Genomic DNA, 69,932 nt, shown 5'->3' with positions numbered 1-69,932 from the left:
TTCTGGTGGGGAAGCTATGAATCAGCCCATAGCATATGTGCTAGTAGCATGTTGATGAAGCTTCAAGTTAAGAAGGCTATGGTCTCAAGGCATAGGTGATCATCATTGGCTCTCATCTTCCAAGCTTGGCCACATACTCTCATTCTCAGGTCAAGCTTGAGGAGGGGTGTTAATATGAAAAGCCAATGTCCATCTTCTTATGCAAGGGAAGTACCTAAAATTATACTTATTCTTGTTTGAATAGGTTTGCCCCTTGAGAATTGATGCATGTGTGTGTGCATTGTTTGAATAAGGTACTTGGAGCTCATGATAAGAGTCTGGTCGTGGATCAAACCTTTTGATGATGGCAGGATGTCAGAAGAAAGGGGGAGATAAAGAACCAGCCACATGGAGACTTCCAAGCAGTTTTGAGTGTGAAGCAAGGAAGGCAATGGTGCCTGCTTGCCATTGAAGTAAGGCTATGATCCAGGGTTTATGAGTCCCTAAACTTGATCATAAGACTCATAAACCCACTGGCCAATCCCTAGGCTGAGGGTGGTTGCACTCTTTTTCCCTAAGTGATGGTTTTATCCCATGAGGTTTTCCACACTTAGGTTTTTAATGAGGCAAGTACTCTCAGTTCCCAGCTTGCCCAAGGATCTCCTATGGTCAAGCTTGAGGGAGAGTGTTGACATGAAGCAATAAAAAGCAAGAGTAAAGACATGAAGAACCTGATTGATCATGGACAGGAGATCATGGATAGAAAATCATGGACAGGAGATAATGGACAGGAAATCATGGACATGAAATCATGGACAGGAAATCATGGACAGGAAAACTGAGGCAAGGAATGGGTTGTGGAGACTAATATGGACGTTGAGAACCTCTAAGAAGTCAAGGTAACCAATTTGAATTCAAAAGAAAGGATATGGTTTGAATTAGACAAGAAGAAGTCACATGTGTTGCTTTGGAGAAGCAGCTGGACTTGTCACTTTCACTCAAGCAGGCTGTGCCAACCTCTCTCATGTCCCTTTTTCCTCATCTGGTCCTGCCTTTCCTTGTCTATATTCTCCTTTGGCCTCATCTCATTCCCTACATAATTATTTGTTTATGTTTACCTTGCTTAGTAATTGCTTAATCATGTGTATTGCCTATTTAAAGGCTTCTCCATCACTTGTAACATATTATCAAGAATCAATATACAAGTTTCTCTCAGTCTAAATTTGTGGCTTTCTCTCTCTATCTTGTGTCTAAACAATATTCACAATGTAGAGAGTTAAGCATTATGGTTTAGAGACTGCCTTAACTCTTTCTCTCTTAAGGCAGCCTAATACTTGTAAAACTCACTCTAAACTCTTCTCTTTCTCTTCTTAAACTCTAGTTTACTGATTCTAAATCTCATTCATCTTAAGTGCACAAACTCCAAAGTGTTGTATTACTTCTCAAGGATTAGATTCAAACTAGAGATTCTCTGTCTTATATAATCAGTTTACTGTCTAGGATTCTTGGTTATATTTATGATTTGTGTGAGGATTCAATCACAAGTTGGTTATCTCTGATCTTGAATGGTGAGTTCCTGTTGTGTGGTTGAAGGAGATTCAGTTACAAGTTAACTGAATACTCTCTTGACATGAGACAAACACTCATGAATTTCAACATTGGAAGCTCCTCAGCCATCATGAAAAAAAAATGCCAAGTACCTTCCAGTGAATTTTTATTTATTTAATCATTTGTTGAATCCTCTTGTGTTTTAGACTAGTTTACTGTACATCAATTGTCATATTTAACTGAAACACTATGAAAATATTTTAAACTTGCTTTGTTTCTCTCTTGGAGCTTAAACTTCTTCTTTTTTTATTATGTTCTTGAACCATCTTTTTGTTAAACTTCTTGCAGAGAGGCTTGAGGAGTTAGCGTCTACATTTCTTACTTTACTAGTGTCTACTTCTCTGAACCAGGATGCTCAGCTTGAGAACTACTTCACAAAATACGTGTTCAACAACTTGGACGTTCACCAAATCAACCGGCCAATCAAACCATTGAGACTTTTAGTATCACTTGGATACTTGGATTGGATTGCTGTACACAACAGATTAACAACGGGTGATCGTATGCTGCGTTGGAATAATCAGGCAAACTCAATCTGTCTTCTCTGCAACTCCCATACGGAGACGAGAGACCACTTGTTTTAGCTGCACTTACTCGACGAGTAGATGGCAAGAAAATTTAAATTGCTTAACTGATTCTTCCCATGGAAGCACTACTCTGTTTCTGCTGCGTTCAGTGTTCCAAGCAGCTGTACACTCACTGTGGCGCGAAAGGAATGGCAGACGTCACGGGGAAGCATCACATGGTCCGACCCTGCTGGTATCTCTCGTTGATAAGCACATCAGAAATCGAATTGACTCGTCCAGAGGGAAACTTCATGGACATTATTCTGAGGCCATGCAGCTCTGGTTTGCCACTAGATGATTTTGTCACTGGGCAAATGTTCTGCAATATTTTCTTTTGCTTAAATGGTTTGGTGCTCAAAAAAAAAGATTTGATGAAATTTAATTCATTCCATGAAAAATGTACAATTGTGAATATTTAAACACAAAGTGAGTTTAACATCACCTATACATAAGTACGGAGACCAGCGAGAACAAAGTGAATGAAAAAAGTGAGGCATTCAAACTGATTAACTGAATCAAACCAATATAAGCCAAACCAGAACAAATTTTTTTTTTTTATTTGGTTGTACTATTCAGTATAAACTGTATATGTATATATATCATTTTTTAAAACCTCATGAAATTAATTTGGTCCGGTTATATATATATATACATATATATATATATATATATCAATCAAACAAAAATGATTAATTAAAACATAGTAAGATATAAACTATTTTACTGATGTAGTTTTCACATTTAAAGATTTTTTTTATTTCTTAATCTATTGTGGTCTTTTCCTATTTTAGACAAAGGATTTTTGATAACTTGAGAAATTGTCCCCTAGTACATTGTGATATCAAGAGTTAGCTATTTTTGTGTCCATCACATTATAAATACTCAATTCTAATAAATCATACTCTTTCCGTTCGGATTGATAAAGAATGTCACTTAGACACGTTTCACACAAATTAAGAAAACACTTAGACACCTTTCACACAAATTAAGAAAATCATAAAATTTACTAATGTATCCTCATTTGTTATACAATTACTTAAATGAAAAAGATTTAACTAAATATCTATTGGTTATTTTAAAAATGTAAAAATATTGAATAAGAAATTTTGCATTGAAAATGTAGAATGACACTTTTGAAACAAAAAAAAAAACACTACAAGAAAACACATGCTTAACGAGGAAATTTAACGAGGAAAAACAATCCTCGTAAATTTACGTCGATTTTACGAGGAACTTACGTGGAAAACTAAAGTCATCGTTATTTCCTCGTAACGTAACGACAAAAGTGTTTCGTCGTAAAGTAGATGTAATTTGACGAGTATTTTACGAGGAAAAACTATTTCCTCGTAAATACGACGTAAACTTTGCGTGTTATTTACGAGGAAATAGTTTACGTGTATTTAGCGAGGAAATTTTGAATCCACCAACTTTGTAGGTGTTACACGTTTTTTTTTTGCCACCTAATTAATTTTTGTCGTAAATTCATAGGAAAATTACAACTACCGGATTCGAAATTTCCTATAAATATGGATGTTTGAGCATCATTTTAAACACACCAACAACAAAAAACGTGAAAGAAAGAAAAATGGCTGGCTCCGGGACTATTTACGAGATGCGGAAGTGGATGTATATGCATAGAGATGCTAACGGGAGAGTGACGAAAGAATACCTTGCGGGTCTGGAGACATTTATGCATCAAGCAGATTCAACACCGCTCGCCCAAGAAAGTGGTAAGATGTTCTGTCCTTGTCGGAAATGCAACAATTTGAAACTGGCAAACCGTGAAAATGTTTGGAAGCATTTAATAAATAGAGGTTTAACGCCAAATTACTATATCTGGTTTCAACATGGAGAAGGTTTTAATTATGACCAGAATGAAGCTAGTAGTAGTAATAGCAATTTTCAGGAAAAAGAACCGGTTGATCATCATTTGCATAATGAACATAGTTACCATCAGGAGGAGATGGTAGATTATGATAGGGTTCATGATATGGTAGCTGATGCATTCGTAGCTCATGATGAAGATGAAGAACCTAATATAGATGCAAAAAAGTTTTACGAAATGTTAAACGTGGCGAATCAACCACTTTACAGTGGTTGTAGAGAAGGTCTCTCTAAATTGTCGTTAGCTGCTAGAATGATGAATATTAAAACTGATCACAATCTACCTGAAAGTTGCATGAACGAATGGGCGGACTTGTTTAAAGAGTATTTGCCGGAAGACAATGTGTCTGCTGATTCTTATTATGAGATTTAGAAACTGGTTTATAGTCTTGGGTTGCCTTCGGAGATGATAGATGTTTGCATCGACAACTGCATGATCTATTGGGGAGATGATGAGAAGCTAGAAGAATGTCGATTCTGCAAGAAGCCACGATTCAAGCTGCAAGGACGGGGACGTAATAGGGTACCGTACCAAAGGATGTGGTACCTACCAATTACAGACAGATTGAAAAGATTGTATCAATCAGAGCAGACTGCTGGAAAGATGAGATGGCATGCCGAGCATACTCAGACGGATGGTGAGATGACTCATCCATCAGATGCAAGAGCCTGGAAACATTTCAACAAAGTACATCCGGATTTCGCTAGCAATATCCGGAATGTGTATCTCGGACTATGCACAGATGGATTTAGTCCGTTCGGAATGTCAGGGAGACAATATTCATTGTGGCCAGTCTTTCTTACACCATACAACCTGCCACCAGAGATGTGCATGCAACGGGAGTTGCTATTCTTGACCATATTAATACCTGGTCCGAACCATCCAAAAAGGTCCTTGGATGTTTTCCTACAACCACTGATAAAAGAGTTGAAGGATTTGTGGTCAACAGGGGTGAGGACGTATGACTGTTCAACGAAGACGAATTTTACGATGCGAGCGATGCTTTTGTGGACCATAAGTGATTTTTCTGCCTATGGGATGTTGTCTGGATGGACTACACATGGGAGATTAGCTTGTCCATATTGTAATGGAACGACAGATGCGTTTCAACTGAAGAATGGTAGGAAGACAAGTTGGTTTGATTGTCACCGTCGATTTCTTCCCATTGGCCATCCTTACCGAAGAATCAAGAATTTGTTTAGGCACAAAAGGGTTGTGAGAGACACTCCTCCTCCATATCTAACTGGAGAACAAATTGAAGCGCAAATCGACTACTACGGAGCTAACGAAATAGTTCGTTGGGGGTGGTAATTGGCATGTCCCTCGTAATATGGCTGATTCTTACGGTGTTCATCACAACTGGTACAAGAAGAGTATATTTTGGGAGTTGCCATATTGGAAGGATCTTCTTCTGCACCACAACCTCGATGTGATGCATATAGAGAAGAATTTCTTTGAGAACATCATGAATACAATATTGAATGTCCCAGGGAAGACAAAAGACAACATAAAATCGAGGTTGGACTTGCCGGATATTTGCTCAAGAAGCGAGTTACATATTAAAAGCAATGGACAAGTTCCCGTTCCGATATTCAGATTATCTTCAGAAAAAAAGTCGGTGTTGTTCAACTGGGTGGCATCAGAAGTGAAGTTCCCTGATGGGTATGTTTCGAATCTCTCTAGATGTGTTGAAAAAGGTCAAAAGTTCTCCGGGATGAAGAGTCATGAATGTCATGTCTTTATGCAATGACTACTGCCCTTTGCATTTGCGGAGCTACTTCCAACAAACGTACATGAAGCACTTGCAGGTACGTAGTGTATTATATCACAATAATTTACAAAATAATATATGACTAACAATGTGTTTAATTTTTTTTGGACTATAAAAGGCATTGGAGCATTTTTCAGGGATCTGAGCACACGCACTCTTAAAGAAGAAGTTGTGGAACAGCTTCAGGAGAACATTCTCATCTTATTGTACAACTTGAAGAAGATATTTCCTCCCGGATTTTTGGACGTCATGGAGCATCTAGCTGTCCACCTCCCATATGAGGCATTGCTTCGTGGACCTGTACATTACGGATGAATGTATCAGTATGAGCGAGCCATGAAATATTTGAAGGGAAAAGAAAAGAACCTCGCCAAAGTTGAAGGTTCTATAATTGCTGGAAGTTTGACGGAAGAAGTTTCTCACTTCACGTCGTACTACTTTGCGTCAAAAGTACGTACCCGGAGAAGAGCTCCAAGAAGATATGATGATGGTGGTGTTGCGCCAACATATGCAGTTGCTGGTGTTCCAGACATCTTTAGCCAGATTGGACGACTCGGTGGGAAGTCTAAAGAGGTTTGGTGGTCGAGTGAACAAGACGCTCATAGTGCACACACCTATATTCTACTCAATTACGAAGATCCATTGATGCGTTATTTTGAAAGGTAACATATATTGAAATTCCTAAACACATATAAGTATAATTAATTGTATAATTGCGAGAGATTCATTCCTATAAAATGTGATTTTACAGCCTATTTGTTTCTCAAGTCGAAGAAACATTTCCTGGTATATCCACGAGTGACGTAGACAAAAAGAAAGATCAACACTTCATTAAGTGGTTGCGGAATCAGGTATTAACTCAAACTCTTTTTCATACATGATATGTATTTCATTAACATTCTCTTTATTTTTACAGGTTGATTATGACGACGACGATGCAGATTATCCTAAGTGGTTACACGAAGTAATTCAATCTCCACTTGTAAAGGTCACCACATCACAGATGTATTTCACACGAGGCTATACTTTTCATACCTATGAGTATGGTAGACAGCGGGCGACCAGTAACTATGGAATATGTGTGAAAGGGGAAACAGATTTCTACGGGATCTTGACGGAGATTATTGAAGTCGAATTTCCAAGGATACTGAAGCTGAAATGCGTCCTCTTCAAATGTTAATGGTTCGACCCCGTCGTCAACAGAGGTGTTCGGTCTAACAAATTCGGTGTAGTTGATGTCAACGGTGGACGAAGGTACAACAAATTCGAGCCTTTCATCTTAGCTTCACAAGCAGACCAAGTTAGCTTCCTTTCATACCCTCGGATGAGAGATTCAGGTATAAATTGGTTAGCAGTGATCAAAGTTACACCTCGAGGACGAATCATCAGTGGAGAAGAACCACCATTGCAAGAAGAACAGATAAATGAAGTCGAGGAACCTGAACAAGAAATTGATGACATCCTTCTCATTGATCCGCATAATCACGAGTACGAAGATCTTACCGATGATGCCACAGACGAAGCTGTTGAAGACGAGTTTAATGAAAATGATGATGTTTCTAGTGATGACGAGAATGTCGATGTATCCGATTGATGTATTTGTTTTATGAATAAGATGAGGGAGTTTGTTTTATGAATAAGATAATGTGGGGTTTGTTTTATGAATAAGGTAATGTGGGAGTTTGTTTTATGAATAAGCAAATGTGGGAATTGTGGTTTGGAATGGAAATAAAGATGGGGTTTGGAATATATGAAGTATATAATAAGGAATATGGGGTTTGGGGTTTCGGATTCTAGGGATTTAAACATAACACTCGTGAATTTCACGTAAGCACAAATCGTCGTTAAGGACTCGTAAGCCAACGAGGACATAACGATGAAATATTAAAATAAAGAACGCGGGGCTCGTTAATTCCACGTAAGCACAAATCATCGTAATGACCACGTATAAAAAATCGTCGTAAATTCCACGTAAGCAGAAATCGTCGTAAATACCTCGTAAGCCAACGAGGAAATAACGACGAAATTTAAAAATAAAGATGGAGTTTGGAATATATGAAAATAAGGAATATGGAGTTTGGGGTTTGGGGTTTGGGGTTTCAGGTTTGGGGTTTGGAATATGGGGTTTGGGGTTTGGGGTTTAGGGTTTGGGGTTTGGGGTTTGGGGTTTGGGGTTTGGGGTTTGGGGTTTGGGGTTTAGAGGTTTCGGGGTTTGAGGTTTGGGGTTTGGGGTTTGGGGTTTGGGGTTTGGGGTTTGGGGTTTGGGGTTTGGGGTTTCAGATTTTAGGGATTTAAACATAATACTCGTTAATTCCACGTAAGCATAAATTGTCGTAAACACCACGTAAAAAGATTTAAACAAAACACTCGTTAATTCCACGTAAACCCAAATCGTCGTAAAGACCACGTATAAGAAATCGTCGTATATTCCACGTAAGTAGAAATCGTCGTAAATACCTCGTAAGCCAACGAGGAAATAACGACGAAATTTAAAAATAAAGATGGAGTTTGGAATATATGAAAATAAGGAATATGGAGTTTGGGGTTTGGGGTTTCAGGTTTGGGGTTTGGGGTTTGGAATATAGGGTTTGAGGTTTGGGGTTTGGGGTTTGGGGTTTGGGGTTTGGGGTTTGGGGTTTGGGGTTTGGGGTTTAGAGGTTTCGGATTTTAGGGATTTAAACATAATACTCGTTAATTCCACGTAAGCAGAAATCGTCGTAAACACCACGTAAAAAGATTTAAACAAAACACTCGTTAATTCCACGTAAGCCCAAATCGTCGTAAAGACCACGTATAAGAAATCGTCGTAAATTCCACGTAAGTAGAAATCGTCGTAAATACCTCGTAAGCCAACGAGGAAATAACCACGAAATTTAAAAAAATGACGGAGTTTGGAATATATGAAAATAAGGAATATGGAGTTTGGGGTTTGGGGTTTCAGGTTTGGGGTTTGGGGTTTGGAATATGGGGTTTGGGGTTTGGGGTTTGGGGTTTGGGGTTTGGAGGTTTCGGATTTTAGGGATTTAAACATAATACTTGTTAATTCCGCGTAAGCAGAAATCGTCGTAAACACCACGTAAAAAGATTTAAACAAAACACTCGTTAATTCCACAAAAGCCCAAATCGTCGTAAAGACCACGTAAGCAGAAATCGTCGTAAATACCTCGTAGTGTAAAAACTAGAAAAAAAAGGAAAAGGGGAAAAATACCAGATTAACATGTGGCAAGACTTCCAGCAATTATAATACGTAAGTCTCGCCCACATGAATTCTAATATCTTCTCTTTTTCCTATTTTTTTCAAATATTTATAATTTGATTAGGATTTTGCTGAGGAATGTAATTTGAGATATGGTGTGATTTGGGAGTTTGTGTGTGGTTTGAGAATGAGAGTTGTGGGTATATTTATAGGAAAGCAAGGCTCGTTAATTCCACGTAAGCAAAATCGTCGTTAATACCTCGTATATAAAAACACGGGCCTTTGTGATTCCTCGCAATTTCCTCGTATTGAAAAACACGGGCCTTTGTAACTGCTCGCTATTTCGTCGTAACCTTACGACGAATTTGCGATGATATGTAATCTTATATATACCCCCGAGCGCTCACTCTTTCTTTCCTCTCTACTTCCTCTCCACTTCCTCTCCATTTCGTAGCAATGGTAAGCCTCTCTAATTTGGTTAATTTAGGATATATTAGGTGGTTAGTATAGGGAATTTAGATAGGTTTACGGATTTTATGTTATTTAGTGTTCATTAGGTGGATAATGTTGGGAAATATACTGTTGATGTTAATTTTAAAAATTTAATTTTTTTTCTCAGGTTCGAAAAGGAAGCCTTACTGCCCATTACAGAGAGATCTTCGGTGAGCCGGGTAGTCGTTTAGACCCGGCCTCTTCTTCAGCCCCCGGTTCTTCGGGTCAGGAGACTGTCCCCGAGACTCAGTACACTCAGAGAGTCTCTGGGTCTACTTCTTCAAGTGCACCATCGGTTCCTCATGTGCCTTCCCCAATGGCTCATCCCACGATGCCTCCTCCTGTGCCTCCACCGATGGCACCTCCGATGGCCGCCGATATTCATCCCGATTTGATGGTGCCTCCGAGTGCTCCTTACTCGCAGTACACTGTAGAGGACATTCTCCGTCTGCCACGCAGAGAAGCTTTACCAGTCATCGACCCAGACCGACCGGACGGAACTTTGTGGTATGTTGCATTAATTATTTTTTTAATTCGTTTAAAATTCTTTTATAACATTAAAAAATAATTTATATTTTAAATTTGTATTTTTCAGGTGGGGGGTTGACGGATGTCTTGCATCGGACGTAACCGACACGATTAAAGGTTACTTCTCCATGGCACATCCGAACTGGAGTAAGACGCCTTACTACGTCAGAAAGACGTGGTTCAAAATTTACGCTGTAAGTTTCGTTTAATTAATTATATATACTTTAATTTTTTCATAATTTATATATATACTTTCTAAAAAACTAATTGTTAATTTATTTTTTCCAAGAGAAAAAATATAATTGGGCCTTGGGGATCACTGAGAGGGTGAGGAAGAAGTTTAACGCGAAGGCGAAAGTTTGCTTGTTGGATACGGTCTCCAACTGGAAGGGTGACTGGATCGTGAAGGGGTATGAGCGTGGCAAACCCGCTGAGCTCACCACGGATGTGTGGGATGACCTCATCCGTTATTGGCACCTTCCTGATTCCATTAGAATCGCTCAGGCTTGCTCTAACTCACGTAACACGGTCGATGAGCACGGAAACGGGCCGATGCTTCACACTACGGGCCAAAAACCCCACGTCGGTGTCCGTTTGGAAATGGTAATTAAATATTTTATTAAATAATTTTTTTAATATATATATTTTATTCTAACTTTCTTAAATGTTTTTTAGGCCAAAGAGACGGGACATCTTTCGTCTCTTATGGAACTTTACGAGAGGACCCACAAGAACAAGGCGGGCATATTTGTAGATGGCAAGTCCGAGCAAATCTACAACGACGTGGTTGCTCGGGTTGAAGACAGCCAAACTCAGCTAACCCAGCAGTCTACCGACGGATTACCCGTCACCTTATCCACACTTGAAGTTGATAAGATTTACGAGGAGGTAAATTTTCAAAAATTTTAATTTTTTATTATTCATTTAATATAACTTTAAATTTTTACTAACAATATTTATTTTTTGTTTTTAAGGTTGTCCCTAAAAAAAATGGACGGACGTTGGGGATTGGTTCCGTCAACGATGTTCCGAGAGCGACATCGTCTTATGGTCAGCGACGGGATGATGAAGTCACTGAGCTGCGTAGAGAGTCCGCTCAGCTGCGTAACGAGTTGGCCGCGACAAAATCTCGTATGGGTGGAGTCGAGGGCTTCTTGGACGTTATAGCGGCCACAAATCCGGAATGGGAGTCCATGTTGAGGAACATGCGACAACAACATCCCATTCAAGGCGAGTCATCCGACGTACATAACGAGGCGGATGTTACGAGGAGGAGTGATGAATTCTATCAGGCGATGAACGACCCTTAGTTTTTTTTTTCCGGTTGTTGTATTATAAATTCAAAACTTATTTATATATACAATATTTTCATATTGATTTATTTTTATTTTAAATTTTAATTTTATTAATAAATTAAATAATTTTAATTATTTTTTAATTATATTTTCAAATTCTGTAAAATAATAAAAACGAAGTAAATTCGTAGCTAATGTACGACCTATTTACGTGGAAACCTTACGACGAAATGACAAGAAATAGTAAACGAGTATTTTACGAGAAAACATTTACGAGGAAATAACGAGGAAAGATAAACGAGTATTTTACGAGGAAATCCTTTCGTGGTCGTTACGTGTATTTTGCGAGGAAACACTTTCAAGGTATTTACGTGTGGTTTACGAGGAACTCGTTTCGAGGTATTTACGAGGAAATATAGCGACCTCCTTACGTGGAATATTGACGTGGTCTTTACGACGAAATGATCTACTTCGTGTTTACGACGAAATGATCTACTTCGTCTTTACGACGAAATATATTCCTCGCTAAGTTACGACGAATTAGCGAGGAAATATGTGTTACGACAGATGAGTAACGAACAAACGCGGTTCCTCGCTAATTCGTCGTAAAGCCTCTTTTACGACGAACTCACGAGGAAAACCGCCCTCGTTAAGATTATGTTTTCTTGTAGTGAAATTAGAATGACATTCTTTATGAAACAAAATGGAGTAGTTTCCAACAAAAAAAAATCTTAATTCCTTTTCGTTTTTCGGAATTTCAGATTATTTGATTAATCATATAGTTTCTTGGTCAAAGAAATTCAATAATACATCTTATTTAAATGCAATAATCAATACATATAATTTGTATATATTAACTATTAATTTATCTTAATATTGGGGGCATATATTTATATAAAAATTCAAAAATAATATATATTATCGAATTGTGCATATTTTAAACTACCTCAACTCGAGACCGAAAAAATTATTAATTTAGAGTGTTTATTAAATTATCGAGTATCAATTTATGCATTTTCTAGTGTTATAGTCCTTTTCCCCTTCAATAATTAAGCCATTGTATTTGAGAATTAATAAACCAAAGGCAATTTTCGTCTCTTGGAGTTACTTTCATTTTCTAATCTATACAATTGACAAGACGCATAAACATCGTCTACGTCCTCAGAAGCTGCAGGGAAATTGTAGATGTATGTTTTGAACGACCATACACTACAAGAATACAGCGGTATTCTGACGGATATTCCGACGGAAAATGAAATCCTCGGAATATACCTCGAAATTTCCGAGGAAATTCCGAGGAAACACAAAATTGGGGTTCCTCAGAAAAAACCGATGAATTCCGAGGAAATATTATAGCCGTTGGAGAGCCGTTGGAGGATTTTACAAAATTCCGAGGAAATTCCGACGAACTAGCCGTTGGCGTCGGAATTTCCTCGGTCTGTCGGCAGGATTTAATCTATAAATACAAGCACTCCTCTTCCTCTTCATTCACTCCATATCTTCATCCTCCCTCTTACTCTATTTACACACGAATTTGATTCATAAAAAATATGTCTTCTTCAAATTATTTTCGTTCTTGGATCGATCGACCTCATTTGGATCCGAACACGAGATTGCTTACGGAAGAATACCAACGAGGTATAACCGAATTCATGGGGTTAGTTCACCGACAACCGGAAGCAAAAACATGTAAATTAAGATGTCCTTGCTCTAATTGTAAAAATAGAAAGGTTATTAAAGAGTGAGATGTTTGGACTCATCTATATTTGAGTGGGTTTACACGAAGTTACAAAATTTGGTATCATCATGGGGAAACTGATTATGAACATGGTAGTACTAGCGAACCTCAGCCAGCGGTTAGATTAGAAGAACCAATTAGAACGGATGTAGATTATGGTGTAAGTACTGAGCAGATGGTAAATGATCATTTTAGAGGGGAAGATTTACCCAATGCAGAAGCTAGGAGATTTTATGATATGTTGGATGCTGGAAAGCAACCATTGTACGAAGGTTGCAGAGATGGTCATTCAGCTTTATCATCTGCTACAAGATTGATGGGCATTAAAACAGATTATAATTTGGCTGAAGACTGTGTGGATGCGATTGCTGATTTTGTAAAAGGTATTCTACCCGAGGATAATGTAGCTCCTGGTTCATACTACGAGGTTCAGAAACTCGTAGCTGGTCTTGGTTTATCGTATCAGGTAATAGATGTATGCAGCGACAACTGCATGATTTATTGGAGGGCGGATGAACAGCGGGTTAAATGCAAATTTTGTGGAAAGCCTCGTTATAAAGATACGAGTGGAAGAGTTCCAGTGCCATATAAAAGGATGTGGTATTTACCTTTGACGGAAAGGTTGCAGAGGTTGTATCTGTCTGAACGCACAGCGCAACCAATGAGATGGCATGCGGAGCACTCAACAGATGGTGAGATCAGACATCCTTCAGATGCAAAAGCGTGGAAGCATTTCCAATCAAAGTATCCCGACTTTGCGTATGAGAGAAGAAATGTCTACCTTGGATTATGTACTGATGGTTTCAGTCCGTTTGGCAAGAGTGGAAGACAATATTCTCTATGGCCCGTCATTCTTACACCATACAACCTCCCCCCAAACTTGTGCTTGCGACGAGAGTTTTTGTTTCTCTCGATTCTCGTTCCCGGACCAGAGCATCCTAAGAGATCACTTGATGTGTTTCTTCAGCCACTAATATATGAGTTGCAACAACTATGGGCTCAAGGTGCTGAAACATACGATGTTTCGTGTAAAGAAAACTTTCAAATGCGGGCAGTACTAATGTGGACAATAAGTGATTTTCAAGCATATGGTATGTTGTCTGGATGGACAACGCATGGAAGACTATCATGTCCATATTGTCAAGATAACACTGATGCTTTCCAACTAAAACACGGAAGGAAAACGTGTTGGTTTGACTGTCACAGGAGATTCCTACCACCTGATCATCCATATCGTAGGAGTAGGAATTTGTTTACGAAGAACAAGAGGGTGTTTGACAGTCCACCTCCGGAAATTTGTGGGAAATATTTGAAGATACAACTAAGAGATTTTGGTGCAGAAAGGACGCCAGAAGTCGGTGGACATGAGCGTTTTCCGGTAGATGCTGTTGGAGAACTACATAACTGGCACAAAAAAGTATTTTCTGGGATCTGCCATACTGGGAGGATCATCTGCTAAGGCATAATTTAGATGTCATGCATATTGAGAAGAACTTTTTTGACAATCTCATGAACACGATCCTTAATGTTCAAGGTAAAACAAAGGATAATTTGAAGTCAAGACTGGATTTAGTCGATATATGTGCTCGTTCAGAACTTCATGTTGATGAGAATGGTAGGGCTCCTTTTCCCATATACCGACTTGATGCAGCGGGAAAAGATGCGTTCTTTGATTGGATTTCAAACGATGTGGAATTTCCAGACGGTTACGCATCAAATTTGCGTAACTGTATCGACAGAAAGGAAGAAAAGTTTACTGGCTTGAAAAGCCACGATTACCATGTAATGATGCAGCGCCTCCTTCCGTTCGCCTTCAAGGAACTATTACCACAAAATGTTCATGAAGCAATTGCAGGGATAAGTGGTTTCTTCCGCGATTTATGCACGAGATCAGTGACTCTTGAAGGTATTGAAAATTTGAAGACTAACATAGCCGTGATTCAGTGCAACCTTGAGAAGATATTTCCTCCCTCATTTTTTGATGTTATGGAGCATCTTGTTATTCACCTGGCAAGAGAATTGGAACTTGGTGGTCCTGTGCAGTATAGATGGATGTATCTGTATGAGCGGTATATGTTCCATTTGAAGAAGATGGTGAAAAATTTAAGTAGGGTGGAAGGTTCTATAGTCGCATAGATGATCAATGAAGAAACTTCAAACTTTGCCGAGTACTACTTTCCAGCAGAAGTTCAGACCAAAAACAGAAGACCTGCTCGGCATGATGATAGAGGCGAACGGGCAGCATATCATGTTACGGTTCCAGACATTTTCACTGATGTTGGACGACTTAGCGGAAAACCAAAGGACCGTCGACTTACTGAGCAGGAGCGCACTCATTTGCAAACATATTTGCTCACCAACTGCGAAGACGTTCTTCAATATGAGAGGTAAATAAATGAGCTTACAAATTTTTATTTTAACAAGTTGAAATTTAAATCTTAATTAATTACATTATTGTCATCATATACAGGATTTTCATGGCAGAAAAGCGGTTCGAGTATAGATACGCCACAGAGGACGAACTAGAAGAAATGAAGCAGAGAGAATTTAGTGGATGGATGTTTACTTATGTGAGTGCTTTAAACAAATTAAAATATATTTTATCACATATTTATACTAATTCACATTTATTGATATAATATATATATATGTGCTATTAATAGGTGTCTGCTGGTTTGGCCAGAGGTGAAACATTTGACGATTGGATACGTGAGATGGTCGTTGGACCAAACTTTGTTGTGAAGTCATATCCGAGATTTTGTACTCGAGGATATGCATTCACAACTCAGAAGAGGAGACGTTCGAGTACGACTTATGATGCTGGCGTTTGTTCTGCATCAGGAGATGATGTATACTACGGACACATACATGAGATTTTGGAAATTAAGTATTTGGACATGGTTGGATTGCGCTGTACTGTTTTATATTGTGATTGGCACGACAACACCCCAGATCGAGGTGTGAGAACAGATGCATTTGGTGTTACATCAGTAAATTCGAGGCGAAAGCTGCAATATTATGATCCTTTCATTCTTGCTTCTCAGGCCGATCAGGTAATTAAATGTTAATTATTCAGAATGATTCATCATCATGTGTACTAATTTATAATTTTTCTAAATGTTACAGGTTTGTTATATCAAGTACCCCCGGGTAAGGAACAGAGATGATCCATGGGTTACTGTTACAAGACTCAACCCGAGAGGCCGAGTTCAGGGAAGTTCTGAGCTGGAAGACCCACTACAACCAAGCACATCCGGCAACTTAAGTGCAGCAGAAGATTTAGCTGGAGTTGGCCTTGTAGTCGATTTAACCGACTTTGGAGAGGAAGCCGTCGTTCACGTAGAGGATGAACCAGTGATTGGAGAGTTTCACCAAGATCCAGATTCAGATTCATCTGGTGATGATGACTCGGAAACAGACTACCATTGAACTTATTATTTTTTTTTTTAAGAAATACCGAGGAAATTCCGAGGAACACTTGATATAACCTCTTTCCTCGGATAATAGTTATTTGGTTTATCTAGCAAAGCAAAGCTGAATACGAATTAAAAACTACTCAGAACACAACCAAATAAAACGAAGAAACCATGTGAAAAAAATACGAACTCATAATTAAGAAACCCAAAAAAAAACTCAGTTCAAAATTAACAGAAAATAAGACCATAAAACGTTAGAATAGAAAAGAAAATAAAATAGCCGGTGATAGCTCCTACTCCTCGTCTCCTGCTCCAGATGTTCCTGCATCGTTGGGTCTCTTGGACCTCTTTCTTACCCTGTGTGTACCACTCGAACCAGAACCAGAACTGGATGGAGAGTTGTCCCGATGAACTACATCATCCTTTTGGCAACGACACGGCCTGATACGTGAAATGGCAACCCAGATCTTGTGTAGCATGTCGTTGTTTGTCTTTATGCTCTGATCTCTCCAATGTTGTTGCTGGCGCGAAGTGGCGTTCGGTGGAAGCTCTTGCAGCTTGTACTGGCTGGAGTCTGATGGGAGTAGCTGATGGGGTTGTGAATCATCTGGAATGACTTGTGCAGCCTCATCTTCTCCTTCTTCATCAACCACGCCCTTGCCTTTGGTCTGATATTTTGGCGTGAAGAAGGATGGCTTGTCTACTAGTGCGGTAGCAGGGGGTAGGAACTCAATCCCTAAATCATCTCAAATCCTGTTCCAAACTCGTTGATCACAGACAATTGTGTTCTATTCCATGTTTAAACATCTGTTTCATGCATATTTGATCAAGGAATCAACACGAAAATAAGAAATTCACAAAACCCAAAAAATTGCTCAAGAACACGATTTCAGAATGTGGAGATTCGCGGAGTATACCTGTCTTAGGGTGAAGACGAGTGTAGGAATCAGGTAGAGCTCGAAAAATCAAGTGGAATGGAGCCCAAAATTGTTCAAATCGGATGATTATAGAGAGAGAAAGGGGTAGCGAATTATAGGGGAAATCGGAGGGGATGAGAGTTCTAAGGTTTAGATCCAGAAAAGGTCGGGTTTTGCCTTATAATTCTGTTTTCCGAACAAGCATCGATCAATGCGTTTTTGTTCTATAACGCATCGATCGATGCGTTTTTAAAAAAACATACAAGATTTTCCGAGGACATTCCGAGGAACAATTGAGATTCTCGATCGATCGATGGGATACTCTCATCGATCGATCACAATCTTATGGCCCGGTCCATCTTTGTAATCGATCGATTTGTTTTTGTTCAGAAACGCATCGATCGATGCGTTTTTAAAAAAACATACAAGATTTTCCGAGGATATTCCGAGGAACAATTGAGATTCTCGATCGATCGATGGGATACTCTCATCGATCGATCACAATCTTACGGCCCGGTCCATCTTTGTAATCGATCAATTTGTTTTTGTTCAGAAACGCATCGATCGATGCGTTTTTAAAAAAACATACAAGATTTTCCGAGGACATTCCGAGGAACAATTGAGATTCTCGATCGATCGATGGGATATTCTCATCGATCGATCACAATCTTACGGCCCGGTCCATCTTAGTAATCGATCGATTCGTTTTTGTTCAAAAATGCATCGATCGATGCGTTTAATTAAAAAAAAATTACGTTTTGAAACCCCAAACACTAGTTCCTCGGAATTTCCTCGGAATATTCCGAGGAAATTCCGAGGAGGAAGAGGGTTTCCTCGGAGTTCCCTCGGAATATTCCGAGGAAATTCCGAGGAAATATGGTTTTTAAACTGAAAACAACGTTTTGCCGTTTGAATAACACCTATATAACCCTTATTAAGTGTCTTACGTTCATTATGAAATCAAAAATTTGTTCCTTACCGTATAATTAACACTTTTCCGATTGTATGAACAAAATCTCGCAACATAAGACAAACACTTATACCTTTTAATGAACGGTAAAGGGAATACTTTCAATTAGTTTTGAAATTTTTTATTTCATGGTTTATGCTCATCTATACAAAGAATCCTCAATGGTATGCATTACAATTGTATAAGAAATGAAATACGGCAAAAAAAAATTGATGTTTTAAAACCCCAAACACTAGTTCCTCGGTATTTCCTCGAAATATTTCGAGGAAATTCCGACGGATATTTTACTATCCGTCGGAATTTCCTCGGAATATTTTCATTTTACCGGGCAAATATTTCGCGAAAATTGAAATTATAATTCCGACGGAATTCCGACGGATAATGTCTGTCGTACCCTAGGTTTTATAACCACAAGCCCGTTCTTCTTCCCCATTTCTCTCTTCTTCCTCTGCGCAAATCCTCTCTTCTCTCCGGCGATTTCCCCCTGAAATCCGACGATATCTCCGGCGATCTCCCTCTTCTCTTACACAAATCATGTAAGGACCATATCCCACTCTCTTAGGTTCTATTTGTTAGGTTTCTGTGTGGTTTTGATAGATTTTTTTTAGGGTGATTGGTTAGGATTGTGATTTGGTTGTATAATAGGTTTAGAATTGTGATTTGGTTGAATGATTTGTTTTGTTGAATTGATTTAGAATTTTTTTATAATTTTTTTTTTTGTATTTATAAAATCGATTTTTGTATATAAAATCGATTTTTGTATTTTACAAAACGATTTTTCTATATAAATTCGATTTTTTGTACTTTACAAAAAAAAAATTTCTATATAAATTCGATTTTTTGGATTTTACAAAACATTTTAAATATCTATAAAACTTTTTTTGTGATTAAAAACTATTATTTGGGATTTAAAAATATTTTTAATATATATATATTATTAAAACATTTTTTTTGTAATTATTAAACTATTTTTATTTATTACAACTATTTTTTGTTTATTAGAACTATTTTTATATATTTATTAAAAATTTTAAATATATATAAATCTTTTTTTGTGATTAAATTATTTGGGATTTTTTTTTTTTTTTAAAAAATTAATTTATATATTTCTGTATTTATTAAATATATTTTTTAAATTTACAGGTCTCATGATGATCAGACCCGGCCTCGACAGCGTCGTGGTCGTGGTGGTACGGGGAGCCAGTCTCGGGATTCCAGCCATTTTCAGGATTCCCCTTCGCCCCACAGCTCCAACCATACATCTCCCTCTGCTGCACCCGCTCCTGCTACTCTCGCTCCCGCTGCTGCATCCGCTCCTGTTCCTCCGGGTCCTCCGGGAGTGATGCGTGTTGCGGAGTTGGTTCAACAGCCCGGTCGTGACCATCTTCCGTATCTCACTCCGTATCCACATGGACGGGGTCAAACATGGTAATTAAACATTTTTTTTTCTTTAAATTTGGATTCATTATTAACCGTTTGTTCTTTTAATAAGGTTCAACCGATTCGGGAACGGGATCAGCGCATGGATCAACCGTATGATGTACTCGGCCCTCGACAGTGGACATCCGACTTTCACTCACTTCCCAACCGACAAGCAGGTTCTGTGGTTTCGTCAGTTTGCGGTAAGTATTCTAATTTTTTACTTATATTTTTAATCTTTAATATAAATTTTCTACTAATTGTGTTTTTTTTCAGCAAGAGTTCAACTGGAATTCCGATGAGACGCTCTTTATCTATCACCACTTCGTCCATAAAATAATGGACAACTATGGGAAGCAGATCCACGAGTGGAAGAAGAAGTGGGAAATCAATAAGGTTCGATTTAATTTATTAAACCATTTTTTAATTTATTAAACTATTTTTTTATTTATTAAACTTTTTCTTTTTTTTTTATTAAAAGGTCACAAAGTCGATGAACGACACGGTCTGGAAGGAGTTGTGTGCGCATTGGGATAAGGAAGAGACGAAAGAAACTTCTTCCACCAACTCCACCAACCGCAGGAGCGACCGTAAAGGGAAGGGCATCTACAAGCATAACTTGGGTGCTCAATCTATTGCCACTCTCGGAGATCGCATGGTAAGTTCAACCGCTTTTTCTTCAATTATTTGAGTTTCAGAATTTAAATTTATTGTGCATTTCTTCTAATTTCTAATGTTTCTTTAATTTATGTTTTTTTTCAAGGCGGAAGAAAATGATGGCGAGCCGGTTGATGATCTCGCCCTAATGAGGAGGGCGTATACCAACAAGAAGACCGGCCAGATTGATGACGGTCTTGTGAGGGACGTGGTCGACCTGGTCCAAACTCAGGTGGTAGACGAAGTGTCTCAGCTTCAAACCGAGGATGACACTTCGACGGCTTCGACCAACTTGTCCCGGTTTCGAATCAACGAAATCGTTGAATCCGTAAGTTCTTTGTTTTTAAAAGTTCAATTCATTTATTTCTTGGTTTAAATTTCTAAATTTGGCTTTTTTCTATTCAGTCGGTTCCAAAGAAGAAGGGACGTTTGGTCGGTTTGGGTCGTCGCACCCGGTCGGTTCCCTCTTCTTCTGCACCACCGCCCTTTGTTGATCCAGAAGTACTTACGACCCAGTTGAAGGACAAAGATGATCGTATATCTTTGTTAGAGACCCAGATGGCGGCTCAACAGGCGGGCTATGAGGCACAGAGGAGGCTGAACCAGCAAATGATGGAGATGATGCAGAGGATGTACCCGAACGAGGTGTTCCCGGACGTGCCAGACCCGTAGTTTTTTTTTTTCCACAAACTCGGAATGTTTTATTTTTATTTGTGAAACTTTGAATATTAATTAATATGATTTCAATTTTACTTTTAATTTCATATTTTCGAATTTAAATTTCAGAAATTTTATTTTTTTTTAAAAATTAATATTTTTTACATTCCGAGGAAATTAATTATATTTTTCACTTGATCGATCGATGCGTTTTTGAACAAAAAAGCATCGATCGATGCGTTTTTTAAAAAACGTTCGGGCTATACCGAGGGACAGGTTCCTCTGTTTATTCCGAGGAACTTTTCCCTCAGTATATTCCGAGGGACAGCTCCCTCGGAAAATTCCGAGGGAGCTGTCCCTCGGAAAATTCCGAGGGAGCTGTCCCTCGGAAAATTCCGAGGAACTGGTCCCTCGGAATATACCGAGGGAAAAGTTCCTCGGAATAAACCGAGGAAAAGGTCCGTCGGTATACTCCTATCGATCGATGTATATATGTCCAAACACGCATCGATCGATGAATTGCCGAGGAATTATACCGACGAAGTTCTCCCTCGGTATATTCCGAGGACATTTCCGACAAACTAGTGATCCTCGGAATTTCCTCGGAAATTTATTTCCTCGGAATTCCGTCGGAAAATTCCGAGGAATTTCCGAGGAAAAAAGAAATTCCGAGGAATTATTTCCGACGACGTGTTTCGTCGGTATGTCGTCGGAATAACGATATTCCGACGAAATTCCGACGATTTTTTCCCTCAGAATCCTTGATGTTTTCTTGTAGTGATATTCCAAAGTTTAATTAATACAATGATAATGACAACCAGTAGTCCATCACACATGTGCTTATACAAATCACATATATATACATAATACATGCCGGTATATATAACTAAGTCGTATTTATATATGTGGTGCATAGATAGATAAAAATGTTTGGAGAAGAGAGAACAACAAAGAAACAGAAGACAAGTGACGGTTTGAAAGAACGTACTGATGCAATTGCAAAGTGCAACCACAAAACATTCACACTCGTGCTATCTCGAGAACATCTTATGTTTTAATATTAGCTAGTTATTAATTAATAATATCAAAAGTAAACTGTCTCAACATAGATTGGACTTTCATCCAAAGATGTTCGAGTTCACACAATGCGACCAGCACAAGTTTGTTTCAAACCCACGTTGTTTGACCCATCTTCACAATGTTCGATCTTGCAATTAGCAAGCAGCTTACAAACAACAATTGAATTACTCCAAAAAAAAATTGTATTACTCTCTTTTTCAAGACATAATTAATATATTACTTAAACCCCATAATCGAGCATTGTTAACTTAACTGGTAATTAGTTGCCATCTAAAAGAGAAAATTTGTAAGATTGTAAGTTGGAATACTGACGACGAGATATAATTTGTTCTAGTCTCCGGTTTGAGATGAAGACCCATAACTTTTGCATTCTAAAGAAAGGTTATGAATATGTAATGAATAGGTCACTATATATACAACGTTTCTAAATACATGTGTTTTTTTGTAGACTTATCCACTTTACATGCAACTTATATAACGGTGAAGAGGTGTGATATGGTTCTAAGCTTTTTTTAACCCGCTTTCACCATTCTCGTTCAACAAAAAATCCTAGAAAAATGTGGTGCGGATTGCATCATTTAAAACTAAGGAAAAAATCAGAACACGTATTTGTAATGCATGAGAAAATCTATCTTTTTGATTAAAATGTGATATTATTTACCACAAAAAAAAATTCTAAAAGGTTTGGTCCAGTGTGACCTAACTCTAAAGAGCAAGACAGTTTTCAAACAAAAAAAGCTAAACAACTTTTCTTTCATTATATAGAGGCTACAATTTCTGAGATTATCAGCCAAGAAACCATGAGATCGTGTTCCATCTTGTGAGAGCTTCAGTCGCATCATCTGCATCATGTGGAAGCGAAATCAGCCCTATTTCGAATCTTCTAATGGATAATAAGAGCCAAATACAGAGAAGGAAGTCTATCATGTTTTTACCCAAAAAAAAAAAGGAAGTCTATCATGACATCTCTCATTACTCGCCTTCGAATTACAATACATTACATACGAGGCAGTTTAGAGTTTTTTTTTTGATAAAACGCCAGTTGAGATATGAAAATATCATATATTAAAATTTTGAAGTATTTGGGTCTCAAAAATATATGTGAATGTTGAATTATAACTCACAATAATGTGAATAAATAATTTTAAACCCGAAATATAAATTTACAACTCGCATATCACGTGGATTATAATCCATTCAACACAAAAACCATCAAATCAAACAATTATCATGTATGCTTCAACAGTGTAAACCCTATTTTAATATTATTACAACGAACATAAATGATGTATCACTTTACAATCACATGATTTTCTATTAAAAATACATTAGAAAAAAAATATCCTTTGTGTACTGTCTTAAAGCGTATGCATTTTTTTTTTGTAAAAGGTCTTAAAGCGTATGCATGAATCGGGACATCGATGAAAATTTAGCGAGAAATAAACAGGAGCAAACAAGTGCAAACGAAAATGTAAACCCAAAATAAACAAATATATATAATATATATACATACACAAATCGATAACCAGTATATATATGTGCAATTTTTCTATATAACATAAAACAATAAAATTTTGATAAAAAACAAAAAACAATAAAATACACATTGATGTAGATGAATAAGAAATTGGGTTTATAACACTGTTGTCAGAGAGAATAAGAAATTGGGGTTACAAAAAGAAAAAAAAAAAAAATTGTGGTTACCATTCCCAAGTAATATGTTTCTGAAGCAGAGCCGACATGGAGACGAGACCACCGAAGCAACTGCTGTCTTAGATCACAACTCTCATCTCCCAAAGCCATCAATATATTATCCCCACAAACACCTGATTATCTATCAATTATCAATATATTACCTCTCTCCAGATATAGATATATATATATATATTTTTTTTTTTTTTTTTGTATAACATAGATATATATATATATGTTAACCCGCAACAACGGTATGTAAGATAGAGCAGCCTCTATATTCTTGATTTATGCATATTACTCATTACGTTGATGCACATTGGCTTAGTTGGTTTCCTGGTCACCAATAGCTTCACATACTATTCACATTTCGAATTCTATACTTCTATATATTCACATTTATATTTGATTTCGTTGTGGGTGACACAAAAAAGAAGGTGTATACAACTTGTGTTTCTAGGACTGTTAATTTCAGAAAAGTTTACTGATAACAAATGATATAATTACCAAAAGTCTCAGGTGAGAAAGGACTCTCCCAGACACTACTCATAAATCAACGTCTCCAACGTTTCAAATTAGTGACAACGACATCTCAGAGAAGTTCCGTTTTTGGCAAGTATCCTCCGGTCCTTTATCTGATCTCACTTGGAAACCCTATTTCTTTTCTGGAAGTAGCATCCTCCGGAGAGTTCACCTTCTACAGATCTCAAGCCTTTCCATATTCATCATCGAAATTATCTTCTTCTGCTCCATCCTGATACCCACGAGAGAGTTGAAGATACCACATCTCAAATCCTGTTACTCACCGAGCTGATCTGAGCAACAAACCTGCAAGGAAACATGCCAAGACGCTTGTCAAGAGAAGAAAAGGGGAAAGGTCCGATGTCTGAAGATAAAGAAACTCACATAAAAAGAATCAAAGCCCCTAGTGTTGATAACTCTGCTCTTATCAAAGAAAACGCGAAGACTCTCATTGGACGCGTCACCAACCCACATGAACAAAGAATTTGGGCTCTCATTCCAGCCTTACCTCGCAAATGGCACCTACTGGGAAGAGCCACAGGATCAGATCTAGGTAATGGCTGCTTTCAGTTCAGATCTGAGAAAGAGGAGGAATTACAGAGAGTGTTGGATAACGGTCCCTACCACTTTGCTTACTGGATGGTCATCATTCAAAGGTGGGAACCAGTTATATCGACAACATTCCCTTCACAGATCTCTTTCTGGATCCGCATCAAAGGCCTGCCTCTTCATTTCTGGCTTGAAGACATGGTATGTAAAATAGGGAAGGATCTAGGAACGCTCCTAGACCATGAACTCACCAAGACGACAACAAGAGTTAAAGTGCTAGTTGATGGGCTAAAACCTCTGATAAAAGAAGCAATCATAGAATTTGACTCAGGGGAAGAGAGTCTTATCTACCTGGAATATGAAAAGCTAGAGAATCACTACTCCTCTTTCTACTCCCTCTCACACTTGAAGAAAGATTGCCCTACAAACTCAAGGGAGACACCACAAGCAGAGCAGCTACAGGATAAGGAAACGTCAAAACATAGAGAGGTTTCATACTCTGAGATGGAGGAGGAATGTCACCGTGGTAGACAAGGAGCTCCTGAGCAGCGTAGTAGAAAAGTTACACCCTTACCACCAAGAGATGGCAGATCTATGCCTACTAAAGACCTGAAAGCTGCAGCTTTCCATGAAAGGATTGACCGCCAAGGAACATCTCCCTTGGAGAGGAAAAATGGTGGAAAGTGTACCTGAACCTCACAGTTTGAGCTCCCCACCCTACACAAAGAAAAGAGACCCAGTGTCAGGAAGAGATTTGCAGAGGAGACCCCCTTTTCCGCAGAGAGGCCTCAGTGAATGGAGATTAAAGCAAACAACATTACCTCAACCGACAATAGAGACAACGGGCCCGTCCAGAGCAAAACCTCAAACCCCTATAGCTACAAACACAACTTTTCAGACTTCACAAAGGGTCTTACAGGAGCGAACAGAAGAGCAAATTCTAAATGATCTAAACGAGGCAACCATGCTTTACCTGAACTGTCCAGAACCCACTGAAGCAGCAGCGAGGAGACAGAGGGTTCTGGCAGGGGATGCTCGAGGACAAACAGAAGAAGCGGTGGCTCGTCTCATGAAACAGCAGGGGCCCCCTGAAGCAGTTGAAAGAAGAGGATCTCTGCAGTTAGGTCAAACTCCTACGATCCCATCTAAGGAACAAGTAATGCGGGAACTTCAGGAAGTCACAAAGCAATACCTTAGCTGTACTGATCCAGTGGAGGTGGTGGCCAGAAGACAACGGGTTCTACTGGGTGACGCGGAAGGATTATTGGAAAAAACAGCGGACTCTATTATGGCTGCCGCAGCCGACCAGAGACGCCCACTATCACCATGGGAGCGGGGTATTAGATCGGTGAGTCCTCCGGGAATTGACTTTGATATAGCAATGCAACCATCAGACATAGAGGTCACACCCCCACCAAAGTTGAGAAGCCTCGAACCGTACCATCAAAATGCGGCACATCCTTTGTGCAACACAGAACCCCTGCTGGAGAATACCAACTCTCCACGTCTCAAGTCACTCATTATAAGTTCCTCAGAGGGTCCAGAGAAGGAACAAGAGACATCATCAAATGATCTTGAGGTGGCAGATGATGAGGAAACCCTACAGAATTTCAAAAACAAAGCCAAAAACAAAGTATCAAAGCAAGGCAAGAAACGCTCACAACGACTGTCTCCTAATATTCTCAGAGGAACAAGCATTAAAAAAAGGAAACTGTCACAGATACAACACTCACCAGGAAATGTGAGAAAGCGGCTAACGGGTGAGTCCTCAAAAGCTCGTATGACATCAGGAGAAGCAAAAAAAGGGTCAGGAAGGGAAAAGGAAGCCCCAACTCCTGCTTTGAACCCACCCATTCAGTTAATTCCAGCGATGACTAGGGGAAAACAAAGAAACCAAGGGGAAAAATCCAAAAAAACCTTGCCAACTCAAACAAAGAATGCAGCAAGATCTTCACATCAAGGATCAATGCCTCCGGCCGGTAATGATACACCTAATTCAAGCAAGAAACAGGATTTTCGGTCAGAGCTACACCAGGTTCCTTAGGAATCCTGAGCTGGAACTATTGTGGGTTGGGGAATCCCATTACAGTCCAGCGTTTAAAGGAGTTACAGAGGAGGAACTCACCCGATGGAACTTTCCTTATGGAGACAAAAAACCCTACAGAGATGGTGTTGAAAGAATTCCATTGGTTTCAAAGCTACAACTACGTTGCTGTTGTTCCCCATAGCCCCGGAGGAGGAGGCCTCTTCCTTGCCTGGAAAAAAGACATCGATCTCACGGTTAAACATGCAACAAACAATTACATTGATACAAGGATAATGTTTAAAGGCATCAGTTTCCACGCAACCTTTGTGTACGGGGAGCCAGAGGTTTCAAAAAGATTACAAGTTTGGAATGAGATATCTAATCTACACTCAACAAATGGAGGACCATGGTTTCTTACTAGAGATTTCAATGAAATTATTGACAACAGTGAAAAGAGCGGAGGCCCAGATAGAGCAGAAGGAACCTTCGGAGCCTTTAGATCCTTTCTTTCTCAAAACGACCTTTTTGACCTCAAACACTCAGGCAGCTATCTATCTTGGAGGGGAAAGAGACATACGCACCTAGTCTTGTGCAGACTGGATAGAGCTCTAAGCAACAGTGATTGGGCTGATCTATTCCCACCGTGTAGAAGTCAATACCTCAAGTACGAAGAGTCTGATCACAGACCTCTCCTCTCGCTCCTGGATACATCAAAAAAGAAAGGTGTAAAGATCTTTAGATTCGACAGACGACTAAATGATAACATGGAAATAAAGAAACTGGTATCTTCAGCCTGGACGAGAAATGAAAACTTATCAGTTGAGGCTCGACTCTCTTTATGTCGTCAGGCCATTTGCAAATGGTGCAGAGAGTTCTACGAGAACAGCCAGAAGGGCCTGGAGGACATACGTAACAGACTTGATGCCGCTCTGTCTGATCTACAACCAGATGAAGCTTTGATTCAGAAGCTCAACTCAGACCTTCTCCAGCTCTACAAAGCAGAGGAATATTTCTGGAAACAAAGAAGCAGACAATTATGGTTAAGTCTGAGAGACTCAAACACGGGCTATTTCCATGCTATCTCAAAAGGTAGATCTACACGGAATAGATTCTCTGTCATTGAAGATAAGGATGGCTTACCACAGTACGAAGAAGAACAAATAGCGAACATCATCTCCTCTTTCTACGCAGATCTGTTCAAATCATCAGAGTATCTCGGGAATCGGATAGTTCATGGGGCTATACAACCTTGCATAACATCAGAGCAAAATGAGAAACTGATAGCTATTCCACAAGAGAGAGAGATCACCGAAGCCACATTCTCGATAAATGGAGAAAAGGCGCCAGGACCAGATGGCTTTTCAGCCAGTTTCTTTCACGCCAACTGGGAAGTAGTTGGTCCAGCAGTGATCTTCGAGATACAAGCCTTCTTCTCAACAAGTTTCCTCGTACCATCAATAAAAAAGACTCATGTCAGGCTCATTCCAAAGGTTCTGGGAGCTAAAACGGTGGAAGAGTACAGGCCAATTGCCTTATGCAACATTTACTACAAGATCATCTCTAAACTAATCTATATCAGATTAAAGAATGTTCTTGGAGTAATAGTATCGGAAAATCAATCAGCATTTGTTTCGGGAAGGGCAATTGCAGACAATGTACTTATTACGCATGAGGTACTACAGTTTCTAAAGACATCAAAAGCGGAAATAAGGTGTTCTATGGCAGTTAAAACAGATATGCCAAAAGCCTATGACAAGATCGAATGGCAGTTCATCTCAGATGTCCTATACCGGTTTGGTTTCCATGCAATTTGGATAAATTGGATCATGCAATGCATCACTACAGTCTCCTACTCCTATCTTATAAATGAGACAGTGTATGGAAATGTTTTACCTCTCCGAGGAATCAGGCAAGGCGACCTACTGTCTCCTTATGTGTTTATCCTCTGCGGTGAAGTTCTCTCAGGGCTGTGTAGAGAGGCTGGGAGGAAAGGGCTACTTCAGGGTATAAGAGTGGCACGAGGTTGTCCAAGAATAAATCATCTGCTCTTCGCAGATGATACGATGTTCTTCTGTCTTGCGTCTCAATCAAATTGCGAAGCACTCCAAGCAGTACTCACAGACTATGGAAAAAGCTCTGGACAGAGGATCAATAAGAACAAGTCGTCTATCACCTTCTCAAGAAAAACTCCCCCTGCAATCAAAGAGAATGCCAAATCAGTATTGGGAATCACAAAGGAAGGGGGCTTAGGCAAGTACCTTGGCCTTCCAGAGCATTTTGGGAGAAGAAAAAGAGATTTGTTTACCTCTATCGTGGATAGAATCCGACAGAAAGCAGTAAGCTTGTCTGCAAGGAGGTTATCAAAAGCCGGAAAGCTCACAATGCTTAAGGTCGTCCTCAGCGCAATACCTACGTATTCCATGTCGTGTTTTCAGCTACCGGTGAGCCTCTGCAAAAGAATCCAGTCAGTACTAACCAGATTCTGGTGGGATGAGACTGAAGGCAAAAAGAAAATATGCTGGGTTGCTTGGGACCAACTAACGAAGCCTAAAGCTCTGGGGGGTTTGGGGCTTAGAGATATCCAACGTTTCAATCAAGCTCTATTAGCAAAGCTAGCCTGGCGTATTATTACAGCACCAGAGAGTCTCTTTTCACGTATTCTCATGGGAAAATATTGCCACAACAAGAGTTTCCTAGAGATAGCACCCTCGCAGAGCTGTTCCCATGGATGGAGGAGTATACTCCATGGGCGAGACCTTTTGAAAGAAAACCTAGGGAAATCTATAGGAAATGGACAAACGACCAAGATTTGGAAGGATTCTTGGATCTCATTGGATAAGATCCTAAAACCTATGGGACCTATCAAGGAATCAGCCCTAGACCTAACGGTGGCAGATCTACTAACTTCCGAACTCAAATGGAACAAGCAGAGAATCGAGGAGCTCTTACCAGACCTCGCCGAGCAGATACAATGTTTAAAGCCAAGCTCAACGGGGGCGGAAGACTCCTTTATCTGGCACCAGACAGCTTCGGGCATTTTCTCCACCAAATCAGGTTACTTTGCTGCAACTTCTCACAACCATCATACACAGCTAACAAGAGCAGAAGGAGAATTTAGCTGGATCAGAGACATTTGGGCAGGCAAATTCTCACCTAAGATGAAAACGTTCCTCTGGTCCATCGTCCATAAAGCTATCTCTCTAGGCTCAAATCTGCAAAGAAGAGGTATGACATCAGCAACGCCTTGTGTTAGATGCCAAGATACAGAGAATGAGATGCATTGTTTCTTCAACTGCCAGTACGCGAAGAATGTTTGGGATCTTATCCCCCTTAGCAAAGCAGTTCACCTAGCTGCGGGGATGATTTTCCCAGAGGTAGTAGTCAAATTTAGGAGAGTTATCTGTCTGCCTCCCTCAGGAATCTCTCTTAACATACTCCCCTGGGTCTTATGGGCCATCTGGACGGCGAGAAACACCCTCATCTTCGAAGGACGATACCAATCTCCTGAGGAAACAACACTGAACGGGATTAAGTTAGCAAGAGAACGGACTAATTCGCAAAATCAATCCTCTGGAAAGAAGGACCTACCTCAGAGTCAGCAATTCCAATCGCGATCACCACCACAGATTAATCTCGATAACGACCAAGTGACATGCAAGACAGACGCGGCGTGGCACAAGGAAAAGCTCGTAGCAGGACTAGGGTGGGTGTTCTCGGGTCCGAGACTCGAATCTCCCATCAAAGGATCGATGTGTGAAGCTTCGATAGGCTCCCCTCTAGTTGCAGAGGCTTCTGCAGTCAGATCAGCTATGTGTATGGCGATCAATTTGGAGTTCAGCTCTCTTGAGGTGCTCTCCGACAACTTAACGCTCATCCGAGCAATCTCCGGCATCACTCAGGCTAAGAAAATCATCGGTATTGTGAAAGACATCCGATCGATATCTACTGAGTTTGCATCAATCTCTTTTGCGCATATCTCTCGTTCTCTGAATGTGGAAGCGGATAATCTCGCAAAAGAATCTCTGCGTTTTTCATATCTTCTGTATTGAACCCTAGGGCTTGGACCTTATTTGGCCCATCCCCCTACCTATTATTATTAATGAAGTTTTCAGTGAAAAAAAAAAAAAAAAACAAATGATATAATTATAAAATTGCCTCAAATTAATACTGTTGAATTCCATTTAGGAGGGATGATATATATATATATATATATATATATCTTCTTATATATTAGCTAAATATTTTTCAACTACTAACTGTGGAACTTCATTCATTCAATAACACATCTAGAACGATTACTTGTAAGTTTGCATATTTTTAACTATAGACTCTACCAAAATACCTTCAAATCACAACAACAAAAGTGTTTTCACCTCTTTGCCGGGAATCCAAACATTGTAAATAGTACCTTCAAATCACAACAACACTCTAAAATCTAATACTTAAACCATTTTTCCATAAAAGTAGATTTTAAATTTTAAAATACATTTTAAAATCACAGTTGCAATAACGTTATATTTTAAAAAAAAATTATGTTGGCTAACATATGATTTGTCATTTTATACAATCGCTTTAAATCTTAGGTTAATTTTATAGACCAGTTCTATGAGCACAACTGCACAAGGATCTAAATATGTTTGACTTTATAGTGCATGTACATATACGTAAAACCATAGATCCACCAAAACGCTAACCCCAAAAATAGTTTCCACCGCTTCGTCACATCTCAAACGCTAGTACATACATAATTACATACACTGACACACCCATATCCTCTCTATATATATACACATACACTCACATCCCTATCTTATTTCTCTATCTCTCTAGCACAAACCCATCAACCAAAGATACGGTGGCTTTCTTCTTCTCCTCCTTTGTCTTCTCCTCAAAGTCATGTCTAATCCAGCTTATTCTAATCTCTTCAACAATGGATTTGACAATACAAACTTCAACTGTTCCACTTCTCCTTCTTACATTTACAACTCTCACAACAGCTTTTATTATCCTAATACCACAAACCCTAATTACATGGCTCCTACTACTTCCACTTTCCCTAACTCACCCCCGCTCAAAGAAGCTCTTCCTCTTCTTAGCTTAAGCCCTATAAGGCACCAAGAACAACAAGATCAACATTATTTCATGGACACAGATCAGATCAGCTCTTCAAAGTTTCTTGATTATCCTCATGATGTAACCGTGGATCTTCATCTAGGGTTACCAAACTATGGTGTTGGTGGGAGCTATATTGCTCCTGTTGCAACAACCGATGAGCAAGATGATGACCAAGGAGTAGAGGTCACAGTTGACTCCCACCTTCATGATGATGATGATGGAGATCTACACAGAGATCATTACTACTGGATCCCTACACCTGATCAGATTTTGATGGGACCTACACAGTTCTCTTGTCCTCTCTGCTTCAAGACATTCAACAGATACAACAACATGCAGGTACCACTCCATTGATTCAAGAATCAAATGTAAACTCTTCTTAAGATTTGACTTACTATTCTTCAAAATGGGTTTTATACAATGTCCATAGTTTTTGGGTGGGTCTAGTAAATCATATACAAACTCGTTATTGATTTATGGATCTTTAGGTGTATCGCTGATAGTTGTAACTAACAATTACTGTTGGTAATTACTACAAATATGTCTTGATGTTTTAATTAATTCAAGAATAATCAACTCGATCTTTTACAAAATTGATGGTACACTTCAAATCAATTTCAGTGTGTTGGATGATGGTGTATATGTAATATCGACTTACAAAGCTAGTAAAGTCAGAATATATTCTTTAACCAACAGTATTTTTGTCAGACTGACACTTTATAATCTTGAAACATGCTTAGTCCACCTCCATCTTTATTGTCTCTCTTGAATTTTGTGAACTCAAAAAACGGTAAGGAGGATCTAGCCAATTATTTGTGAATATTTACTTTTGTTTTGTTTATATATATATATATTATCCAAAATATAGATACAGCTAATAATGATTTCATGCCAAAACTAAACTATTACATGCAGTAAAGAGGCTAATATATACATATAGAACTTTACTTGTAGTGTTTGACATTTCACATTTACAGCTCTTTTTTACTTGGTTAAAGCCCTATTTGTTTATTTCATTTCTTAAAGTATTGAGTTCATTCGAAAAGAAATAAGACATTTTAATGGGTCAATTTTTTTAAGAAAAATTATAAATGCAAATACAACTCAAACCAAAAGAAAATACGTTTGGCCTCGCGTTTGCGAGTACTATATCCAAACGTTGATAAAATAAGATTATGTTAACTAATTATAGGTAAACATATATACAAATACTTTTGTTTGAACAAATCCAATAATGCATAGTGTCACAATACCCACCGACCACCACAATAGCACGTGGCCTAGATTTAAAACTAATACTTTCTAAGACTGATGATGACTCCCTTATGATTTATGACATGGAAACCGTTTTGTTAATGGCAGATGCACATGTGGGGACACGGCTCACAGTACAGAAAGGGACCAGAGTCCTTAAGAGGAACCCAACCAACAGGAATGCTAAGACTACCATGTTACTGCTGTGCACCAGGCTGCAAGAACAATATTGACCACCCACGAACCAAGCCTCTTAAGGACTTTCGAACCCTCCAAACACATTACAAACGTAAACACGGGTCTAGACCTTTTGCTTGTCGCAGGTGTGGCAAAGCCTTTGCAGTGAAAGGAGATTGGAGAACGCATGAGAAGAATTGTGGTAAGCTTTGGTATTGCTCTTGTGGCTCGGATTTTAAGCACAAGAGGTCTCTTAAGGACCACGTCAAGGCTTTTGGAAATGGTCATATTTCTTGTGGGATTGATAACTTTGGGGGAGATCATGAGGACTACTATGAGTCTGCTTCTGATATCGCGCAACAAGATGATTGCAACACAAATGAGTGTTAATTATGTTCTAATATGTTCTGTTTTGCTCTTATTCATTAAATTAATTGTATGCATGGGTTCTTTAGTTTTGTTCTTCGTTTTTAAGCATGAGAAGAATTGTTGTTTTCTTTTTACCTGAATAGGCTTTTAATACATAGCAGAATATTAAAGACTCGTTGTACAACTTCAATTAAAAAAACCAAAGAAACCCCAAGTTTTTACAACTTATATCTGTCATTTTCAATACAAATTGTACACGAAGTTTAGATTACTTTTAGTACTTTCATTTTAATTATTTTAACTATAAGCTACATTCAGTTTTTTTTTCTGTTTGTCAACACAATTAAGCTCATTTTTACTCTGGACATTTGTCAATCAAAGCTCATTTATATAACTTGATTGTGATTGTAGTGAGCAAACTTTTTTTGTTCTTTGTGAGACGAAGATGCACAATCATAGTAAATACCTTGTAAACAATGACACATACATTTTTATTTGGATAAACCTCTTGAAAGGCTTTGACATCATTTGGAATCATATACTTACCTTTATAAAGAGGCCAATTCTTTTACAAGTCTCTCCAAATCTGCATTAGAGCTTCCTCCTGCTTCAGTGGCAGCTCTTGCCTTCTGTCCCATCTCCTTAGCCCGACCACGCACCTCGCGTCCGCACTCACCCATTGTTTCAGCTAGAACCTTACCTAACTCATGCGGGTTCGGCACAGTCTCTCCCCCTTCACAGACCCTAACAGCCACACCCATATGCTCCACCAGCAACCTTGCATCCACAAACTGATCTGCCTCCAGGGGCCAAGCCAAGATCATGGTTCCGCTAGCCACCGCTTCCACAACCGAGTTCCATCCACAATGGCTCAAAAACACACCAACCGCTACATGGTTCAACACAGCCACTTGAGGAGCCCATCCTCTAACAACCATTCCTCGACCCGCAACCCGATCCTCAAACCCATCCGGTATCGGGTCTGCCTTAGCCACCCACACAAACCTGGTCATGCTCTTTTCAAGTCCAAGAGCCAGAGCATCACACTGGTCTTTACTCAACACTTTTTGGCTTCCAACGCAGATGTAGAGCACAGATCCGTCTGGACATCCATCGAGCCAACTCATCAAGGCCTCCACGTCTACACTGGAAAAGGAGTTTCCCTTACCTAACTCGATTGAAGGAAGCGGACCAACACCAAAAACACGGTCATGACCCGTTCTCAGCTTCACATACTCCATGTACTCCTCTTCCAGACACTCACAAGAATTGAAAACACAACCATAGCTCGAGAAATTCATGGTCGTGTCTCTAAAAGTCTCGAGATCTTGCGATAACGGAAACTGTGGGACCAAAGCCGGGAGATGTTCTGTCTTGAAAACAGGGGAACGAGGAAGATCCGAGAAACAGACCGGCTCATTTGACTCCAATAGATGAATCTTGTCAGAGAAAAAATGGAGAGTCGAAGCTAAGAATGCTCCGGAGCTAAAGAAAGCAAAGCGAGGGATACCGAGATCGTTGGTCCATCCTAGAAAGAAGTCAGAGATGATGGCGACCGGAGGATTCGGATGAGAACTTATCCAGTTGATGATTGGCTCTCGAAGCTGACGAAGAGAAGCCATAATCAGAGGGTTTCCGGAAGCACCGGTGTCTTTGACGTTTTCAACGCCTGGAGGGAGAGAAGGATTCTCCGGGAAAGGAAAAGTGACGGCGCAGACGGCGGATGGATGAGCGGTGAGGAGAGGAGAGAGGTAAGGAAGGTTTTTAGGTGTTACGATGATTGAGACAGTGATGTCGCCATGCAGACAGAGTTGATGGGTTAAGTCGAGAAGCGGAAGCAAGTGACCTTGTGCTGGATATGGAAACACCATGATGTGCTGTTTTGAACCGTTGCATTTTGAGTTCTGCTGTGTCGGCGAGTGCGTTTCTCCGGACATTTTGGCGGTGTATGTTTACTACGGTGGTGAGATGTTGAATGTTGGGTACTTAATGTATACATACGTTCGATGGCATTTTATATTATGCATTTTTTCTAAGACAATGGGACTTTACAACTATTCTAGATTTTTTTAAGAAAAAATATTCTACATTTTATTTCTTCGTGACTAGTCATATATTTGAATTAGATCACTCTAAGAGCACGATTAATGCAAGTCTGTTAGAAATGGTTTTTTTTTTTTTCATCAACTATTAATGAGACTCATACTAACCGTTAGTGGTCGAAAACTGTAATGGGTTTCTGTAACATTATTTTAACAGTTAAAAGATATTGTCAAATGAAAAGTTGACAAATGTAATAAATCTCTTCATAAGAGACGTACAAGATACGGTCTCTCTCTTTCTTTTAGTTGCTTTTTATTATTATTTTAATTTAAGAAACGTGTGCTAATACCTGCATTGCGTATGCTCTTAGCGTAATATAAGATACGGTCTCTTAGCTTTTAACTAAAAAAACTAAGAGACGACCTCTGTTCCCGAAATTAAGATTTTCTAGAGTATGCACACTTATTAAGAATTTAATAAATGTTTATAATTTAATTTATTTTTTTACTTTATTATACACTTTCCAATAACTTTTCACCAATAAAATTTAATCAATTCAAATATTCTCAATTAATGTTCCTCAAAAGTATAAAAAAATACATTAACAATATAGAAAATCTATCTTTGTGGAACAAGAAATGAATCTAAAAAATCTTACTTTTGGGAACGGAATGAGTATTACGCTAAGAACTCCACCCTAAAAGACTCGCATTAATCATGATCTTAAGACCATGAACAATGGTTTCAACACCTTTTTTCACTTTTTAACATTCTACATCATTTTCTCTCTCTTACACCTCATTTATTCAACACCTACTTCATCTTAACCTTCTACAATGGTTTGTTTTAAAAATTTCAACATCCTACCCCATTATTTTTAATTTATATATTTATCTTTTACAACATAATAATTTGATTGTAATTAACTTGAAAACTAAAATAACATGTAAGGATTATTATTGTGATCCATTTAACAAAAATAGGTTTAAAACACTAAAATAGTTGATTATAATGAAAATCACGGGTATTTTTTCTGTATCCCAATGACATGAGATTAGTCTCTATTTATAGATAAAAATAAATCTTGAATTTTGATATAATTTTGATATTTTTTTAAAAAAATATTTATATAATAAATTCTTTCAAATTATTGGGTAAAAATACAAATAAAAAAAAATCTCACAACTAATGAGATTTTGTTTTGTATAGTCATGAAGCAACATGTGGCAGCGCTGGGACACAAAATTTTTTTTCAACAGTTGAAACTTTAGACTATATACATTGGTCTAAAAAATTCAACACCCTATTTTCTACTTTTTACCATCCACATCACCTTTTCTCTCTTACACCTAACAATTCAACATCCATTCATTTTTATACTCTACAATTGTTTTATTTAATAAAATTCAACACTCTATCCCCTTTTTATATTAATAAAAGTTCTCAATTAGTTTAATTAAAATAATAAAGAATAAATCATTTTAAATTTTAAATTTTTATTTTAATTACATTTATACAAATAACAAAAAAATAGAAAATATGATAGTAATTAAATATTTTCTTTAGAAAAATTCATACTGTTAAGGATAACCAAGATTTTAAGGGTAGAAAGTTAGAAAATTATAGTAGAAAAAGAAAACAAAATATTAGTGTTCAAATCAAATGAACCAAGTCTCTATTTATAGATCATAAAAAAATCATGCATTTTGGTATAATTTTTTTTTTTTAACATTTTACCATAGAAAAAATGAGTTCAAATTATAATAAAGTTTTGTTATTTATACATTGCTTCATTTGTTGATATGTATCATTTATGGTCCCACATTTTAACTTTCAACTAGTCGAAAGTTTTCAACAGAGTTGAATCCACGTAACTAATTTCTTTCTTTCAACAAGTTCATTGTGAGCATTCAACTGTTGAATTAAAAAATTTAACATGTCTATTGCACGTAATTTTACGACGATTGTTGAATCTACGTAGATAAACACAATATTTCAACACTTTCATTGGAGGCAGGGACAGATATAAGAAGGGAGTAGGGGGTCAGCTGACCCCACCACATTTGAAAACTATATGTGTTCTTTTAGATACTTAATGTGCTAATCCCATGAAAATATTATCTCCGATCCCACAAAAGTTCAAACAAACTAAAAACAAAATGATAAAATTAGGGATGGACGTTCGGGTACCCATTCGGGTTCGGTTTGGATCTATTCGGGTTTCGAGTTTTCGGGTTTAAAGATTTCAGCTCCATTCGGGTAATTCTAAATTTTGGTTCGAGTTCGGTTCAGATTTTTGCGGGTTCGGTTCGGGTTCGGATAACCCATTTAAATTATTTTTAAAATTTTAATATTCATTATATGCTTAAAATTTCACAAAATGTATAAAACAAAATAATATATTACATATAAATTTGTATAATATATGTCAAAATACCTAAAATTAACATATAAATTGGTTTGATTTGAATATTTAGATAGAAAATCAATAGATATTTCAAGTATTTTGGTGTTTTGAATATATTTTAGCTATTTTAGACATTTATTTTTAACTATTTATGTATATTTTCAAGTATTTTAGACAACTTAAAAGTATCTTATATATTTTGAATGTTTTTAATATATATTAAATCTAAAAATAAGTAATATATTTAGGTATATAGATCTATTTCGGTTACATTCGGGTACCCGAGATACTTCGGTTCGGATCGGGTTCGGTTTCGGTTATTTAGATACCAAAATTTTGAACCCGTTCGGATATTTCATCAATTTCGGTTCGGGTTCGGTACTACTTTTTCGGATTGGGTTCGGTTCTTCAGATCCGAGTTTTTTGCCCAGCCCTAGATAAAATTTAATTACCTAACTAAATGATTAAATGGGTTCACGGAAACCAATTCCCATTAATACGTTTAAGCCCACTTTAAATATAATAATAATCACTAAATTTTGTTGGTTAATTAAAAATTAATTAGTTTATTTTTATTTTAGAAAACATAAAGTTCAGAATACAACTTTAAATTATGAGTTAATGTTTGTATCCTTTTTAATCTTCTATATTGTATACTATATATTTTATGAACTTTAAAAATTATACTTAAATTCCTAAATTTTAAGTTTTTTTCAATTATGGAAGTTGAATATTTTTGTCTTAAAATTTTATAATGTTTTAAATGAGTTATTTTAATTTATCAAATAAATAATAGATTCGTTTTGAAATTTTCTTATCTAATAGATGTTGATATTGATTACGTTAATTTATGGCATGGTTCTGATAAATAAATATTATAATATGATTTTACTATTTAGAAAATGAGATAAAACAGAATTTTATTACTAAATTTTTTTAACTTTGTAATTTTGAATGTGGACTTATAGAGAATACATAATTCTAGTATGCAAAATACATTTGCAAGTTTTTTTTGTATTTTATATTTTTTGTTTTGACCCCGGTAAAAAAAATTTCTTGTTCCGCCACTTATTGGAGGGGTTTCAATAGTCGAACGCACACTTTCAGCACTCTCATTTGTACATGGTCATGCGTGTTTCAACGTGGTCCCCCCAAAAAAAATTAATACATGTGGTTCGTAATGCATTCATACGTTGCATTTGGATACGTAATGCATTTGGGTACAACGTAATGCTTTTTTTTTTGAACAGAAGGTACAACGTAATGCATTCACATATGGGTACGTTTATGGCATCGTGGTTACATAGATTATATATGGGTACGTAATGCATTTGTATGTTTTGCATGTTTCTATAATTGAAATGAGGTAATGCATCCTTCATCCGTAGTCTTATTTATAGTATCACAATGCGATTTAATGAGTAAAAAAGCAATTATATATTTATCTATGTAGAAATTAGAAAATGCTAAATTTTTAATAATTTAATTTTATGTCTATATATTTGTTTGCCATCTGAGACGTGTAGTGGTTAAATATTGAAATAGCTATGAAATTTGATACAATTTCAATTATAATATGATTAGAAAAATACCCGAGATAGCACCAAAAAAGTTTTGGTCACAAAAATAGACCACAAAGAGTAAAATAACCAAAATGTTTCATTAAAGAGGTAAATATACATTTATACCCATATGGTTAACTAATCCAAACCTTAGGGTTTAGAGTTAAGAGGTAGAGATTTGGATTGAAGTTTAAAATTTTATAAAATAAAAAATAAATATTAAAAATTTGAAAATAAAAATTTTAAAAATAGTTTCAAAAAGTATTTTCGAATTACAAAAAGAAAATTTGAAAAAAAAATAAAAAAAAAATAAAAAAAAAATTCAAAAAAAAAAATTTATAAAAAGTTCGAATTTGAAAACATATAATCTAAAACTATAAAAAAAAATTTTCTTTTTTACTATATTTTTTTAATTTTTTTAATTTTTTAATTTTTTAATTTTTTTTATTTTTTTATATCTAGGATATTAGAGTCATTTTACCTATTAAATGAAACATTTTTTTTTTGTCAATAACAAACAGACTCATATCGCAGAGTCTATATGAGTCTGTTTGTTGTTGACAAAAAAAAAAACATTTTGGTCATTTTCCTCTTTATAGTTTATTTTTGTGAACAAAACTTAAAAATTGTCTATTTAGCAGAATTGTCCATACGATTATCCCATAGCCTAGATTAAAAATTTTGGACGTGGATAAGGGGAGAAACCGTTGCCGTGGGTTATGGGATAAACAGTTGCCGTGGGTTATGGGATAAACAGTTAGCTAAACTTAGACTCAGATTACATTGTCTTTTCCTTGTCGATTGTTCGTGTTTTGTCTTCGGTCCCAATTCTTACAGAAGAATAGTCCTTTGTTAGAATTTTCTGGACTCTAATTTTGTTTGTTACTAAGATATTTGGTAACACTTTTGTTTAATTGGCTAATGTATCAGGATATGATTAGGCTTGAGAATCCAATGCTTTGAATAGGGGTAAGTGATAGGGTACCCGTTCGAACTATTTGGCTTTCTGTTTTCAAAGCCGGAGATTGAGCTTTACTCAAATATTTACAAATTTTCGGTTCAGATTATGACAGATTCAGTTCAGGTTTGGACACATGTTTAAATTATGTATAAATTTCGGAAAATCCAAATATATCTTAAAATATTCAAAAATAAAAATATAATATATACAACATATAATTTTGACTAATGTATAACTAAATACTGAAAATTAACATAAAAATAGATCCGATTTGAATATTGGGTATAGAAAAGGTAGGTATGTAGTTCATAATTTCCAGTGTTTAAATATTTTGGATATTTGCTTATGGCTATTTTAAATAATTTTTGAATATTTTAAGGTATTTTGAACATTTTGTAGATATTTAATCTAAAATAATTAATATACTTAAGAATACTGCACCCAGAATATTTTTGGTTCGGGTCTAGTTCGATTCCAGTTTTTTATATAATAATTTGGGATCCTTTCAGATATTTTACCGGTTTTGGAAGGTTAGATTCAACTCGGTTCTTTGGATTCGGATTTTTTGCGCAGTCGTAGATTTGAATGATGTTTTGCTTGTGGACCTAGTAGCCTTCTGATTCATCCATACACTATGAAGAACTCAATCAAGTTTTATGATTAATGATCGGACAGAGGGAGTAGAAAAAGATTATGATCGATAAAGGCAGTCGGTAATGTACATAGGAATAAGACTGTTCAAGATATGGTTTTAAATAACCGTTACGTGACTTGATGTCGTCAACAAAACTGAGCTTTAGAGTAATGTTGAAATAACAAGGAGAAATGTTTGTTTGTATGTTTCATATCTTGCTTCTCATTCTAAAAGCAATGATCCGATCAGTCAAATCTCTCTCTGCTTACCCGTCATATATAATGGATAACTGAAGAAGAATAAAAAACCTTACAGAAACCTTCCTTCCACCGTGGCGTGATCGCCGATCAAAGCTGCTCGAGCTCTCTTTCGTGACCAGAAGAACTCCACAGTTTCCTGGATGGTGATGACGATGGAGAGAGTGAGAGGGAGATGATAGCTATTGCCTATTGGTGAACCTTTTCCCCGGGAAAATAAAACGGCTCAAAAATATTGGTGACTTTACCTTTTCCTAATTTGTGAATAATAGAGTTCCCTCTAATAGTTCATAGGCTGCTTGTGTATACTACCTTGCGGTTGATATAGTGACACAAGTTAACTTTAGTCTCCTGCTCTCCTTTATGGCTTTATCTTCTTTGTTACATGCGGATAAAAATGGGGGTAGTATAAATATTTAACTCTAAATTCTAATCAATAAATTCAAACCCAGATAAAAATAAAAGTTATTTTTTAATTTTAATTAATGCTACTTTGATAATTTTTTTCTTTGGGTGCTATTTTTGAATAAAAACTTGATTTGCTCTATAAAGATATTTATCAATTATAAATAACATAGAAAAAAACGCGCTTAACAAATGTAAACGTTTCATTTCTCGTATCTTTTGAGAAACTCCAATGGTGATTTCTAGTATAGAGTTCTTAAGTTATATATTGGTGTATGTATATAAAAATATACTAAAATTCTCGAAAACTCTACCAATAATAGTTTATTTAACATATTATTGGTTGGATTTCCAAAACTTTTAGTATATTCTTAATTAAATAATAATTATTCTATATACGTACAGTAATACGTAACTTAAGAACTCCATGGTAAAAAAACTAAAATCGGAGGTGCTCTTAGAAGGAAAAAGAACTATCGATAAGCATTAAGGCTTTTGGAAATGATCATGTTCCTTGGATTTTGATTGCTTTGGGGGACATCATGAGGAGTACTATGAGCCGGCTTCTGATATCAGGCAACAAGATGATTGCAACAACAATGAGCGCTAATTATGTTTTTTATGTTCTATTTTTCTTTCTCATGCGTTAAAATAAATTGTAGGGAAATTGCATTCTATAATTATAATTCACTTCGTAGACAAAATTCTTAACTTTCGTTGAAATTTTAGTCATTGGCAAATTAACCCTAAATTGTACGCATGGATTCTTTAGTTTTTTTTTGGGGAGAGAGGGGGTGTTGTTTAGTTTTTTCTTCATTTCTTAACTATAACCTTTAGTTACGGAGATTTTGTTTTGAGGTTTTATTAACTTTTGATATGATCATGGACCAGCTAGTTGATAAAGATGAAGAAGGAGAGACTGAAGATACACCAGCTGAAGAAGAAGATGTCTTAGCCATTCCCACAGGCCCTATAACTCGTGCAATGACAAGAAGACTCAAGGAAGCTGTTAGAAACATACTGAAGATCTCTAAGGAGCAAGAAGACTGTCTTGGTAGAAGCTTGATCCACCAAGACACACTTATCATCATTCAAGTGATCTTACCATCAAGCTGATCATCATCTAGGCAAGTGACTTGGTATACTCTTTTTCCCTTGATTAGTTTTGTCCCATTGGGTTTTCTAATCAAGGTTTTTAATGAGGTATCAAGTTCACTTACACATTCCTAGTTGATGTATCATGGGTGCATTTCGGATGCATAACTATCTTATGTTATTTTAGACTATGGTTTTCATTTCTTTGCTTTTAAACTTTGGTTTTATTTCTATTAAACACATAAGGAGCCTGTTCCTTTAATGAGCTTGTGTCTGTACAAGTCTCAGCCTATATATATGAGTGTAGCCGCAAACCCTAAAGTTATCAAGTTTCCTTTTGTTTTAAACCTTTTGGTTTTCTCTTCTCTCTTGCCTTTGTCGTGAGTGAGTGTCTGGTGTGTAGTATCCAGTCTGCTGGTGTGTAATATCCAGTGTCTAAGGGCGTTAGTTTGGTGTGTCATATCCAATCTATTGCCTAGGAGTATCAAGAAGCCTTTCCGCAGCCTCTTGTGTCACCATTCGATCCACAACCTTGATAAACTTGAGTCTCTGATTCGATTATGCAAGGATCCATCCATATCCATCTAGAGAAGAGTCCTAGGATCTCATTAAGTGGTATCAGAGCACTCTGGAAGGGGAGTTTCACTTTCTCTTTGTCGATTTCATCAGATCTGTTCTTCACTAAGTTATATCATTGATAGATCTGTTCGTTTATGTTGTTTCTTCCTAGATCTGTCCTATTTCATATTCAGGAGAGCTAGATCTATTGTTTCTCGAGTTAAAACTGATAGATCTAAGAATTTTGATCAAGTTCTTAAAAGGACCTTTCGTATTCTTGTTGATTACGGTATCAAGTTTGCTAGATCTGAAGTTGTTTGTGTTTTGCGTGTTCAATTAGTGCTTATTATCATCAATCTGTGGTTGTTTAATCTTTTCATCACTTGTTGAATCTGATCGGTTTGTTAGAAGAGTCGAAGCATTTAGAATCAAATCTGATCCGTGTTGCTCAAGTTTCTTATTCTCTTGTTTGAATTCTTTGTTTCCTTATCTGATTCTATCTCGTTTTGTTTTCCTTTGAATCTCTTACTTGTTAAATCTTTTTGATTATTTCAGGTACTATGGCGCATGAATCTGAGGAAGATGAAGGAGTTAGTCTCGAACATAAGGCCTTGCTTGAAGCCTTGACTCGCAGGATGAACACAATGATGGAAACTAGATTGGGTACCTTCCGAGAAGAGCTTGATGCGGAGTCTTCAGAACCTAGTCGTGCATCAAGAAGGAACCGACGAGGCCAAGCTCGACAGGAACATGCTGGCTCAGAGGAGACTGATAATGACTATGAAAGGGATCGGCATAGTTCAGTCTCTAGGCACAGCAGCCGCAGCAGCCGTAGACACAGAAGAGGGCATCGCCCACGCAATGAACTGGCTGGTTTAAAACTGAAGATACCTCCTTTCCATGGCAAAGCTGATCCAGATGCCTATCTTGAGTGGGAGAAGAAGATTGAACTTGTCTTCAACTGTCAGCACTACACAGAGATTAAAAAGATTCAAGTTGCTGCCACTGAGTTCTATGATTATGCTTTGAGCTGGTGGGATCAGTTGGTCACAAACAGAAGGCGCAATGGTGAGCTCCCAATTGAGACATGGGCAGAAATGAAAGCTGTCATGCGCAAGAGGTTTGTTCCACGCCATTACCATCGTGATCTTCATCAGAAACTAAGAAAGCTCACCCAAGGGACACGGTCTGTAGAAGAATATTTCCAAGAGATGGAGTTGCTGATGTTGAGGGCTTGCATATCTGAAGATAGAGAGGCTACTATGGCTCGATTCCTTGGAGGGCTTAACCGTGAGATTCAAGACAGTGTAGAGATGCAGCACTATGTAGAGATGGAAGAAATGCTACACAAAGCTATCCTTGTGGAGCAACAAGTAAAGAGAAAGGGGCACTCTCAGGGCAACTATGGAACTAAGTATCAAGGTGCTAAAGAAGATAAGCCAAGCCACCAGAAAGAGAGCAAACCATATCAGAAGGAAGAAGACAAATCTACTAGTCCTTTCAGCAAGGATAAAGGCAAAGTAGAAGCTTCTACTACGAGATCAAGAGATGTTAAGTGCTTTAAGTGCCAAGGAAGAGGACACTATGCTAATGAGTGCACCAACAAACGTGTGATGATCCTTCTTGAGAATGGAGACTATGAATCTACTGATGAGGAGACAGAGGCAGAAGAAGATCACAGCTCAGAAGAAGTATATGTGGCCAACCCGGTTACTGGAAGGTTGTTAGTTGCTAGAAGAACCTTGAGCCATCAAAGCAAAACCGAGGAGATGGAGCAAAGAGAGAATCTCTTCTATACTAGATGTCTAGTGCAAGGAAAGGTCTATAGTCTTATTGTAGATGGAGGCAGTTGTGTCAACGTTGCGAGTGAGACTATGGTTAAAAAGTTGGGTTTGAAGGTCCAAAAGCATCCTAAACCGTATAGGCTACAATGGCTCAATGAAGAGGGCGAGATGAGAGTTTCTACTCAAGTTATGGTTCCCTTAGCCATTGGTAAATATGAAGATGAGATTCTATGTGATGTGTTGCCTATGGAAGCTGGACACATTCTCCTTGGAAGACCGTGGCAATCAGATAGACGTGTGATACATGATGGGTATGCTAACAAGCACACCTTTGAGTTTAAAGGGAGAAAGACAGTCCTTGTGCCTATGACTCCTAAGGAAGTTCAGGCTGATCAACTCCAACTACAAAAGAAGAAAGAGATCGAACTTTCTCGCTGAATCAACAAAGCAACTAAACTTCTATGCCAAGTCTGGTGATGTTAAAAGATCTCTCTACTCTAACCAATCTATTCTGTTGCTTATCTATAAGGAATCACTCTTGACTACTACTGATATTACACCGGAGTATCCGAGTGAACTTGTTTCTCTTTTACAGGAATATCAAGATGTTTTTCCAGAAGATAGTCCCAATGGGCTACCACCAGTGCGAGGGATTGAGCACCAAATCGACTTTGTGCCTGGTTCTACACTTCCCAATAGGCCAGCGTACATAACCAATCCGGTTGAGACCAAAGAGCTACAAAGACAAGTGGAGGAACTGATGGAGAAAGGGCATATCCGAGAGAGCATGAGTCCTTGTGCTGTTCCAGTACTCCTTGTGCCCAAGAAAGATGGAAGCTGGCGCATGTGTGTTGATTGTAGAGCAATCAACAATATAACAGTGAAGTATCGCCATCCTATTCCTAGATTAGATGATATGCTTGATGAATTACATGGTTCTTGCATCTTTTCTAAGATAGATTTAAAGAGTGGATATCATCAGATTAGGATGAAAGAAGGAGATGAGTGGAAAACTGCCTTTAAGACTAAGCATGGGTTATATGAGTGGTTAGTTATGCCTTTTGGATTGACTAATGCTCAGAGTACTTTCATGAGACTGATGAACCATGTGCTTAGGTCTTTTATAGGGTTGTTTGTGGTAGTTTACTTTGATGATATCCTAATATACAGTCAGAGTCTAAAGGATCATATAGATCATCTTAAGACTGTTCTTGATGTGTTGAGGAAAGAAAAGCTTTATGCTAATCTTAAGAAATGTACATTCTGCACAGATAACTTGGTCTTTTTAGGTTTTATTGTGGGTGCAGATGGGGTTAAAGTTGATCCGGAGAAAGTAAGAGGTATACAAGAGTGGCCAATTCCTAAGACAGTGAGTGAAGTAAGGAGCTTCCATGGACTTGCTGGCTTCTATAGACGCTTTGTGAAAGACTTCAACACCATAGCATCTCCCTTGACTGAAGTAATCAAGAAAGAAGTCGGATTCAAGTGGGGAGAAGCACAAGAACTTGCTTTCCAATGCCTTAAAGAGAAGCTCACTCATGCCCCTCTTCTTATACTTCCTGACTTTCATAAAACTTTTGAAATAGAATGTGATGCCTCAGGAATTGGAATTGGTGCTGTGTTGATGCAGGAGAAGAGGCCCATTGCATACTTCAGTGAGAAGCTTGGAGGAGCTACCCTCAACTATGCAACTTATGACAAGGAGCTGTATGCCTTGGTGAGAGCCTTGCAGACTTGGCAGCACTATCTCTGGCCAAAAGAGTTTGTCATACACACAGATCATGAGTCTCTCAAATACCTCAAAGGACAGAACAAGCTCAGCAAGAGACACGCAAGGTGGGTTGAGTTCATTGAGACGTTTCCATATGTCATCAAGTATAAACAAGGTAAGGAAAACATAGTTGCTGATGCACTATCCAGAAGGTATGTTCTCTTGAACACTCTTGATGCTAAGTTGTTAGGATTTGAGCAGATTAAAAGTATATATGAGAATGATCCTGATTTTAAAGATGCTTACCACTCTTGTGAGAAATTTGCTGAAGGACATTACTTTAGACATGATGGTTTTCTCTTCTATGATAATCGATTGTGTGTGCCTAACTGTTCTTTGAGAGACTTATTTGTTAGGGAATCTCATGGAGGAAGTCTCATGGGTCACTTTGGTATTGCAAAGACTCTTAAAACTTTGCATGATCATTTCTTTTGGCCTCGAATGAAAAGAGATGTGGAGAAACTTTGTGACAGATGTGTAACTTGCAAGCAAGCTAAGTCTAAGGTTCAGTCTCATGGTTTGTATACTCCTCTTCCTATTCCTTATCATCCTTGGAATGACATATCTATGGATTTCATTGTTGGATTGCCTAGAACTAGGACTGGAAAGGATTCTATCTTTGTTGTTGTGGACAGGTTCTCAAAGATGGCACATTTTATAGCTTGTCACAAAACTGATGATGCATCGCATATTGCTAACTTGTTCTTTAAAGAGATTGTGCGCATACATGGCATGCCTAAGACTATTGTTTCTGATAGAGATACTAAGTTTCTTAGTTATTTTTGGAAGACTCTTTGGTCTAAGCTAGGTACTAAACTTTTGTTCTCTACTACTTGTCATCCGCAAACTGATGGGCAAACTGAAGTAGTTAATAGGACTCTTGGAACACTCTTGCGTGCATTCATAAAGAAAAACTTGAAATCATGGGAAGACTATTTGCCTCATTGTGAATTTGCATACAATCATGCTGTGCATTCTACTTCTAAGTTTTCTCCTTTTGAAATTGTTTATGGGTTCAATCCCAACTCTCCTTTGGATTTAATACCTTTACCTGAGTGTGAAAGGGTCAGTTTTGATGGCAAAAAGAAGGCAGAGATGGTAAAGCAACTCCACGAGCAGGCTAGGCTCAACATTGAGGCGAAAACCAAGCAGTATGTCAAGCATGCTAACAAAGGGAGGCGTGAGATGGTTTTTGAAGTGGGTGATCAGGTCTGGATTCACCTAAGGAAAGAGAGGTTTCCCAATGAGAGGAAGTCCAAGCTAATGCCGCGGATTGATGGACCTTTTGAGGTCATAAGGAAGATCAGCAACAATGCCTACAAGCTGGATTTGCGAGGTAAGTATGATGTGAGTAATAGCTTCAATATTACTGACTTGATCCCTTTTATTGCAGATGAGCCAGATTTGAGGACAAATCCTTTTCAAGTGGGAGGGGATGATATGATCATGGACCAGCTAGTTGATAAAGATGATATGATCATGGACCAGCTAGTTGATAAAGATGAAGAAGGAGAGACTGAAGATACACCAGCTGAAGAAGAAGATGTCTTAGCCATTCCCACAGGCCCTATAACTCGTGCAATGACAAGAAGACTCAAGGAAGCTGTTGGAAACATACTGAAGATCTCTAAGGAGCAAGAAGACTGTCTTGGTAGAAGCTTGATCCACCAAGACACACTTATCACCATTCAAGTGATCTTACCATCAAGCTGATCATCATCTAGGCAAGTGACTTGGTATACTCTTTTTCCCTTGGTTAGTTTTGTCCATTGGGTTTTCTAATCAAGGTTTTTAATGAGGTATCAAGTTCACTTACACATTCCTAGTTGATGTATCATGGGTGCATTTCGGATGCATAACTATCTTATGTTATTTTAGACTATGGTTTTCATTTCTTTGCTTTTAAACTTTGGTTTTATTTCTATTAAACACATAAGGAGCCTGTTCCTTTAATGAGCTTGTGTCTGTACAAGTCTCAGCCTATATATATGAGTGTAGCCGCAAACCCTAAAGTTATCAAGTTTCCTTTTGTTTTAAACCTTTTGGTTTTCTCTTCTCTCTTGCCTTTGTCGTGAGTGAGTGTCTGGTGTGTAGTATCCAGTCTGCTGGTGTGTAATATCCAGTGTCTAAGGGCGTTAGTTTGGTGTGTCATATCCAATCTATTGCCTAGGAGTATCAAGAAGCTTTTCCGCAGCCTCTTGTGTCACCATTCGATCCACAACCTTGATAAACTTGAGTCTCTGATTCGTTTATGCAATGATCTATCCATATCCATCCAGAGAAGAGTCCTAGGATCTCATTAACTTTCTTTTTCATGACTAGCTTAATATACATAGTACAATAATTTTCTTTAAACTATACATAGCAGAATATTAAAAGACTCGTTGTACCATTTCAATCAAAAGACCAAAGAAAACTCAAGTTCTTAACAACTTATATCTGTCATTTTCAATACAATTGTACACGAAGTTTAGATAATTTTTTAGTAATTTTATTTTAATTATTGTAACTAAGCTACGTTCAGTTTTTTCTTTTCTTTTCTGTTTGTGAACATAATTAAGATTTTTACACATTTTAACTCCGAGCGTTTGTCAATCAAAGTTATTGAATCTTATGAATTACAGGAAGGTATTGTTACTTATATAACTTGATTGTTCTTATTTGTCATGGTGAGCAAATGCTGCATTCGATTGCTTGTTTTACATGCTAAACCTAATTTCTGCTATGTATATGCTTTTCATACGACATGAGATTTAAAAGGTTGATGATTTTAGTTTTGAGAGGTTTAAACTTTTGTTGTTCTTAGTGCGACGAAGATGTCCCAGATTTTCCAATGAAACCTAAGACATGGTTCAATCTTCGCCTGGCTAAAAAATTCAACTTAGTTCCTGTCAGAACTCAAATCTAGGACTGGCAGGCTTACGCTTAGCCCCAAACCGTTTTTCTTACCACCAAACTACCTCTGCTTAGTTCATTCTTCATGTTTTGCACAGTCATAATCAATATGTTGTGAGCGATGAAACATACATTTTTATTTGAATAGACCTCTTGAAAGGCTTTTCCATCGTTAAAGACAGCTTAATTCTATTACAAGTCTTTCTAAATCTGTATCAGAGATTCCTCCTGCTTTGGTCGTAGCTAGTACCGTCTGTCCCATCTCCTTAGCCCGACCACGCACATTGCGTCCGCATTCACCCATTGTTTCAGCTACAACCCTACCTAACTCATTCGTGTTCGGCACAGTATCACCCCCTTCACAAACTATAACAGCCACACCCTTATGCTCCACCAGCAACCTTGCATCCACAAACTGATCTGCCCCCATAGGCCAAGCTAAGATCATGGTCCCACTTGCCACCGCTTCCATCACCGAGTTCCATCCACAATGGCTCAAAAACCCGCCAACGGCCACGTGACTCAACACAGCCACTTGAGGAGCCCACCCTCTAAATACCATTCCTCGACCCACGACCCTATCCTTGAACCCGTTGGGTATCGGGTCTGACTTGGCCACCCAAACAAACCTGGTCATGCTCTTTTCAAGAGCAAGAGCCAGGGCATCACACTGGTCTTTAGTCAACACTTTTTGACTTCCAAAGCAGATGTATAGCACAGATCCGTCTAGACATCCATCGAGCCAGCTCATTAGGGCCTTCACGTCTACACTGGAATCAGAATTTCCCTTGCCTAACCCGACTAAAGAAAGCGGCCCAACCCCGAAAACACGGGTATGATCCGTTTTCAGCTTCACGTAATCCAAGTACTCTCCTTCCAGACACTGACAAGAATTGAAAACAAAACCATAGCTCGAGAAATTCATCATGGTGTCTCTCTGACTTTCGAGATCTTGCAATGAGGGAGATTGTGGGACTAAAGACGGGAGATGTTCTATCTTGAAAACAGGAGAACGAGGAAGATCCGAGAGACAGACGGGCTCAGTTGACTCAAAGAGATGAAGCTTGTCGGAGAAGAAATGGAGAATCGAAGCTAAGAATGCTCCAGAGTTAAAGAAAGCGAAGCGAGGGATACCGAGATCTTTGGTCCATCCAAGAAAGAAGTCCGAGATGATAGCGACCGGAGGATTGGGATGAGAACTTAACCAGTTGACGATAGGCTCACGAAGCTGACGCATAGAAGCCATAATCAGAGGGTTTCCCAAAGGACCGATGTCTTTGATGTTTTCAACGCCAGGAGGGAGTGAAGGACTCTGAGGGAAGGGAAAGTGACAGCGGAGACGGCAGATGGATGAGCGGTGAGAAGAGGAGAGAGGTAAGGAAGGTTTTTAGGTTTCACGATGATTGAGACAGCGATGTCGCCATGCAGACAGAGTTGATGGGTTAAGTCGAGAAGAGGAAGCAAGTGGCCTTGTGCTGGATATGGAAACACCATTATGTGCGGTTTCAAACTCTTGCCTTCTGTTTCCGGTAGCGGTGGCGGCATTACTCTGGTCATTTTGGTTGAGAGATGCAAAATGTTGGGTACGTAATGCATTCATACGTTCGATGACATTTTATATATGATGATTTTTACAGCACATTATGACATGTTTACAACTATTGTAGATTTTTTTCTGTTTTGAACGTTATATTATACTATTTCACCAAGTGTAAATTGGAATGTGGACCCAAAAAAATCTTAATATATATGTATCATCTAACCTAAATAGAAAGAAATCTACATGACAGAGAAATAAAATCAAAAGAAGATCATGACATTTAGAATATAAGAGCATGATTATCCAAGTTTCTTAAGAGAGTTTTTAAAATTAATGAGGCATTTAACTAAATCAAAAATAAAGAAAATGCATGTTACCGATCCTTAACATAGGATTTCGGCAACCGATTACCAAAGGGGTTTTTAACCCACGTGTCACCAAACCGTGCATTTGTAATTTTTTTTCTCTCTTTCCTCGTCTTCTCCGTATCCTTTCTTTTCACCATCTCCAGACCCGTCTCTGCTTCCCTCCTACCTCCTTCCATCTCCTTCAATCTCCACTCGATCTCCTCTTCCATCTCCATCTCTGCCGCCGCGTCTCGCTTCGTCCGTAACGTCGCGGTTACTGACGACTCCTCAGTCGAAGAAGACAGCATCTTCGCTGATGACGACGCTCCTCCCCCAATCCTTCCCTTCTGATCTCAAGCTTTTCGTCGGTAACCTTCCCTTCAACGTTGACAGTGCTCAGGTCGCTCAGCTCTTCGAGAGCGCCGGAAACGTCGAGATGGCTGAGGTATGACTTAAATTGAGTTATGGGTTTTTGAGAAATGAGATAAAGATTGAATCTTTTGTGTTGTTGTTGTTTGAGATTGATTTTACCGATTGTTCGTTTTGTTGTCTTTGTTAGGTAATCTATGACAAGGTGACAGGGAGAAGCAGAGGTTTTGGGTTTGTGACTATGTCTTCAGCCTCTGAAGTAGCAACAGGGAGAAGCAGAGGTTTTGGCGCTGGAGAGTTTATTTGGGGAGCAAGGGAAGGTTGTTGAGGCTAGAGTCATCTACGACAGAGAGAGTGGTAGGTCGAAAGGTTTTGGGTTTGTGACGTACAACTCTGCTCAAGAGGCCCAAAATGCCATCAGAACTTTAGATGGTGATGTAAGTATCTTTCCTTTTCTGTCACTTACAGTGGGATAAATGGAACTGCTCTTGTTATGCTTTTACTTGTGCTATATGTAGGATTTGGACGGGAGGCAGATTAGAGTCTCTGAAGCTGAGGCTAGGCCTCCAAGGCGCTAGTTTTGAGCACCAATCTATGGCTTCCTATTCTCTGGAGAGGTATGACTCAGTTGGCAGATACTGAAAAATACATAGCTCAAACGTTTAAGAAGAAGCTCTGTTTAAGTTTCTTGTGTGATGTTGTTCTGTTATGGAGTTAATGTATTTGTTTTGTTCTTGTGTGATGTTGTTCTGTTAAGTTTAGCTTGTATGTTTCTTGTTCTTGTTCTTGTTCTGTTGTGTGAAGCTCTGTTTAAGTTTCTTGTGTGATGTCTTCTTTTCTAAGCAGGTAACATGACAGAAGAGGAGGCACACGAGTCACGAGTCACGGACGGAAGAAACTGTCTTGTGCTGCTGACAGAGGTGAGTACACGCTTGTGTAATGTCTTGTACTTGTATGTTTCTGTGCCACAGACTGATAATCATGATTGTCTAATCCGTGTGTCGTTGGTTGTAACATGTAGAGGCGAGAGCATGCTTGTTTAATTTTTTTTTTAAAAACCCTTAATTAAGAAACCAGCATTGGAACACAAAATCTATGAAGCTTTTAACTAAAGCTCTTAACTACTTTTAATTACTTAAATAATCACTAAGAAACCCTTAAGGGTTTTTCTGGTTAATCATGCTCTAAATAATCATGACATTTCATTTTAGCTATACAATGAGATTTAAATTTAAAGAAAATATAGTAAATTTAGTATTGGTTACCAATAGGAAGTATATATATATGAGTTTGCAAATAAAAACTTTTATTTAATTATATGGTTTTATGTATCATGCGTGATAATAACTAAAATTATCATTTATTTTAAAATGAAAATTTAAAATTGTCTTTAAATTTTTAAATTCACCATTTATTACAAGAAAAAAAACTAAATCAATAAGGAAATCATTTTCCCCATTATAGAAAATTAGTTTGAAATAATGTTTTTTTTTGGTCAAGTAATGTTATTATATATTATATTTGTGCGTATGTTTTATCTTTTTGGTCAAGTAATCCCTACAATTTTGTGTTAGTATAACGTTGATTTTTTGTTGGTCAAGTAATCCCTACAATTTTGTGTTAGCATAACCTTAGTAGGCTTTATAGTTTTCTTTGAAATAATAAAAGAGTAAGGTAGCTTTCAGTCAATAGAGTGCACGAGTAAGGATTTTATCTGGTTATTACATTGGTAAACCAGGACAAGGTAGCTTGTGTTCATCGAGCCGGGTGTTAAAGTTCACGACTCCACAAGATAAATGAAAATGTATCAAAGCCTGACCTAGTACCTCCACTGAAGTACAAGCATAAGCTTTTAAGAAAAATCTTCATATAGCTAAAGTTACAATCTCAATATGATACAGACCCAAAGGAGTAAACATAACCCAAACCACAGTGCTCATAATAATTAAAAAAAAAAAAAAGAGAAACACATCAAAGCATATATATATATATATATATTTAAGAGCACACTTTTCTGCTTGCAAACACAAGATAATATAAAAAGTTTTCACACCACAGATACTGCAGAGAGAATGGAAGAAGCAAAAGAGCAGCACACGCTTGAACCATACACAGACATGAAGAAGGAAACAGAGTTTCTGAGATTCAGATCTTGTCAAGCTTATCTGCCTTCACAACCGGGTTCGCTTTGGCTATAGCTTCTTGCGCAGCAACATGGTAATCGAAAGAGCAGTTGTGTACGTCTGCATAGCGGTGTGTCCCGCAGAAGAGGTCGCCACAGCGACATTTGAATCCAGTCAAACCAACCCGTTTGTTGCAAGTAGTACATCGGCTGGGCCCTTCCTTTGGTTTTGCTGCAGCTTCTTCTGGTGCTACTACTTCTGCAACAGCTTGTACAGAGACAGCCATGGGCTCGACGGATTTGGTTTCAGCATCAACCAAAGCAGCAGTGAAGGTTTCCTTTAGGATGTTGCTGGGTGATCCAGACACTGCAGATGCAAGCTTAGCCCCCTGTTCCTGTTGAAACAACATAGTCTTGTGGCACTTGGAACACATGTTCATTGTGGCAGCACTTCCGAAGAAACCGCAGTTGTTGATGCATAGCTTGGGACCCTCGGGTGGGCTTTGGCATCCTGTCTTGTCGTGGTCCATTTCTGCACTTCTAAAAAGTCATCTTCAGCTTCAGTATCATAGAAAGAAGACAGAGTTCTTGACAATTAAAAACCTACTTAACAAACAAGCACAACCCTTAACCATAACGAACATATTGCTTTCAATGATTCAAGATCTCAAAACACAGAGAAGAAAGAAAGCAGAAGCAAGCCTAGAGCTGATCTTCTACTCACACCACAAACAGATCCTACTAAAACTACCCAGCCAAACTGGAATACCTAAGCTTAACGTGCAGCTAGTTCCAATAAAACACATGTGATTTTACGGAAATAGAAGTCTAACCGGAAGCATTAATAAACAGCAGAGAAGCTGAGAACTTTCATCACAACTCACTTCAAGATTCTAAAACATAGCTAACATCACTTCCATCCTTGTTAGAAATTAGCTTTAATATCAGCATAAAGCTAGGAAGTTAAATCACTTCCTCAAGTTTTTAAAACATAGTTAATATCATGTCCAAGAAAACAGCCATTTATATCGACATAAAAAAGAACTTTCATAGCAAATCATATGATATTTCAGAAACCTTACAAGAAAAGCACATCAAACAGAAGGTCAACTCAGCTGTAACCAACCAAACCTTTCTTAACAGAAATGAAAATGTTGGAAATGAGCCTTTCATATCAGCATAAAGCTAAGAGTTTTCATCACAAATCACTTTTAAGTATCTAAAACACCACCATCCCTTCTTAGAAATGAATTGTTCGTTTACATCGACATAAAGCTAAGAACTTTCATCACAAATCACTTCCAACTTTATGAAACACAGTTAATATCATTTCCATAGCAAATCATATAATATAATATTTCAAAAACCATACACAACCCACATAGCTAATCTCAGTTCCATCCAAAACTAGCTTTCTTTACGGACATCAAAATTCAAAAGTACAAAAAGTTGAAACTTTTCGTAGCGATTGAATAAGACAGAACACAACCCACATGCAAATACTACCAGACCAATCAAATCATTAAACTTGAGCCGTGTTCTTACAATAGAACCCTACATCAAATAACGAGAAAGCTATTCACCTGTTTGCCCGAGAAGCCTGGATCGATCGATCGTTCGGTCCCTAGAAGAACAAAAAAAAGAGACAAAACCAACCACCAATAAGTCGACAGAGAAACCTCCCAATACACACAAAGGGGTTATCGAAATCGAGACATACAACAGATATAGAATCGAAATAAGAGAGAGACAAGTTTACCCTAAGAATCTCTCCGAAGAAGATCGTCCGTCTGCTGGAGAGATCCAGCAGAAGTTGAGAGGTTAGAGGAGAGAATAAAGTTCTCTGCTTTTCGGAGTTTCTCTCGTCGATAACTTTTTTTTTTTTATATATACAGTATTTTCATTCACACCGTCTATGCTAGAGTTTGGGTACGACGTGTACCTATCTTATTGGTTGCTTCCTTAGATTTTTTTTCTCTCTCTTTACTCTTTTCAAAACTTCAATCCATTTTATCTCTTATGAAAAAAAGCTTCCATATGTTAAAATATCTACATTGCTTTTTTTTTTTTAACTTAATATCTACATTGTTAAAGTAATCGAATGATAATAATATAATAAATTCAGTTATTTGATTAATTTAAAATATTTAAACAAATATAACCACTTCAATATTCACATGCTAAAAGAGTATGAGAACCAAATGCCTTAAAGAAAGAGATACGAAATATGAGAACACAAGACAAATCTATACTAATAAAAGGAACATTTTGAGGCTCCATAGAACGTCCACATCAGTGGAAAAAACTTATTCTAAAAGATGACACGTGGCATTAACAAAAAATAAAAATAAAAATACATATAAAGAAAAATAAATAATAAGTAAATATATAATATAAGAAATAGAAACATTGCATTAAACAATAATAAGTAAATATACAATATAAAGAAAAATAAATAATAAGTAAATATACAATATAATAAATAGAAATATTACATTAAACATCTATCATAATATTATCATTTGATATAAAAAAACAAAAAAAATAGAATAAGTAAATATACAATTGAGAAATGAAAAATTAAATATATACTAATAAAAGAGACCTTTTGAGGCTCCATAGAGCGTCCACATCAGAAAAAAAAACTTCTTCCGAAAAATGACACGTGGCATAAAATATAGTTTTACATTTTAATATTACAAATTTTCGAAAATTATAAATAATATGTAAACATACAGCATAAAAAATAGAAAAACTACATTAAACATATGTAAAATTATCATTTTTCACTTAAAAAAATACGGTTTATCTCCATAATGTAACATTACCGTTTTATAAAAAAAAAACAAAAAACATTATATATAATTTCAAAAATAATAAATATATGTAAACATACAACATAAAAAATGGAAATACTACATTAAACATATGTAAGATTACCATTTTACATTTTTATTTTTAAAAAATAATATGTAAACATACAACATAAAAAATGGAAAAACTACATTAAACATATGTAAGATTACTATTTTTCACTAAAAAAAAGACCGCTTATCTCCATAATGTAACATTACTATTTTGTAAAAAAAACATTATATATAATTTCGAAAATAATAAAAATAAGAAAAGATAAACAATAAGAAAATACACAATATAAACCTTTTGAGGTTCCATAGAGCGTCCACGTCAGCGAAAAAAACTTCTATCCAAAGATGACACGTGACATTATTACCAAAATATAAAAAATAACTTATAAGTAAATATACATATAAATAAAAATAAATAATAAGTAAATACACATTATAAGAAATAGAAAATTAAAATTAAAAATTTATGTGAAAAAGTATAATAAAATAAATAAATAAGTAAAACAGAAAAATATTTCGGTTATTAAAAAATAAAAATAAATAAATATACAATATAAAAAAATAATAATAAATAAATAAATATTAAGTAAATATAAATATTACATTAAACATCTATCATAATATTGTTATTTAATATAAAAAGAAGAAAATTAGAATAAGTAAATATACAATTAAGAATTGAAAAAACTAAAATAAACATTTATAAAATAATAACTAAATACAAAATATAGGAAATATAAATATTATACTAAACATTATCTTACTATTAGAATAAGTAAATATATAATATAAGAAAAATAAATAATAAGTAAATATAGTATATAAGAAATAAAAATATTACTTAAATATATATAATAATATTATCATTGATATAATAACAAAAAATATATAATAAATAAATATAAAAATAAGAAAAGATAAACAGTCAGTAAATACACAATATAAAAAATGGAAAAACTAAATTAAACATATATCTGAAAAATATATAGTTAAATAAATAAATAAAAGTAAATTTACATTATAAAAATATTACACTAAACATCAATTATAGTATTAGAATAAGTAGATATAAAATATAAGAAAAATAAATTATAAGTAAATATACAGTATAAAAAATACAAAAAATACAGTAAACCTCTATCTGAAAATATATATAATAATGTAAATAATAAATAAATATATAATATAAGAAATAGAAATATTACATTAAACATCTATCGTAATATTATAATTTGATATAAAACAAAACAATTAGATAAATAAATATACAATATAAGAAATAAAAACACTACATTAAACGTCTATCTGAATATGTATAGTTTAACATTTTATTATTTTAAAATATTTTTGTAAGTAAATATACAATATAAGAAAAATAAGCATACAATATAAGATAATATTATTTATCACATTAAACATCTATCATAATATTATCATTTGATATAAAAACAAGAAAATTAGAATAAGTAAATCTATAGTATAAGGAAAAAAAAAAGGGTAAAATACAATTAAGAAATGAAAAGACTAAATTAAACATATCGCTGAAAAAATGTATAGTAAAATAAATAATAAGTAAATATACAATATAAAAAATACAAGTTTTATATTAAACATCTACCGTAATATTAGAATAAGTAAATATACAGTATAAGAAAAAATACACAATAAATAAATATACAATATCAGAACTGGAAAAACTAAATTAAACATTTATCTGAAAAATGTATAGTAAAATAAATAATTAGTAAATATAGACTATAAGACATAAAAATATGGATCATCTTTTTTGGAGAGTTAATCCAAAAATGAAGGATCACCAATTTGCGTGGATATTATGGTATATTTGGAAAGGTCGAAACAACAAAGTTTTTATCAATTTGGATGTTGATCCAAGATATAGGCTTAAACTAGCGGAATTAAAATCAACACTTTGGGCGGAGGCACATGTAACAAATAATTAGAGGGTTGCAAATCAATTACATGAAATAATTATACCAACAATACCAGGAAGATGGTGTTTCATAGATTTTTCATGAAAAGATAAGGAACAGTTCTCAGGACAAAGTTGGTACATCACTTTAGCGGGTTTTGATGGATTTCTTGGGGCAAAGAATGTCCGGACAAGTCTTTCACCTCTTCATTCGGAGGTAGAAGCGCTAATACGGGCAATGGAATACATGAGGAATTTACGGCAATTTCATGTCAAATTTGCGACAGGTTGTTCTCAACTAGTAAAGATGGTTTCGGAACCAGAAGAATGGCGAGCGTTTGACAATTATCAGGAAGACATTAAGCTGCTGAAAAGAAGCTTTCTAAACTCAGAGATCGTTCATGTACCTCAGACGAAAAATCAAAATGCGGATAGTTTAGCACGCAGTGGTAGGAAACAATCGTCTTTCGTCGTTCACAAGGACAGAGTTACCGGTTTGGTTTACAGAGTCAGCATGAGTCTGTAGATGATTGATGTAAAAAAAAAGACATAAAAATATTAGTATAAAAGTAAATAATAAGTAATATTATTATGATATTTTATTTTTATTCTAATATTCTAATACATTTATAATTTAATATTATGTAATATTTTAATATCATTGTTAGTAATATTAATCATATAGAAATGTTATATATTATAATAAGTAAATATAAAATATAAGAAAAAAATAAATAATAAGTAAATATAGTATATAAGAAATAAAATATTATATTAAATATATATCGTAATATTATGATTGATATAAAAGCAAGAAATTTAGAATAAATAAATATACAAAATAAAAGAAGATAAATAGTAAGTAAATATACAATATAACATTACTATTTTGTAAAAAAAAATATTATATATAATTTCGAAAATAATAAATAATATGTAAACATACAACATAAAAATTGGAAATACTACGTTAAACATATGTAAGATTACCATTTTACATTTAAAAATAACAATAATACGTAAACATACATCATAAAAAAAATGGAAAAACTACATTAAACATATGTAAGATTACTATTTTTCACTAAAAAAAATGGCTTATCTCCATAATGTAACATTACCATTTTATAAAAAAAGAAAAAAAAAACATAAATATAACTATTTGACTATTTGTCCAAGTTCTTCTATTAAACATTGTCGTTTTACATTAAAATGAAAAAAAATTAAGATTTAAACATCTATCTTAAAATATAAAATATATATATTAACTAAATATAAAGTATAAGAAAGAGAAATACTCAATATATAGAAAAATAAATAATAATTAAATATTATAAATATATAAATATATGAATTATAGATATAATAATAAGTAAATGCACAATTTTTAAAATATGGAAAGAGTACATTAAATATTAAACATCTATCTTAAAAAGTAAAATATAGATATTAAGTAAATAGAAAGTATAAGAAAAAGAAATACACAACTTAAAAACAATGGAAAAAGTATATTAATATTTAAACATCTATCTTAAAATGTAAAATATAGATATTACGCAAATAGAAAGTATAAGAAAAAGAAATACACAATTTAAAAAAATGAAAAATGTACATTAGTATTTAAACATCTATATTAAAATGTAAATCTATCTTAAAATATAAAATTATTAGTAATTTTTAAATTTATAAGTAATTAGAAAGTATAAGAAATAGAAATACACAATATAAAGAAAAATAAATAATAAGTAAATATATAATATAAGTAAATACGCAGTTTAAAAATGGAAAATTACATTAAGATTTAAAAATATATCTTAAAATTTAAAATATAGATATTACGTAAATAGAAAGTATAACAAATGGAAATATACAATTTAAAGAAAATGGAAAATGTACATTAAGTTTTAAACATCTATTTTAAAATGTAAAATAAAGATATTAAGTAAATAAAAAGTACAAGAAATAGAAATACATATACAAGAAAATAAATAATAAGTAAATAATGTAAATATATAATATATGAATTATATATAATAATAATAAGTAAATAGACAAATTTTTTTAAAAAAATGGAAAAAGTTCATTAAGCATTAAACATCTATCTTAAAATATAAAATATATAATATAAGTAAATACATAATTTAAAAAAATGAAAAAAGTATATTAAGATTTAAATATCTATTTTAAAATATAAAATATAGATATTACGTAAATAAAAAATATAAGAAATGGAAATAAACATTTTAAAAAATGGAAAAAATACATTAAGATTTAAACATCTATCTTAAAATGTACATCTACCTTAAAATGGTAGTAAATTATATAAAAATAGAAATACCACATTAAACAAGAAAAAAATGTATAGTTTTACATCAAGAAAGTCTTTAGAAAATTCATTATTCCATCAACATCGAACTCACACTATCAAGGAAAACTTCAAAGCACTCGAGCAAAAAAATGGTTCCACCATTAACTTTTGCCGTCCCAAAAAACTTTAATGACCTTGAAGGAGATTTTTTATAACAACGAACGTTTTGTTAGGAGGATTCATTGTTGGGAAACCCGCAACTTTCAAAAGCCAAACTTATTCATGGGAATTGAGTTTCTTTTCATAGACTCAAAGGTATTCTTACAAATTTAAATTAATCTAATCCATAATTTTATTGTTAATATTCATACTAAATCTTTCATGATCAAACCATTACAGTTAATAACCATTCAAGCGTTTATCCCGAAACACTTATTTCCTCGCCGAATCAGGTATTGGTTCATGTTGGTTTAGTATTGTTTTTGGTTTATTAACCGGTTTAGGAAGGTCCTATTGTAAATATAATTTAAGTTGGTTTAGCATATATTATGCTTAAAATAACTTAAATTAAATAATAGTAATATTATGCTTAAAATATAATTTTAGAGAGCTTTCAAATATAGTTTATAGAACATTATAGGTGATGAATTTAATTTATTAAATTCGTTTATTACTTAAAACTAAGTTTTTTTAAAAACATACTGAGTTATAAATATCAATGCTGGATTGGTGAGTATAACATGAAGACAAAAATATAAATATTTCATTTTCAAGATAAGAAATTCAGCTTTTATTCAGTTACTCAATATATAATATCTTAAATTATTTTTTTTAAAAATATACATAATTTATATACATAGATTAATCTTCCAAACTTAAACTATTATATTATATATGAATATAAAAACGCAAATGGTTATTTTCAAATAATGGATGTAATTTACATTATATTATCATTTAACAAGTATTAGATACATTTTGTTATATCATTATTTTCTATTTCCAGAAAAAAAAATTTGTTAAACAGCACAAATTCAAACATCACAAAAAATATTTACATAAACATTATAATACAATAATTTAATCAAAAAATACAATTCAAAAAAACAATATTCAAAAAAATAGTTATATACTTAATATTTGAAAATAAAATATATTTTTACTAAAATTGTACTTACTTGGCCAAGGAGATCGACCATCTTTTTACGGATCGATCGATTGTTGACCATGTGGTCGATCCGAAAATACTCTGCAGTTTAATTAAATATCTAAAACATTTATTCCAACACTCAACAGATAGTTTTGCTAAATATGATAACTAGATAGCAAACAAAATTACAAAAAAATATTTAAATAATAAAAAATATGTTAATTTAACGTGTTAGAATTTAAAAATAAGTTATAATTATGACATGCATCTTAACATTTATATAAATATATATCATAACCTAAATATAAATAATTTAACAACTTAAATTAGAAAAAAATAAAAATCTCGGGCGTAGCCCGGGTTAATCCCTAGTCTATACTAATAAAAAGAACTTTTTGAGGCTCCATAGAGCGTCCACATCAGCAAAAAACTTCTCCCGAAAGATGACATGTGGCATAAAATATTGTTTTACATTTTAATATTACTAATTTTTGAAAATTATAAATAATATGTAAACATACAGCATAAAAAATGGAAAAACTACATTAAACATATGTAAAATTACCATTTTTCACTTAAAAAAAGACGGCTTATCTCCATAATGTAACGTTACCGTTTTATAAAAAAAAAAACATTATATATAATTTCGAAAATAATAAATATATGTAAACATACAACATAAAAAATAGAAATACTACATTAAACATATGTAAGATTACCATTTTAAATTTTTATTTTTAAAAAATAATATGTAAACATATAACATAAAAAATGGAAAAACTACATTAAACATAAGTAAGATTACCATTTTTCACTAAAAAAAAGACGGCTTATCTCCGTAATGTAACATTATTATTTTGTAAAAAAAAACATTATATATAATTTCGAAAATAATAAATAATATGTAAACATACAACATAAAAAATGGAAATACTACATTAAACATATGTAAGATTACCATTTTACATTTAAAAATAACAAAAATACGTAAACATACAACATAAAAAATGGAAAAACTACATTAAACATATGTAAGATTACCATTTTTCACTAAAAAAAATGGCTTATCTCCATAATGTAACACTACCATTTTATAAAAAAAGAAAAAAAAACATAAATATAACTATTTGACTATTTTTCCAAGTTCTTCTATTAAACATTGCCGTTTAACATTAAAAATGGAAAAAAACATTAAGATTTAAACATCTATCTTAAAATATAAAATATAAATATTAACTAAATATAAAGTATAAGAAAGAGAAATACTCAATATATAGAAAAATAAATAATAAATAAATATTATAAATATATAAATATATGAATTATATATACAATAATAAGTAAATGCACAATTATTAAAATATGGAAATAGTACATTAAATATTAAACATCTATTTTAAAATATAAAATATAGATATTAAGTAAATAGAAAGTATAAGAAAAAAAAATACAAAACTTAAAAATAACGGAAAAAGTATATTAATATTTAAACATCTATATTAAAATGTAAAATATAGATATTACGCAAATAGAAAGTATAAGAAAAGGAGATAAACAATTTAAAAAAATGGAAAAGTACATTAGTATTTAAACATCTATCTTAAAATGTAAATCTATATTAAAATATAAAATTATTAGTAAATAGAAAGTATAACAAATAGAAATACACAATATAAAGAAAAATAAATAATAAGTAAATATATAATATAAATAAATACGCAATTTAAAAATGGAAAATTACATTAAGATTTAAAAATATATCTTAAAATTTAAAATATTGATATTACGTAAATAGAAAGTATAACAAATAGAAATATACAATTTAAAGAAAATGGAAAATGTACATTAAGATTTAAACATCTATCTTAAATTGTAAAATAGAAATATTATGTAAATAAAAAGTACAATAAATGAAAATATATATACACGAAAATAAATAATAAGTAAATAATGTAAATATATAATATATGAATTATATATATAATAATAAGTAAATACACAATTTTTTTAAAAAAATGGAAAAAGTTCATTACGCATTAAACATCTATCTTAAAATGTAAAATATATAATATAAGTAAATACACAATTTAAAAAAAAAAGAAAAAGTACATTAAGATTTAAATATCTATTTTAAAATATAAAATATAAACATCTATATTAAAATGTAAAATATAGATATTACGCAAATAGAAAGTATAGGAAAAGGAGATACACAATTTAAAAAAATGGAAAAGTACATTAGTATTTAAACCTCTATCTTAAAATGAAAATCTATCTTAAAATATAAAATTATTAGTAAATAGAAAGTATAAGAAATAGAAATACACAATATAAAGAAAAATAAAAATAAGTAAATATATAATATAAGTAAATACGCAATTTAAAAATGAAAAATTACATTAAGATTTAAAAATATATCTTAAAATATAAAATATTGATATTACGTAGATAGAAAGTATAACAAATAGAAATATAAAATTTAAAGAAAATGGAAAATGTACATTACGATTTAAACATCTATCTTAAATAGTAAAATAGAAATATTAAGTAAATAAAAAGTACAATAAATGGAAATATATTTACAGGAAAATAAATAATAAGTAAATAATGTAAATATATAATATATGAATTATATATATAATAATAAGTAAATACACAATTTTTTTTTTAAAATGGAAAAAGTTCATTAAGCATTAAACATCTATCTTAAACTGTAAAATATATAATATAAGTAAATACACAATTTAAAAAAAAAAAAGTACATTAAGATTTAAATATCTATTTTAAAATATAAAATATAAATATAGATATTACGTAAATAAAAAATATAAGAAATGGAAATAAACATTTTTAAAAATGAAAAAAATACATTAAGATTTAAACATCTGTTTTAAAATGTACGTCTATATTAAAATGGTAGTAAATTATATAAAAAAGGAAATACCACATTAAGCAAAAAAAAAAAAAAATGTATAGTTTTACATCAAGAAAGTCCCTATAAAATTCATTATTTCATCAACATCAACCTCACACTATTAAGGAGAATTTCAAAGCATTCGAGCAAAAAAATGGTTCCACCATCAACTCTTGCCGTCCCAAAAACCTTTAATGACCTTGAAGGAGATTTTTTATAACAACGAACTTTTTGTTAGGTGGATTCATTGTTGGGAAACCCACAACTTCCAAAAGCCAAACTTATTCATGGGAATTGAATTGTTTTTCATACACTCAAAGGTATTCTTACAAATTTAAATTAATCTAATCAATAATTTTATTGTAAATATTCATATTACTCTTTCATGATCAAACCATTACAGTTAATAACCATTCAAGCGTTTATCCCGAAACACTTCTTTACTCGCCGAATCAGGTATTTTTTCATGTTGGTTTAGTATTGTTTTTTGTTTATTAACCGGTTTATGATGGTCCTATTGTAAATATAATTTAAGTTGGTTTAGCATATATTATGCTTAAAATAACTTAAATTAAATAATAGTAATATTATGATTAAAATATAATTTTAGAAAATTTTCAAATATAGTTTACAGAACATTATAGGTGATGAATTTAATTTATTAAATTCGTTTATCACTTAAAACTTAGTTTTTTTTAAAAACATATTGAGTTATAAATATCAATGCTGGATTGGTGAGTATAACATGAAGACAAAAATATAAATATTTAATTTTCAAGATAAGAAATTCAGCTTTTATTCAGTTACACAATATATAATATCTTAAATTATTTTTTAAAAAATTTACATAATTTATATATATAGATTAATCTTCCACACTTAAACTATTATATTATATATGAATAATGTTTTTAAATAAAAATAATTTCTGATTTAAAAATAAAATAAAAACAACGAATGGTTATTTTCAAATAATGGATGTAATTTACGTTATACTATCATTTAACAAGTATTAGATACGTTTTGATATATCATTATTTTCTATTTCCAGAAAAAAAATAAATTGTTAAACATCAATATCTTTTAGGTTAAGTATACTAACAGCACAAATTCAAACTTCACAAAAAATATTTACATAAACATTATAATACAATAATTTAATCAAAAAATACAATTCAAAAAAAAATATTCAAAAGAATAGTTATATACTTAATATTTGAAAATCAAAGATATTTTTGCTAAAATTGTACTTACCTGGCCAAGGAGATCGACCATCTTTTTACGGATCGATCGATTGTTGAGCATGTGGTCGATCCGAAAATACTTTGCAGTTTAATTAAATATCTAAAACATTTATTCCAACACTCAACAGATAGTTTTGCTAAATATGATAACTAGATAGCCAACAAAATTACAAAAAAATATTTAAATAGTAAAAAATATGTTAATTTAACATGTTAAAATTTAAAAATAAATTTTAATTATGACATGCATCTAAAATTTATATAAACATATATCATAACCTAAATATAAATAATTTAACAACTTATTATTTACTTATAATTTTAATAATAAGTAAATACATAATTTAAAAAAAAATGGAAAAAGTTTATTAAGCATTAAACATCTATCTTAAAATGTAATATATATAATATAAGTAAATACACAATTTAAAAAAATGGAAAAAGTACATTAATATTTAAATATATATTTTAAAATATAAAATATAGATATTACGTAAATAAAAAATATAACAAATGGAAATAAACATTTTAAAAAATGGAAAAAATACATTAGGATTTAAACATCTATCTTAAAATGTACATCTATCTTAAAATAGTAGTACATTATATAAAAGTAGAAATACCACATTAAACAAAAAAAAATAAAAATGTATAGTTTTACATCAAGAAAGTCGCTACAAAATTCATTATTCCATCAACATCAACCTCACACTATCAAGGAAAACTTCAAAGCACTCGTGCAAAAAAATGGTTCCACAATCGACTATTGCCGTCCCAAAAACCTTTAATGACCTTGAAGGATATTTTTTTGTAACAATGAACTTTTTGTTAGGTGGATTCATTGTTGGGAAACCCGCAACATCCAAAAGTCAAACTTATTCATGGGAATTGAATTGATTTTCATAGACTCAAAGGTATTCTTACAAATTTAAATTAATCTAATCCATAATTTTATTGTTAATATTCATTACTAACTCTTTCATGATCAAACCATTACAGTTAATAACCTTTCAAGCGTTTATCCTGAAACATTTCTTTCCTCGCCGAATTAGGTATTGGTTCATGTTGGTTTAGTATTGTTTTTGGTTTATTAACCAGTTTAGGATGGTCTTATTGTAAATATAATTTAAGTTAGTTTAGCATATATTATGTTTAAAATAACTTAAATTAAATAATAGTAATATTATGCTTAAAATATAATTTTAGAGAGTTTTCAAATATAGTTTACAGAACATTATAGGTGATGAATTTAATTTATTGAATTCGTTTATTACTTAAAACTAAGTTTTTTAAAAAACATACTGAGTTATAAATATCAATGCTGGATTGGTGAGTATATCATGAAGACAAAAATATAAATATTTCATTTTCAAGAAAATAAATTCAGTTTTTATTCAGTTACTCAATATATAATATCTTAAATTTTTTTTTTAAATGTACATAATTTATATATATAGATTAATCTTCCAAACTTAAACTATTATATTATATATGAATAATGTTTTTAAATAAAAATAATTTAGGATTTAAAAAAAAAAAAAATGGTTATTTTCAAATAATGGATGTAATTTACATTATACTATCATTTAACAAGTATTAGATACGTTTTGATATATCATTATATTCTATTTCCAAAAAAAAAAATTGTTAAACATCAATATCATTTAGGTTAAGTATACTAACATCACCAATTCAAACATCACAAAAAATATCTACATAAACATTATAATACAATAATTTAATCAAAAAATACGATTCAAAAAAACAATATTCAAAAGAATAGTTATATACTTAATATTTGAAAATCAAAGATATTTTTGCTAAAATTGTACTTACCTGGCCAAGGAGATCGACCATCTTTTTACGGATCGATCGATTGTTGAGCATGTGGTCGCTCTGAAAATACTCTGCAGATTAATTAAATATCTAAAACATTTATTCCAACACTCAACAGATAGTTTTGCTAAATAAGATAACTAGATAGCCAACAAAATTACAAAAATATATTTAAATAGTAAAAAATATGTTAATTTAACGTGTTAAAATTTAAAAATAAATTTTAATTATGACATGCATCTTAAAATTTATATAAATATATATCATAACCTAAATATAAATAATTTAACAACTTAAATTAGAAAAAAATAAAAATCCCGGGCGTAGCCCGGGTTAATCCCTAGTCTATATATATAAAGTTAAGTTTTTCCCTTCTTATGACAAGTGACAGGGAGGTTTGATGACATGTGTCCCCATATATTTTTTGTTTTTATATTTTAGGTCTTTCTTTTTTTACACTTTTACAATTTGGCTTAATACTTTATAATTGTGCCATAAAATCTTTCTCACACTAATCATTATTATATGAAATTTTATAATCTATTTTATTGTTCAGTAAAATTGAAGATGAATAAAAAAATATAATATAAATATATTTTAAATATTTTATTTATTCATAAATAAAAAATAACATATTTTTTTTCCCGTTATTTTATTTACAAATTATAAATTTATTTGACTATTAAAAACTATAAAATAACTAAACTAAAAAAACTAGAGTACGATACATAATCTAAACCTAAATTTCCAAAATCACAAAGAAAAAGCAAAATACTATAGTAACACTAACTCAGTAAAAGTCTGGAACACAAATGAACGCGATCAAGCACCAACCCAAAAAATCAAAAAAACGGGTCAGAAGGAAAATAATCAATGGAAGATAAAAGTCACCACGAAGGACGAAAACACATGCCTAAAGCACAACCACCAGCTAAGAATTAAGAAGCACCTCGCAAACAAACAACCACATACAAGGCGCTCATTGCCAACAAAGAATCACAAAGCTCCAAGAGACTAACTCCGCACACATATACCAAGGGAAGCAGGAAAAGAAG

The 69,932-nt window shown here is 34.5% G+C and overlaps 5 protein-coding genes and 2 pseudogenes across 7 annotated transcripts; 4 read left to right on the top strand and 3 right to left on the bottom strand.

Annotated features, from left to right (window-relative positions):
* Positions 1 to 24,706: 24,706 nt before the first annotated feature.
* On the top strand, positions 24,707 to 25,630 carry LOC106442498. The gene has a single exon (XM_013884178.2). It carries the CDS (start codon positions 24,707 to 24,709, stop codon positions 25,628 to 25,630), a length of 924 nt encoding a protein of 307 aa, XP_013739632.2.
* Positions 25,631 to 27,103: 1,473 nt separating this feature from the next.
* LOC106442499 lies at positions 27,104 to 31,012 on the top strand. Its single transcript, XM_013884180.2, has one exon. The coding sequence runs from the start codon at positions 27,104 to 27,106 to the stop codon at positions 31,010 to 31,012; it is 3,909 nt and encodes a 1,302-aa protein (XP_013739634.2).
* Positions 31,013 to 31,328: 316 nt separating this feature from the next.
* LOC106442500 (zinc finger protein WIP5) lies at positions 31,329 to 34,107 on the top strand. The gene is made up of 2 exons (XM_013884181.2): positions 31,329 to 32,417; positions 33,441 to 34,107. The coding sequence occupies exons 1-2, from the start codon at positions 31,860 to 31,862 to the stop codon at positions 33,897 to 33,899; spliced, it is 1,017 nt and encodes a 338-aa protein (XP_013739635.1). The 5' UTR covers positions 31,329 to 31,859; the 3' UTR covers positions 33,900 to 34,107.
* A 217-nt stretch (positions 34,108 to 34,324) lies between these two features.
* LOC125588721 (UDP-glycosyltransferase 89A2-like) lies at positions 34,325 to 36,011 on the bottom strand. The gene has a single exon (XM_048760428.1). It carries the CDS (start codon positions 35,813 to 35,815, stop codon positions 34,427 to 34,429), a length of 1,389 nt encoding a protein of 462 aa, XP_048616385.1. The 5' UTR covers positions 35,816 to 36,011; the 3' UTR covers positions 34,325 to 34,426.
* Positions 36,012 to 49,718: 13,707 nt separating this feature from the next.
* On the bottom strand, positions 49,719 to 52,288 carry LOC106444358 (annotated as a pseudogene).
* On the top strand, positions 52,086 to 53,598 carry LOC106442502 (annotated as a pseudogene).
* An 873-nt stretch (positions 53,599 to 54,471) lies between these two features.
* Positions 54,472 to 56,576, bottom strand: LOC106440134 (zinc finger A20 and AN1 domain-containing stress-associated protein 2). 3 transcript variants are annotated; one of them, XM_013881732.3, is made up of 3 exons: positions 56,388 to 56,576; positions 56,212 to 56,252; positions 54,472 to 55,168 (listed from the first exon to the last, which is right to left on the bottom strand). In XM_013881732.3, the coding sequence occupies exon 3, from the start codon at positions 55,156 to 55,158 to the stop codon at positions 54,652 to 54,654; it is 507 nt and encodes a 168-aa protein (XP_013737186.1). In that variant the 5' UTR covers positions 55,159 to 55,168; positions 56,212 to 56,252; positions 56,388 to 56,576; the 3' UTR covers positions 54,472 to 54,651. The 3 variants fall into 3 exon arrangements, with proteins under 3 accessions (XP_013737186.1, XP_013737187.1, XP_022569159.1); XM_013881733.3 differs by having other exon boundaries at positions 54,472 to 55,160; positions 56,388 to 56,555; XM_022713438.2 differs by having other exon boundaries at positions 54,472 to 55,186; positions 56,388 to 56,545.
* Positions 56,577 to 69,932: the final 13,356 nt, after the last annotated feature.

This window comes from Brassica napus, chromosome C6, assembly GCF_020379485.1.
Source record: "Brassica napus cultivar Da-Ae chromosome C6, Da-Ae, whole genome shotgun sequence".
Lineage (NCBI taxonomy): Eukaryota > Viridiplantae > Streptophyta > Magnoliopsida > Brassicales > Brassicaceae > Brassica > Brassica napus.
This window is presented reverse-complemented; position numbering and strand designations above follow the sequence as displayed.

What these genes read in the sequence shown, in the direction of transcription:
- LOC106442500 (XM_013884181.2), top strand. Translation starts at nt 31,860, where the DNA reads ATGTCTAATCCAGCTTATTCTAATCTCTTCAACAATGGATTTGACAAT. An exon ending in ACAGATACAACAACATGCAG is followed by an intron (nt 32,418 to 33,440) that starts GTACCACTCCAT and finishes TGTTAATGGCAG; the next exon opens with ATGCACATGTGGGGACACGG.
- LOC106442498 (XM_013884178.2), top strand. Translation starts at nt 24,707, where the DNA reads ATGCCAAGACGCTTGTCAAGAGAAGAAAAGGGGAAAGGTCCGATGTCT.
- LOC106442499 (XM_013884180.2), top strand. Translation starts at nt 27,104, where the DNA reads ATGGTGTTGAAAGAATTCCATTGGTTTCAAAGCTACAACTACGTTGCT.
- LOC106440134 (XM_013881732.3), bottom strand. Translation starts at nt 55,158, where the DNA reads ATGGACCACGACAAGACAGGATGCCAAAGCCCACCCGAGGGTCCCAAG.
- LOC125588721 (XM_048760428.1), bottom strand. Translation starts at nt 35,815, where the DNA reads ATGTCCGGAGAAACGCACTCGCCGACACAGCAGAACTCAAAATGCAAC.